The sequence below is a fragment of the Thermobia domestica genome, chromosome 9 (assembly GCF_964235325.1).
Source record: "Thermobia domestica chromosome 9, izTheDome1.hap1.1, whole genome shotgun sequence".
NCBI classification, from domain to species: Eukaryota; Metazoa; Arthropoda; class Insecta; order Zygentoma; family Lepismatidae; genus Thermobia; species Thermobia domestica.
This window is the reverse complement of record NC_137462.1, coordinates 75,818,894-75,890,982: the sequence shown is the minus strand read 5'-3', so window position 1 is coordinate 75,890,982 and position 72,089 is coordinate 75,818,894. Positions and strand designations below refer to the sequence as shown.

The window sequence follows — 72,089 nt, the reverse complement described above, 5'->3', positions numbered from 1 at the left end:
GTTAAGAAGTATTGGGGTGGGACCCAGACTCAGTGAATCCTCCCGCGTCTGCGCCCTTGAGATTGTCCAAAGATAAGAGTTATATATCAATCGATAAATCACACCGACTTGAACCAAAAGCCATGCTTGAAGGGCGATTATGATGCGCAGTTTTCGAAAAAATCGAGAGAAATGAATTCTTATGGAGCTCAAAACGCCTTTCATTGGTAATCTGATGTAGTTAGTAGTATTTTTTAAATTTATTCTGGTAGAATAAATTAATATTATTTATTTATTAGTGGATACTTTCAAATATTTAGGATCGATATTAACAGAGGAAAATCATATTCACGAAGAAATTAAATGTCGACTAAAAGCAGGGAATTTGTGTTACTATTCGGTTCAAAATCTCTTGTCGTCGCGAATTCTGTCGAAGAATTTGAAGCTTAAAATATATAAAACCATAATCATGCCTGTTCTGTATGGTTGCGAAACATGGTCGCTTACTCTGAGGGAAGAACATAGACTGAAAGTATTTGAGAACAAGATCCTGAGTAGAATATTCGGACCCAAGAGGAACGGGAATGGGGAATGGCGGAAACTTCATAACGAGGAACTACATAATTTATACGGTTTACACAACATTGTTAGGGTCGTCAAGTCTAGGAGGCTTAGGTGGGCAGGTCATGTAGCTAGAATGGAAGAAAGTAGAAACGCTTTCAAAGTCTTGACTGGAAGACCAATCAGAAAACGACCATTAGGAAGACCTAGGCGCAGATGGGAGGATAATATTAAGATGGATCTCGCAGAGATTGGAATACAAAGTAGAAACTGGATGCAGTTAGCTAAGGATAGAAGTCAGTGGAGAGCTATAGAATTCAAGAATAGAATAGAAGTGAATAGAAGTCAGTATTACTTGTAACTAAAGAAATAAAAATGAAGATAAATTAGATTAGATCTTAGTGTAAATAATATCCATTAAAACCTACTTTATTTAATTCACTTAGTGTTAGTATGTCATAAAATGTGACTGTGCCAATATTATTTACTATTAAAGTAAAGGGAAAATTGCTTAAATTGATATCAAATATCAGTAAGCTTGTAAATCTATGAAATATTTTCCGTAGCTATCATACGACTTCTTCATATAAATACACTGAGAGAAATATTAATTGATTCCCTTATTGTGCGATATATCTATATTCCATAGTGAATACTTTAATTACCAAAGGTGATCCAACAAAGTCACATAAACACAACTTAACATAATTAGAGATTCTATCAACAAGAGAAAACATACGTGAGAGTCCTAAGAAAACATATTCGACGCCTTGTTTGTACAGATTCATTCCTGGGTAGGGATGGCCACGTTTTCCGGAGAAACGGAAAACGGAAAATATTTTTTTCCTGGAATCGGAAAATTGAAAACAGAAAACGGAAAATTTTCCGAAAAAATGGAAGACGAAAAATTTTCCGGAAAACGGAAGACGGAAAATTTTCCGGAAAAACGGAAAACGGAAAATGTGATTTCCGGAAACCAGAAAACTCTTTTTCCGGAAATGGCCATCCCTATTCTTGACAACTAAACATTCAAAAATAGAGTATGTCCAACCAGTATGCAATTATGTATTCTGTAGTACTTCATGCCCGTTCTAATTCCCAACACTTAGTTGCACCATTCATCACGGATGAATGTATCGGTACATTTGTCCTTTATTTCACTGTACTAAACCTAATTGTAAATACTTATATTTTGTATGATTTTTTTTTGCCATTTTAATGTATTTGGATGTATGCAATATATTTTCTCACACCGCCCCAGTTCAATCATTGCTTCTAGTTTATTTATTTAGAGAGACGAATACTACAGGTAAAGATACCCATTTATAGTATTCACAAAAACAGATAAACATATAACAGTAGGATAAACAGACGAATGATAATTTAATGACTGGTTAATCATTGATTCAGGCACTTAAAGAATTTACTACTTTTCTGAATTTAGTGAAGGACATTCTGAATGTATCAATATTTGGATCAACCACAAAAGTTTTTTTTTTTTTTTTTTTTTTCAGAGATCACACCTGCTCCAAATAGATGAGTTTTTCGTTGTGTTGGTTTTTAATATTCTACAACAGTGAAATAAGCAGGCTTTTGAACGTCTTCTGACGTTGGGGATTTTAAATTTCAGGAATTCAAGTAATTACAAGACTTGGATTTTGTTGTTTAAAATTTTATACAGAAGGCAGAGCCACCGAACTTTTCTTCTGTTGTCGAGGAATACAATGTTCAGTTGTTTAATTAAACACTGATATGTTTCAAATTTAGGATATATGTCTGTTTCCTGGAAAACTAAGTACCTTGCGAACTTTAGTTGTATCATTTCTATTTTGCGGTTATAGTCTTTGCCTGTAGGATTTCAGATTTCTTCAAGGTATTCTAGTTTCGATTTAACGATTGCGGTTATATGTTGTTTTTAATGCGTCTTGTTTTTTTGAAATCCCATCCAGTTCTTATCGTATACCCCAGGTTTCTACAGGCTTCGCCCACAATTTTTTTTTTAAACGTGGTTGGAAAATGTTAGTTTGGTGTCAAAGGTGATCCCGAGGTCTTCAAAGCCCAATGACAAGAAACTGTTGCGGTCCACTATATTAAAAAAAATAATAATAATAAACGTAAAATAAATTCAAGCAATTAATTAATTCTGTGATTTACATTCAAAAGACTCTTAAACTCGACGACTAATTGCCGATTAAAAATGCTAGTCTTTTGTTTCTAGCCTTTACCAATAGATCTACAATTAAACCCAATGAAGTTTCCTGTTACTCAACGACTAGTTTTTGCTGAATAATCTTTAACCCTTGTAGGATTTTCGCTTTTTGAGGTTTTTAGGCTTTCACTCAAACAGCAACTTTTTCCTTACTATAGGATCACGGTTTTATACTTTTTTTTTTTAGGATAAAGCATACTTTCCAACGGCACCACTCACTTGTTCCTATGATACAGCAGAAACGGGAAAATAATAATAAGGAAACGGGAGATTTTTCGAAATAAAAAAATTTTCGAAATTTTTGCGTCCCTCTGGCCAGGGCTTGGATTCAAGTAGGGATCTGATTTTTTAGAGAAAATATATTGTTGTATACGTAATACGCGTGAAAAATTTCAATCATGTATCTTGAAAACTGAAGTCGGTAGAGTCATGGTTCAAATGTAATTTTTTTTCAGTATAACGGGCCCTTTCCAACTCACATGTCAGTATTATACACCTGACCAGAAAAATCGGGAGAAACCGATTTAAAAAAAATCACCCCCTCGAAACACTTGTGCCCTTTGGGTCCGGTCTCGGTTTCATGTAGGAATCTAAAAAAAATTAGAAATACCCAAAAGTTCACACAACTCGTATGTAAAGCTCAATCTGATATCTTGAAAGATAGAGGTGTAAATTTTTTTTTTTTAATTTGCCTTAAGAAAATATTAAATAGTCACGCCCCACTTGACACCGCCAAATTGACCATCCGGTTCCAAAATGCATCCGAGGTGTTCTTTGGTTCATCCTTTACTTGACCAATAAAAATTTCCTTCTTAAATACCTGTTATAGAACCTAAATAAGCGGTCAACAACGATACTACACCATGGTAACAAAAGTTACCACAAATCCTAAAAGGGTTAACTTTTACTCAAAGATCCCTTTTTCATAGTTTTCTCGACTAGAAACTTATTTTTGAAAATCAGGTACTTTCCATGCAAAATAACCTGTAATGTCCATCTTAGGCTATTATAACTTAATATTATTATGCTATTCGACAACTTATAACCGGATTTGAGTCTATGCTGAAGAAATTGATTGGTTGGTATTCATATTCATTGTCTTCCGCGATCGTTTAAGGTAAGATCTGAACTTCTGTGGTACGTGCGATGTTCTCCTACCGGACATTGAACTTTAAATCTTGTTTTCCAAGGGCATACGCTGTAGAAACTATATTAAGGAGAAGGCCTTATACCTTAGAAACAAAAGATATAGTGTTAGGTAATACCGATAAAAAAAAAAGTGTTTAATGCATGCTTGTTATCAGAATATAATTACTCAGTGACCTTTAGATGAATAATTCTGAAATGAGGTCAAAGTAATTATCTGCGTATAGAACTAATTACAATCTTACATAATTTTTATTTAGTTACTCAATAAACTACCAAATACAGTTTTTCACGTGAATTTACACTGACATAACTAACATTTAATGATAACAACAACAATAATCTAAAAGGAATTGGAAGGAATTTGGCCATAGCCAAAACTTAAATCAATCATTCCACAATTCACGTAGTGAAACCAATAGGAAAATCCTGGAAGAAACCTCAGTTAAGGTGGTCAGATATCGGTTTCGAACCCAATACTTCCCGATCGAGAAGTGGCGCTAACATTTTTTTTTTAAAAAAATAACGAACCACGCCTATACATCAAGGGTAATGGAGATGATGATAATTAGATGGATGATAATGGTGGAGTAAAGAAAGTGGGAAGAAATGGAAAAACTCCAAGGAAAACAACGAACACAGTGCTTGTCTACTAAAAGTGCACTTGGCGAGAGCTGGGTTCTAACCACAGAACCCACGCACCAGAGGTGAATGGCTCTACCACTGGCCTTCAATATGCTATTTTGTGCAGTAAATATGTTTTATTTGACAGTCAGATAGGTTTATATTTATTTCATCTAGATGGCTAGACTGTGTTCTTTCTTACTTTTATCCACATTAATTTTTGCCATAGGATTATTAATAAGTTTGCCATTCAGACGAAATAAGACAACTTTTAGGGTGAGGTAGAGCCTTTGCAATACGAAAAGATATATTTTTCGAGACGATTCAGTTTTGAGACGAGACAGTCTCACCTCTTGCATTCTGAGCATCCCTAATAACCTAGATTTACAAGTCTAATTTACTTAAAATTTTACAATGAGACATGTCGATGCTTCAAACATATATATATATATATATATATATATATATATATATATATATATATATATATATATATATATATATATATATATATATATATATATATATATATATATTTAAATGCGTTTTGTGTTGTTAAGTGGCGGTTAATGCCAACTTTTGACAAAGTCCATTCTAAGAGGTTACTAGATCAAAACAAACGAATTTGTAAATATGAAGAAAATTATAATGTCATAATTGGGCAAAATATACTAGCTCAACATTTTTCCAACTTGAAAGTTACAACGAATTACGGTAAAATGTTGTAAATTAATATACGAAGGAGAAGTTCAAAATAAGTTGGCAATCCTCTTTCTCTCCTCCACCCGAGAAACCGTTAAACAAGTAGGCAAATAAGACATGGGTTTAATACAAGAGCCACCCATACTTTATTCCAATTCTGTACCCAGCAAGTATGTAGATTGGAACACTCAATGTTCAACGATATTGCGAAACTGACAAAACTGAGGTGCGCTATTCACAGAAAGTAGCCTGACTATTTCCTTTTGGACGATAATGTAAGAAAACACTCGCGCTGTAAACGCTAAACTATTTTTCCAGTCGCGGTTGGAAGCACGTTGCCTATTCACCGTACAGTCCCAGTCTTGCATTCAGAGACTTCCATCTCTTTCCAGTATTAAAGCAGGTTCAGAGCGAAAGGCAATTTGCGACCAATGTCGAAATAAAGACAACCGTAAAAGGAACTGCTTTTTCCGTATTCAAGAGGATTTGTAAGCCAGTCTTGGCAAATGCATCAACTTTATTGGTTCTTACGTGAAAAAATAAAGTAGGCCTTGTTCATTAATTTCTCAGTTACTACTTGTCTTGTATAAACATCTCTTCCTTTTCCGGGGACCATTTTGACTCAGTGGTAGAGCGCTTATCTCTGGTGTGTGGGGACTTTGGTTCAATCCTTGGCCAGTAAGTTCGTCGTGGACAACATCGTGCCCATGGGTTTTCTCGGTGTACTCCTGTTCCCTCGTACATTTACATTCCACTAATTCTTCCATCATCATTCCCTTGCCTTAATTATTGTCTCCCTTAGCCTAAAGGCCACAATCCTGGGACGTCAAACTGAAAGATTTCATTTCATTTTTTTTTTTATTTTTTCTTCCCATACCCCTTTATTTTCTGATCTGTCCTCATACTTGCCAGCGTAATGCGGGTAAAGTATTGATTTTGAAATACTAATTATTAATATTAAAAGAATAATGATCAATTACTATTCATTTATTAATATCTATCGCATATGGGCATGCTCTGCTGGCTGCATTTAAACCGATGTCTTGGCAGAAATATGCCAAACATACCTTGTAATTTTACTGCAATATTTTATAGTGTTCAGTGAAGGATAGAAATTGCTATTACTTTATGTTCTGTACTTCGACTGTGATTTCACTCAGTTGCAGTGGACAAATGCATTTTTCCATAACACTATCTTGTATCTAAGATAATCAGATTACAGGATGACGTCATTGAGTTATAGAATTTGCCGCATCACAACTAAAATATTAAAATTTTCCATAAACTGTGTACAGTATGTCAATCAATAATTTCGTCAGTACTTCAGTTACCATTATCATGCTGGTATACTTTATACAAGTGAACTGTTGCACTTTGTATGGGAAGAGAAGGAGGAGGATTGTAGACAAAAGGTATATACTGTTGGTCGAAGAGAGTATTATTACAAAACTGTTCAGTATTGGAGGCCAATATACTAGGAATTGATGTGAATATAAATAGCAGACATTATAGCATTATGCTATAATCATAAGAATGGGGTATTAATCATAGTTTAATAAGGCTATTGGAGTTGATAATGATCTGTTGGCTGACATTGACCTGAAGTTGTATCCCTTCGGCATTGAAGGAGAGCTTAATATTGTGTAATCGTGAGACCATATGTAGCACATTACAGCTTTAATGCTGTAATCATAAAATTACGGGAAAATATGATATAAAAGTGAAGTGCATATTACATCACAACATGTGGGATATGTTAGTGGATGGATATTTTCTTCCGATCCTACGATGGCTCAGGACCGTGATGGATACAGTGAAAACCCTGTTACAAAGAAAGTGCTATTGTGCAACAGAACAAGGAAATATAAAAGGTAAATGAATGATCGTTGGTTTTATAAGCAGCAACAGTATGATATCGGAATGGAGGTAAACTGTACTCATCTAAAGAAAATAGAAGAGGAAGTAGACTATGATGAAAGGGGCGAAAAGGGGTGTAGTCTACATCAAAGTTCATTATATCTAAGAGAAAGACGTGATGTTCCTTGAACCGTTTAGTGATATATTTGTTTCGGAGTGTTTCAAAGTGGCATAAGATGTGGGAAAAAGTCAGAACTTCCTAGAGTTCATATGTAGGGATAACTAGTTTGATGCAGAATACGTGACGCTCAAAAACTTTTAGTATCTTAATAAAATGGGATATGTTAATCCAAGCCACAAATTCGTGTGTTAATACTGGCCTAAAAAAGAAAAAAAAACTTGTATGTGTTTAGCACTTTAGATCATTTTGAACCCCAAGTCGTGCCAGTTAAGCATCCTAATAGATTCAGTCTGTTATAACCTGTTTTCTTTTTTGAACGCCATAAAAATGAGTTTCTTTTGTCAAAAACCATGGAAGGGAATTTATTCTCAGTTATGTTCTTGTTCATCTTTATGAGATTTGTCGGTAGATGTGTTTCATCTTTGGACATCTCTGGACATTATGTTATATACTATTGAAAATGGAATGAAACTTCTAGTTTAATGTCAGACAATTATATTGTTTAGGCTAAAGGAGGCAAATTATTAATGACAGGAAATAATAATTAAATAATTCGTTTGAATATATGGGAGGAAAATGGGACAACCTCAAGAAAATCCACGGACATGATATTGGATTAAATCAGAATGTGATATTTTCTGGAGCTGAACCTGTAACAATCCTTGGCACCAAAGGTGAGTACTCTACCGTTGAACCACTAAAACTATTGAAGAATTTAAATTATATCATATTTATCAATACAAATATTGATTAAATGATTCGAAAATTACTATAATATATTGTGTGGGTGTGACAACGTCGCAGATAAAGAACCTTAGAGAAAATCTACCAACTATCATACAGTTACATCGTTTCTTTCCAGATGGAAGTTACATTCAATATACGTTGACACTACTACCATTTACTAGCGTAATAATCGATGTAACTGCTTGATGGATTCGTAGGGCAATGCTCCATGTTAATCTGCGACGTTGCCACATAGTAAATTTTGATTCCTTGTGGTGGCTGAGGCTCTGCAATTTATGCCATTACATAAGATTTCCACTTTATTTTGATCTTAAAAAAAAATAGGTCTTTGTTGTTCGTGGGCTCCATTTTTTAGAACAGTTCATGTATATACTTTCGTACCTCTGTTGTAAGGGTTCTCTTACACTTATAAAATCTTAAAGAATTAGTATGGATAACGAATATTTCCTTTCCAACACAAACTATTTCTCCTTCCAGTGTTTCTTCTAACTATTGAATACCACAGTATTACTACTGTTTAACAGGAAATAATTGTCCAAAGTGAGATATATTTACCAATTAGATAAATGATGTAGGTGAATATAAATTCTCTTGCCTTGTTTTCGAGAAAATAAAGAAGAAAAAACTATTTTGTTTGTAAATCTAAAAAATCAATGCTATCAGATAACCTATTAAGGTGAAATTTATCCTGAGGTATAAACTAATCAAGCTTTTCCATAATGGCCTATCAAAACGATAGTATACAGTATTGTTAATGAGAAATAAGCCAAAATTATGATTAACTTTTAAATTTTAATTTGTTTCTAACTATATTTTAATTTGTGCTATGCTTGAAAGTTAATTCCGATGGTAATTTTTTTTTAAAATGAAGAATAATGAACCTTTATGGTGACAAAGTAGGTAGCCCGCTGCCAATCTGATACAATTGATGGTGTTTATTCTGATAGAATAAATTATTTATTTATTTAAGTATTTATTTACTGTATGTACAAGAGTACAGTGCTAAATAGCAGATTTCATCTATTAGATACTAATTTGCCTTTTCTAACAGTGACACAATACTCCTACCAGTGACACAATACCCCTATCAGTGGCACAATACTCCTAACGGTGACACAGTATTCCTACGGGTTATACAGTATTCCTAACGGTGATATTGTACTCTTAACAGTGACACAATACTTCTAACAATGGCGCAATACCTCCTAACTGTGACACAATACTTATAACAGTAACGCATTACCCCTAACGGTCACACAATACTCTTAACAGGGACCCCCTAATAGTGACAAAATACTCCTAACAGTGACACAATATTCTTAAGGGTGTAGTACTCCTAAGGTTGACACAGTACTTCCAACTCGACAACATACTCCTAACAGTGACACAAATACTCCTTAACAGTGACACAAAGCTCTCAACAGCAACATATTACTCTTAATTGTGACATAATCCTCTAACAGTGACACAATACCCCTAACAATGAGAATACCCTTAACCATGACACAATACTCCTAACAATGACACAATACTTCCTAATGGTGATACAATACTTCTAATAGTAACACTTCCCCCAACGGTCACACAATACTTTTAACGCTGACATACTACTCCTAATAGATACACAATTCTCCTAACAGTGACCTACTACTCCTAATATTGACGCAATACTGCTAACAGTGACACAATACCCCTAACTGTGGCGAGTATACTACTTGTAATTATCACTCAAAACAAAAGAGGTGGTAATTTTGGTTATTGCATATTTTGATTTTCGTTTTAAAAAATGAGATGGGAATTTCGAAACATTCTTAACATTTAAAATCGAAATAAATGTAGGCAATAACCATTAAATATTGATAACTAATAAGAAAAAATAGCAGAGGCGGCTCGTGTGAGACCTCACACCACACCTGTAGATTTTTTGCTTGAAACTAGAGAATAAAAGTTATACTGTATTATGTGTTAATGAGTATATACAAGAATTAAAGCATTAAGAAAGTTTTCTTCTTTTGGTTTAAAACGAAAAAACTTTACTTTTTTACCGGCGTGACTTTCTTCATGACCCGCTTCTGAAAAAGGGATAAATATATAATAGCTTTTTTCTTTAGGCACTTTTTCTTCTTTCTAGTCAAACAAGGCAAGGCCAAGGTTGAAGCTAATTGAGTATTCACGCTGTCCTTGGAATAACATAGAAAATAACCTGAAAAACACGTATTTTTACTTTATTTTGCTTCCTAGTCGGAAGTATAGTTAAAGATTATATTTAATTTAGGGTGGTAAGTAGTAATGATGAATCAGTTTTTATTAAGGGTTTTAAGCAACAGGAAATTACGTATATATATCTTATTTATTACACTTCATTTGCACTAAAATAAAGGATTCAGTTTTTATTATATGTTGTTATAAGCATATTTAATAAAACCGAGTTTCTTAGGATGTGTTATGTAATAACGTTATCTAAATTTTGTTTTGCGTTAGTATTAGTAAACATTTAGCTTTTTTTCTTTCTCTGTTTATTACTGATTGCAAAGAAGCCTATTTAAATTAATAAATATTATGAGACTTTAATTATCCGGTTGAATGAGTTCTGGACGCAATCCAGATATGCAAAAATCCGAATAATTGGGACAATAAACGAAAGAGGATATATTACAAAATAAACATGTCTTCAAAATCGTTCTTGTTTGACGAAAAGATGGGTATCGTGTATATTAAGGTACCGACTTAGAATAATCCAAATATAGATGTCTAAAATTTCAATTGAACATAAAAAACAAACAATAATGACATTTCTAAAAAATGCCTAAGCGCAGGTAAGTTTCTGTGTCCCTTGTATAGTAATTTGAGGTTGATGAATACAATGAAACATATTTTAAGCTTATCTGTCCGTAGAGTCATGAATAAAATGACCTCTAAGTTGGAATATGTCATGTACTGCTTATGCCCAAGTTAAAAGTGCTGCTAGTCCCATGGACAGTAAGCTTTAAAATACTTTCATTGCAATCAGCACCCTCAAATTGATATTATAAAAAGCATTTAGTAATGTATCGAAGCGTGGGTACCTTTACCATCAGTGTTAACGGCATTTCAAAGGTCCCAAACTTGGAGGTCATTCTTCGCGTGATCCCTTGAATGCATAAGTTTAGAACTAGTTCCATGGTATTTAGCATCCTGAAATTGATTTAAAAAAAAAAAAAAAAAAAAAAAGAAGAAGAAGAAGAAGAAGAAGCAATTAGTAATGTATCGAAGCGTGAGTACCCATATCATTGACATAAGCAGTAAGAGCCGACCCTAGGTAATTTCCCGCCCCGTGCAATGGCATCTTTGCCTCCCGCCTTTCTCCAGAGATAATAAATCTTAAGGGCCACGATTTTAAGTATGCCACCCTATCACGAAAAACGAAGGGAAGAGAAAATGCACTTGCACTCAGACAGGCTTAAACACTACAAATACAATCTCGTCGTGTCTGTTTCTTTTTTCTTTAAATAATAATGCATTATGTTAATGAATGATAAAGCAAACATACCTGCAGAGGAAAGATGGTAATCATTTTAATAGAATTCAATATCGACCTTCAATCTCAATATATTAGTTTACAATTCCAACTAGCTCTTTTTTCTTTATTACTTTATTTTCCTTCCACATCTGTTAAAAATTAAGGAAAAAAAAACTTCTTTCCACCTTCGATGGTAAAGAGCCTGTTTGTGACAAAGATAAGACCAGTTTTCATATCAAAGCTATAGTAACTAACTAAATGAAACAGGTGTTAAGTACTGTTCAAGAATTAAGCTCTTGTATTTGACAACAATGCAGTAAGTAATTCATGCCGGATTTGTTTGACCACTTGCTTTAGTACTGTTCATGTGATCATAAACTAATGCAACCTACACATGACTTATGAATATAGTATTCAAATAGAAGGTAAGCTTAGCAAATTTAATTGCCATCACCATAAACTTCGTTTCCAACAAGAAATATTTAGGATTTAGATTTCTGGGCTCTTGGCATCTTATGGCCATTTAGTCCGTCACGTTTGAGGGATGACGTACCTCGGCGAGTACACTACTCGGGGAAAGGGAAGGAAGAAGGGATTGGGGAAGGAAGGAAGTGACTTGGGACCTATAAGTAAGGTACCACTCCAGCATTTGTCTGGTGTGAATGAGGGAACTCCAGGAAAACCTCATTCGAGGTGGCTGGCCTTAAAAAGCTGTTACACTTTTTCGGTCGAGTGTCTCCACCGGGAATCGAACCCGGGACCGCTCGCACCGAAAAGAAATATTAATTTTAAATAATATAGTTATTACAGATTTTGCCGCTCCTCGAAACTTACCGCTCCGTGAAAATGTGCGTGTTGCAAGTATTGTATAGCCAACCCGTGAAACAGTACTTCAAAGGTTCTAACTTCGAGGTTATTTTTCGTTTCATCCCTTCGATTCATAAGGTTAGAACTGGTTTCATTATATTCAACATTCTCAAATTACTATAAATGTCACACTTAGAAATGTATCGAAGGTGGGCATGTTTTACTAGTGGCAGACTCGTTAGTTCTTTAACGTTGTTTTAAATAGAAATTATAATCTTGGTATAGAATATATACAGTTAGTATTTTATTTCTACAAAATGTATTTTTTTTTTTAAAGAAAATTTCCTAATGTTGATCTGGATATTTGGCGATCCATATTATTGGAGTTCGAATAATTGGAGTATCACTGTATTTTATTATTATTATTATTATTATTATTATTATTATTATTATTATTATTATTATTATTATTATTATTATTATTATTATTATGTTAACAACACTAAGACAAGATAAAATATTATGGAATACTTCACTATTAATTAGTTAAAAAAAACTTTGCTCTTTGCAAAACTCCGTTCTTCAAGCTCAGTTTACAATGAGTTTAAATTGAATTCGTTCATCACAAAAGTTAGATAATAAGCAAGTTTAAAAATGAACATATATATTGAAGATAGAGATAAATAACACTCTTTCCATCGATTTTTATTTCTTGTAGCATATGATGACTAGGAACTGTATTGCAAGTTTGGCAAGAACTTTCTTCATTTTGTCGTGTCTAGTGATTTCAAGTAACGATGCTCTGACTGGAGGTATTCTATATCCTCGGGAATCAGAATCGAGAGAATTAAAAAGTTTAGATGGAATATGGAACTTTAAACTTTCTCCAAAATTTGACCAAGAGGCTGGGTTTCGCGAAGGATGGTACACCCAAAGTTTACAAACAGTGAGTATTAATATTCTTATATTACTGACAAGTAAACCTTACGTTTGGGTGAATCGAGTTGCTGACTGAGACACATATGAAAAAGTAGTACTAAATGTAGCCAGTATTTCAGTGAAGTTTTAGGTGCGAAGCTCCAGGGGTTTAGGAGATACAGCTACCAGAACATCACATGGAAGTACAGAATAGTCTTCATACAGTTGGAGGTAAACGCTCTGTAAGACCTCTAATAACGACAAAAGATGAATAACAAATATATGGGTACATATTAGGACTAGGGGGAAGTCATATAGTAAGGGTATACCTGACGGCGGTCATCTTGAAATCCGCCATTTTGAATTAAGGCTAAGTTTTTAAAATAGGAATAGGGTCATGTGATACATGATTTAAGGCGCAAATTTAATCAGAAGAACAATGGTGACGTTAATTTTGATTTACGCGCAATTGGTAAAAAGTTACAGGGAAATTAAATATTGTTGCAGCATATGTATTAGTCCTTTACCCCACCTTGTAAATTTTGTGTTAATGATAATAATTAAATAAAAAGCAGATGGATAAATATTAATTCTATGGTAAGAGTTGCCTTGATGGCGGCCCTGTTCAAATCCGCCATTTTGAATCAGACAAAAGTTTTAAACAAAACGCATAACAGTGACACCTTATTAATAGCAAATTTTACAATAAATCCAACGGTATAATCATTTTTGCTTTATCATTAACCAGCACTTGTTATCGCATAAACAAGTTGCTAATTTAAGGAAAAATGACCAAAGTGGAATTGAGTCATAATTGAACTTGGGTCTTTCTTCCAGAAAAGTCCTCAATTAGTACAATCAATATGTAGTTCAGAAAAGAGTGCATGACTTGCACAAATGCTCTGCTCACAGTGAGCACACCTGACAAAGGCAATCGAGTTACACTTGACACATTTGTCGTTAACAATTCCGTCAAAGCAGTAGTCGTAAGGAGCGATCCATTTAATTTTGTGCTGGTTAATTATAAAGCAAAAATGGTTATACCGTTGGAGTTATGGTAAAATTTGCAATTAATAAGGTGTCACTGTTATGCGTTTTGTTTAAAACTTTTGTCTGATTCAAAATGGCGGATTTGAACATGGCCGCCATCAAGGCAACTCTTACCATAGACCTAATATTTATTCATCTGTTTTTTATTTAATTATTATCATTAACACAAAATTTACAAAGGTGGGGTAAAGGACTAATACATATGCTGCAACAATATTTAATTTCCCTGTAACTTTTTACCAATTAGCGTAAATCAAAATTAACGTCACCATTGTTCTTCTGATTAAATTTGCGCCTTAAATCATGTATCACATGACCCTATTCCTATTTTAAAAACTTAACCTTAATTCAAAATGGCGGATTTCAAGATGGCCGCCGTCAGATATACCCTTACTATATGACTTCCCCCTAGTCCTAATATGTACCCATATATTTGTTATTCATCTTTTGTCGTTACAAGAGGTCTTACAGAGCTTTTACCTCCAACTGTATGAAGACTATTCTGTACTTCTATGTGATGTTCTGGTAGCTGTATCTCCTAAACCCCTGGAGCTTCGCACCTAAAACTTCACTGAAATACTGACCACATTTAGTACTACTTTTTCATATGTGTCTCAGTCAGCAATTCGATTCACCCAAACGTAAGGTTTACTTGTGAGATCGTTCCAGCTTTAATTTGCTTTTACACAATTAATCATGTAGGGTAGACTAATCACGCTGGGAAAATCCCTTTACACGCACTGAGCGTGCTTGCCATGATTACTGACACTTGGGTACGTGTCAAAATTATCGACACTTGGGTATGTGTAAAAATTACTGACACTTGGGTACGTGTCAAAATATGTGGCACTTAGGTGCATATCAAAATTACTAACAGTTGGTTGCATCTTAAAATTAGTGATACTTAAGTACTGATACATTTCAAATTACTGACATTTGGGAATATGTCAAAGTTAGTGACACTTAGGTACGTGTTAGAATTACTGACACTTAGGTACATGTTAAAATTATTGGCACTTGGGTACATATGGAAATTACTGACATTTGGGTAGGTAGGGAATCGAGTCGTTGCAGTGAACGCAGCAATATCACCTTTTCTTATTTGCCCTTTTATGCTATCTATGTATGATGCCTCTGATTTGTGCACTGGTTATGCAATCAATAATTGTTTGCTAAGGACCGGTCATAGCTGTGATAAAGGTATAAAAAAAACAATACAAAGAGCAGCATATGATTATTGTATGTATAAGTGATAGATCCGAGTTTATTTGTTTTGTAGCAAAAGAATAGGTTAGGCACGTTATTTATTATTAACTGTATTATTGTTATGTAATCATAACTAAAGTTGAAAAAAAAAGATTTGTAATGTTTGAAAGTAAATGTGAATATATTGCTCCTTAGAAAGAGAAAAATATATAAAAAATAATGTTAATAATTCTGTTTGTGAAAGAGTAAATATGAATTAATTGTTCCTAGCTTAAAATAGGCATTTCTGTGTTATCGAACTCACTATTTTAAAATCTTTATAATTCATAAAGGAAGTAATGTGAAATGTGCTTTAAGTTGTTGTTATCAATTAGCAAGGGATGCTTCTTATTGTTCGATTCAGAAATCTGACTAAATGCAGAAAGCCAGGCATAGGTTGCAACATATGATATATAAATATACCAATAAATAAACAAGCATACATTGAAGGCAGGAAAGGTGTTTTATTGAACAGACTGGCTACATACTGGAAATTTATATAAACTATGTTAACATGATTCATAATAAATCTGTTTAATGCAATCTTATAATCTTCGACCTGGATATAAATTATCCATAATTTTGTAATAAAATTGAGTATGTTTAAATTAAAAATTTTTGAGTATGTTTAAAAAAAACTTTTAGGCTACAATAGTCATGATCTGTTTATTTGATTAAGTAATTGTTCGGATGAAAGAGAGCGACTTAAGATGGCTATTACAGCCAAGATTATTTCATTCAATCTGGTACTGGGCAGTTGAAGTAACTGTTGCGAGGTATGGCCGTTTTGAAGTGGTTTCTTCAAGCTATGATTTGTTTCTATGGAGATAAGAATAAATATTAATACAGAATTATTTATCAGTATTTTTTTTATATTAACAATCTGAGTCCGTTTTAGTCTGTGAAATTTTTATGTGGTGTAACATGCATGGCGTTTGACAGATCTCAGTTAAGCACATACCTGCTGATTTCCAATTGATGTGAACATTCTATAAGTTGATCTTTTAAGGGGCAGACTACTAAAAATTTTAAAAAAAGAAGAAAAAAACTATTTTTCTTTTGCCCGTTTTTCGTATGTAAAAAGAGATAACGAAATGTATCTTACTGACAATAGTAGATAATGTTATTCTATACCTAAAAATACGAATCAAAAGAATTTTCAGTGTTCCCAACCATAGAAATTACATTGTGACCAGAATTTGAAACACCCAAAAGTCTAGGTTAAGGCAGTGGCAGGAAAAATGAATTCAACGGTAATTGATGACTTTGTCATGTTGTCTTAGTTCCTTGTTAACTACTTTTTAAATAATATTTGTATTTATTTTGTAATAAACTGTACAAAATAAGTACAAATACAACATAACAAGTCATCAATTATCGTTGAATTCATTTTTCCTGCCACATTGTAATTTATGTGGTGCTCCAGTGCTCCAGTGTCCCGCAAAGCTCCAAGCAAGCTAGGTGGGCAGGAAAACCCCAGAGCGCCAAGCGGCGGTTGCGGTTAGAATTCTCTCAGAGCTCCAGGCAAGCTAGGTGGACAGAAGACTTCAGAGCTCCACGCAAGCTAAACTGGTGTCGTGGAGACGTTAAAAGGAGTTTTATATCTTCTCCTGGGCACGGTGGCGCTGGTGTTCCTCTTCTGTCATCTGACGTAGTGATGACGATGATGCCTATCGTCTGCTTCTTTAGTAACTGTACTAGTTATGGTAAGGGAGCACGTGATGTTGTTTACAAGTTACAGATCACATGTAGGATATTACGATATGTAATAAATAGTGTGTACCGTACGAGAAAATAAATAAATTGAAGAATAAAAATCATTGATGGAGATGTTTGTTGTATATAAGATACCTAAGTCTATGGCGATAATATGTAATACATTATAATCAGGAAAATCTTAACGCATGGGTTCGATGGGCATTTGTCTGAGGTCCCCAGGAGCATAAGGGCCTCATACTTCTCTATGTGTGGCAAGTGACTTACCGCAAATAAATACTACTACATAATAGTCTAGACTACACTTGATTATAAAATAATACTTTCTGCAATGTTCTTGGGTTACAAATGGACATCGTGATTTTTCTAATTTAGTTCCTGAATTAGTACTGCAGTTAGCTCTATCACGCATGCATGTAGGCTCATTTACATTTTAATCCTGATTATGGCTGTCGTAGGGACCTCAGCACACTGATTTACTCAGGGTTCATAATGCCGTTAAGACGGCACTGACAGAAATGATGCTTAGAATTCCTGCGAGTTTTAGAATTCCATCATCATTGCTGAGAGTAAGATATTTCACCAATCATTTTTTGTCAACACAGTGTCTAGTACAGTAATCGCCAAACCATAGATCGCGAGCTACTAGTAGTTCACGAGGACATTTTCGGTAGATCACGTTAACGCTCCGGTTGCCTAACCTTGATTGCCTAAGTTTATAGGCAATAAACAAACATAAGATTTTTTTAAAAAAAGTTGGTATTTCTTTTGGTTGGTAGATCACAGTAGAATTTAAAAATGGTGTGCTACCTCAGAAGCTTCATAAATTTGGCGACCACACTTATACCTGGTCTAGTATTTCAAAATAATCTATAATACATGGAAAATATGTGAGTATACAGAAGTCTTATTAATCTAAGGATTTTATTGTGATATGCAAGTCTTAAGGTTAGATAGGAAGGTCTAATTTGTTTCAATGATTTTTCTTAACTTGTATTCCCCAAGTAGCCCCAGTCAATTGCTTCCAAAGATTAAATCTGAAATTTGCTTTTTTTTTTTTAATATATGTTGTTTTCAATTAAATTTTGGACCGAAGATACTTTAAAATATTTTACAGTTATTTGGGTGCACATGAATTCTATTTAGGGATGCGCACGAGACAAGATTTGAGACTGTCTCGACTCGAAAATTTGCTGTAAAAGTGATGTCTCGACTCGAAAATTATATATTTTTCTATTGGAAGAGCTGTGTCTCGACTCGAATTTTGTCAGAAAAATTCTGTCTCGACTCGACTCGAACGCATCCCTAATTCTATTGTCGTAAATGTTTGCCAGTGATGCATTTCATCGTTTGAGACTTGAAATTTTAGGTGGTCGGTTGACTAATGTTTCGATTTTGTTACAATATATTTTAAGCTTCCAGCTACTGTACACAGAGAAAAATCCGTTCCCCGGACAGCGGTATATTGTACAAATATACGGTATCCTCTTGCTTACTACAGAAATCAGTACGGAGCATACGTTATCCGTCTGCTACATGGGCACTGCCCTTAGATGTTACATCATGCCTTTGCAGGATGTCTGACATCTAACAGTTTTCCGTATATCACATGCATATACTTATGTTACCTTCGTCAGCTATATGTTATATACGCCCATTTGTATGTGAGATCCTGACCGCCTACATTGTTTCATACGGAAAGTACGTATAGATGGAACACTTATACAGAAAGTATTATAAAACATGCGTTTTCAGTTATACGTCTGCCGTACGTTAAGTCCAAATACTACAGGAATTACACATGTAACCTATCTTTTTAAGTACGCCACCTACATTTTTTCTCAGTGTACGAGGCGGAGAATGAGTCTATAATAGTTTCTTCTATATTATATAGGAAATAATTTATTATTATAGAACTGTATTATTTATGTGCATCAACGATTAGATTTGTGAGACACTTACGCCCTATGTGGGAATTTGGGATAGAGAGAGAAAGTATGAAAGAATATGTCATTTCATTGAAGAATAGAAACAGTGTGCTTTCATATTTCACTTATTTCTTTCTGAAAATACAAATGTTTCTTACTTTCAGCTTGACGATGTTATTGTGATGCCAGTACCATCTAGTTTTAATGATATAACTCAAAATATGACAATAAGAGAGTACGTTGGATGGGTGTGGTATGATAAAGAGTTCTTTGTACCTTCCTCATGGTCTGATGGACTTCTCGTCTTCATACGTTTTGGCAGTGTGCACTACAATGCCCAAGTGGTAAGTAACATTTTTACCTCCAATTTGTTCTTGTAACAAAGCATCATTCACAAGATTTAATTTGATCTACTGATTCATAAGATATAACTTGTGAAGTAAGGTTATCCCCTTTCCAAAGTAAAATGTAGGGACATTTCATGCAGCTAATGGGAGTAGGGAGGAAGAAAGATACGAGTTCCTTATTTCGTAAAAATAATAATAATAATAATAATAATAATAATAATAATAATAATAATAATAATAATAATAATAATAATAATAATAATAAAAATAAAATAATAATAATAATAATTATTATTGCTGTTACGTTCTTGCTGTACAGGGAGTTAGAAAATATAATTCCCATAAACCACAACACAGTATCGTTCTCTCATTGATTAGTTTATTACGCGTTCACTCACATGCATGGCAACTAAGCATTCAAAATTCTCACCTAGCCCGAACTAACTAATTCGATTGATTGGCTGTCAGTCAGCGTCATCTGCACAACTACAAGTCATAAACAAGGCATACAGTGAGTGCTCTTTACTCCATGCCAGATTAGCCATATTGCCAGATTATTAATACCCTATAGTTTGAACAGGAAAACCATGATAAATCACTCTAGATGAAAAAAAAGACAATAATGATTAGAACATGTATTTTAAATGTTTACGCACATTCTGAGCCTCTGCAGACGATATTTTATACAAAGTATTTCGTGGTTCTAACAACTGTCTGATTTGAAATATCTTTTTCTTTTTTTTTTTTTAATTCAATAGAGAATTAAATTAAATTCAAAGGTTGAATATTTATTTAGTAATTGAATACTACTAAGACTCGATTGATGTCGAATTGTAGAATGTGCCAAACCATAGAATTCCAGTTTAAGGAGCGATTACTGCAACATCAATACACAGTGATCTAACGAATTAATTTTCGCGAAATCTATCCACTAACGAATTGTGAAAATACAATGAAACGTAATTCTAGTTTTATGTTTCACGAATATGTCCCGTAGGCTAAAGCAGATGGGCGATTAAAGTATCAGCTAATAATTACAATTTATTGGTGAAATGACAATGTAGGATGAAATGGGGAACCTCTTAAAAAAAACACGGACACGATTTCATTAATCAGAAACTCATATGGACTTAGATCTAATCGGGGACATGTTGCACCAGAGATGTGCGCCCTACCACTGAGGTGCTATCTGATTCAGCTGACACCCATATAGGCTCACAGAAATGTGTTCGTTGGTTTCCTTAGCGTTCTCTAATTTGTTCCACTATCTTCATTGTAGTAATTTTAGATGATATTAAGAACGAAATCAGGCCATAAATTTTGTACATAAATGTACAAACGAACTGAGAACATTTCGAGACGAGTATGAGACGTGACGAGAAAACCTTATTTCTCCTCTCGCATCGTGGGGAACAATAATATTTACCAGGTGCGCATCAATAATTTTTGGCGGAATAGTCCAAACTTTGAAGAATCCAATAATAAAAGACACTACGTTTATGTGGTATCGAACAGATGTTTTCCAACAGCTGAAAACGCGAAAAATAATTTTAAGAACTGTTACCTATAGTCTCACAAAAAATTATAAACTAGAGCCTGTCTAGTTCAACTGTGCCCTTGCTGACGCTGCTATCGATATGTGACTTCCCGTAGCTCCCTCGAACGAGGAGGGACAGGTTGCTGCGGCCGAGATCTTTCAACTGTTGGATGCGAAAGCGTTGCCACAACGAAATATTTCATGGACTCCATTGTGCTTCGTCTTGTTAATCACTTTAAGTAGCCTACGATCTTCACTCGTCAAAACAAAACGACTGAATGACAGATTGGCAACACAGCTGAGGTCATTCACTTTTTTTCCCTAAGCAAAGGGAAGGTTTCATCCGCCAGAGGGTGGCGGGGGTGGGGCCGAAGTTTAGCTCGCATAGTTTCCGAGGGCACACGTGGAATAGACAGGCTCTAGATTGTTTTTGTCAGAAAAGAAACACTAAAGATGATGAGAAGATCAAATATTTAATCTACATCAGTCATTCTTCCGCTAAACAAGTACAGTTGTATTAAGAAAGTGTAAGTTTTTTTAGGGGGTTCTGGGCTCGGTGGGCCTCTCGAGTGGGTGCTCCCTGATACTTACCAAAGCAGCCCTTAGAGAAGTTAAGCTTACCCCAGCTAAACTTAAGAAAGTTAAGCTAATCCTTATAAACCAAAACCAACCTAAACTACACTTAACCAATGTACGCTTACAGATGCTAAAATATGAAGAAATTTCTACATAGTTTTATGTCCCACGATTATGCTGCTTTAGCCTCGAGACGGATGCTTAATGGAAGGGAATGATTATTACAAATTGATAGAATGATAGAATTCCATGGAAACTAATGTACATGAAACCCTTGATGCTGTCCACCACAATCCCACATGCAGCTGAAGTGAACCCGTAGTTAAACGTAGTACCCGAAAGCTAACCTAAGCTACACTTATCAAAGAATAAATAAGAGAAATGTAGCATAGACTTAATTTACGTAATGCATTTAGTAGTGAAAAGTCAGTCAGTATTGTGAAACCTGACAAGTTACATTTCGCTCCTTTGAAGCGAGAACGGAGGAATGCGACACGTATCCTGAAAGAACCAATCCTAATTAAGATACAGATAGATTCCCAGCAATAGATTCGGGAGTTACCAGCCTGTAAGGTTAACACAGGACTTGTTCTTTCGCTATATGCGTCGCATTCCACCATTCTGAATTCAAAGGAGCGAAGTGTTACTTGTGAGTATTGCCAAGTCACTGTTGGGGGAACTGCCCTCAAGCACATACCTTCGTAATTCTAGTTAGTTCATGGCAGTGCATGAAATTGAAGTTTTAAAATTGATCTCTAACAAACAGACAAAGAGAAAAATAATATCATAAAAGCATTGCAGTTAACAAGAAATAACAAAGCAAAAAATGTACAGAAAGAACGTCCTGTGTTAATTTGGCAGAAAAGGAGTTTCATTATTTCCTGGCTTCCTCTAAATTTCCAATATATATATATATATATATATATATATATATATATATATATATATATATATATATATATATATATATATATATATATATATATATATATATATATATAAATGGGAAAACATTCATAAGCGTGATTAACAATAAAGATGAGGATAATGAACCTTCATGTACATATAGCATTAAAAAAAAAAAAGAGATCCCACAATAAGACAAAATGAAGAGTAACCTTACATTACATTCATTGCGCATGTCTACTTACTGGCGTAATTACGCTGCAATTGTTTTAAAAGTCTCGGCGTGACTGGTCAATGTCAAACAAATTAACTCGGAAGATTATGCATGTGTTTCCAAGGATGGCAACAAGAAAATTTTTAATTTTATAATTAAATCTCCTATTTAATATATGGAGATTACGTTGCTAATGGAATATGTGTCAAGGGAAACAAAAGATTTGGTTTTTCTTTTATATTATTTAGTGCGTTTGGAACTATTTGACGTAAGAAACTGGTTCAAAATGTTATCTTTTTACAAGCAAAAATATTTAAAAATAGGAAGCGTTTGTACTAGGACTACTAGTTGATGGCCGCAAGCCTTTTCTAAAAGCTTTTTCAGACCAGCCACCTTGAATGAGATTTTCCTGGGTTTTACTCATTCCCACCAGGCAAATGGCGGGCTGGTACCTAACTTATAGGTCCCAGGCCGCTTCCTTCCTTCCCCAATCCTTTCTTCGTTTCCTTTCCCCGGATTGTGTGCTCGCCGAGGGACGTCATCCCTCAAAACGTGAAGAGCTAAATGGCTTTAGATGCCGAAAGCCCAGAAATCTAAATTCTTAATTTTTTTTTTCCATTTCCGCATCTAAATATGCTTACGGCCTGTTAATGGTAGTGTTCTTAATGTAGGTTGTTTGTGAAAAATCAGACTGTTCTAACAGTTGTCTGTAGTTTATATAGACCAACTGTGTTCAATGAAAGTAACTATGTTTGTGATTTAATAATTCATGAACCACTCAACCGATCTCGATCAAATTTTTAACATAGATGAGATTCGGGCCTAGGATGGTTTCTATTATTTCACTTTGACGGTGCAACGTAGGAGTATGGGAGGGGAAGATATACAAAAATGATCGAAAATGTCCATGTCTTAATAATAAAGAGCAAAACACGTTTACGTTCAGCATAATCACTATCCATTTTTAAATTCAGGTAGGCAGGTAGGATGTGTCGTTTTACCTTTACATTTAAAAATAGGTGCTTTACTCGTGAGTGCAGCGGGCCTGTGAGTTGGCAATTTATTATCTAGTTATTCTATTGGACAATCTTTAATGTGTGAGAAGTTTTATTTTAGTTCTACAATAATAGGAAGCATATGATTTTTACTTTATTTATCAACAAATTATATTATCAAATTGCGACTTAAAAGGGAATGGAAAAGTCACAGGAAGGTTTCCACATTTTCAAAGGTGAAATTAATAATAAAATACTGTAGATGGAGTACATGTTGATTTAGTCGAATAGGTTCAAATTGTAGAAAACAATACAAAAGAAACATTGTCGCAAGTAGAGGCATAGAGAGTGTTCAGGCTGAATGGATTTCTCTCAGTACTGTAATGAACACATTAGAAAATTCTATAAATGAATTTAGTGGTTGAGTAACTATATTAGAGTCTGAGGTAAATCAGATAAAAGATAATGTGAAAGCAGAAATTGGGAAAACCAGTATCGAACGTAGTTTGCGATGTTACTGAAGATGAAAGATTAAATCGGTAAGCGATTCAATCCGGAGAAGTTAAGACTGCTACTTTGCAAGAATGAGTGACCGAACTAGAGGATAAACTACGAAAGGTTTACATGAATAATTAAGTTGAAAGATTCAGAAAATCTGAATACGCACGAAGCGTGTAATGTAAGAGAACAATGTTTGGAATCAATAAGCAAGATCCATTCGTTTTACGGGGAGAAATAGTCACTCAGAGGACGAGTGCAAGATAAGAGAAATTCCTTGAAGCCATTCAGCTGAAACTTCACCAACTAAATAAACAAATTTACCTGCTTCAGTAACCATTTTAATCAGCGTTTGATACATTTCATCCGCGATTTTTTACGTTCTACGGAAGAAACAAATGTAGATCAAAATGATAGTTTCAGGATACCTATGAAAGATTACTGTAGGAACAATAATTTTAATTTTCAAAATTCATATCCCACCATGATCCCCAATAACTGTAGAACCAACAGGGAGAGTAGGATTTAAGAGATAGTTCCTAGATTTAGAGGTAGCGATTTAAGGGATTTACCGCATTTCTGGGGAAATGCTAGCAACAAATCTGCTAGAAATTATTTACGTGATCTCGAGCAAAGTTTAGATTATTTTCAAATCACAGAGATACGACATTTAATGTATTTACGTGTTATTTGAAAATTTAACTGCCTCAGCCATAATTTGGTATCTATCAGCCTAAAACAGAATAAATAATAGATTCGGAAGATTCTATTTTCTATAATTTAGTGCAGGGTTCTATATAACATTTCTGCTCAAAATATAGAGAGATTTTGGGGTTAAAATGGCTAAGAAGCGAGAGATATGACAAATATAGGTATCATTCATTCATTAATTGTGTGGAATTTAATGGGTAGATATCAGAATGACCCAGAGAATCCCAGAGAAACAGAAATTTTGAACATTGTATTAGATGCAATCCCTGAAGCCTTGATGTAGACATTACACGGTTGGAATGAAAGCGCTTTACGGGACGACAAGGCACCAACTTGTAGCATTGGAAGGCTTAACGTTGCAATTTAGATTCGTCGTTCCAAAGTGCCCTTTTCAATTGTTCATCTTTTTAGTCTTTATTTACTTATTTTAGGCCTACGAGTATCTTTTCGTAATGTTTCCTGCTTGAAATAATGGCTTCTTTGCCGCAATTCTACTCCTAAAACCATAGGTCTGAAGGCGCTGGGCCACCGTCGATACCGATTGGAAATGGGTTTTCAATAGTTCCATTGGTTCTTCCAGAGCGGTCAACATCTATTCCGTTTGTTTGTTTTTCCAGAGAATTTTTCTTAAAGAGGAGTTGCTATTTTGGACGATCAGTGCGTTTCCGTGTAATATGTACACCAATTTGTGACTATTTTTCAACAGTCTGACGCACTGTTCCGTCTGATTAATGAGAGATTTCTCGCAAAGAATTACCCTCTTCTCTCAAAATAATCGCATCTAAAGCCGAGAAATTCAAACTAAACACACTTAAATTAAATAAGTATATTCTATATATACCGTATATGTATTTTATATGTTTATTATTTTGATTTATGAATTTTCATATTTTATTTATTCAAAATACAAATTTTGCATATATTTGTCTGGTCGTTGTTACAAAATCATAATGTGATACTCACAGTAATATATTATTTGCAACATCAATGTATTAAGAAAACAGTTATATTATAAATTTAAAATGTAACAGTAAATAATTTCGAAATATTATATCAAGTTTTTTTTCAATATAATGTTGAATGAATGTAACAATGAATGTACATGTTTCAATGAATGTAACAATCAGATCAATGTGTAAACATCAAATAATATAATTGTGGTATTTAGAAACAATGGATAACAATATAATATTTTAAAAACTTTTTTTTTGTTTAATATAAGTAATTTTAAAATTGTTTACAATAAATAATATATTAAACGTTGCCCACAAGCAACCACGCAAATTTGAGGTATCTTTTATGCCGTGTTTCATCTCTCTCTCTCACAGTTTGCATATATATTTTTGCTGGCTATGATCTTTACAATATCAAGCAGTTAATTTTATATGTTTATTATACTTTCAATAGATTTACTATATATGCGTCATGTAACTCATTTGCGCTATTTAGTTATGTAAAGTTACTCATAAGTATTCCATATGCTCATTAGTTCTCGATGAAACTTTGATCTGTGAGTTTTCTGCTTTGATTATATGAATAGTTGAAAATTATATGAATAGTTGATGTATATCTCAAGAACGATGACAAAAACGAATGTTTGCATATTTTAAATCAGCATGTTTTAATTACCTTAGAATACCAAGATACCAAGATATCTGCCGAGTGTTAATTTTTCAGTGTTATCTTCCTTTCGTGTGCCACTATATTTTACATATCATTGATATGATGAATTCATAATATAGCTCTCAACTGTGGTGCTAAGTGTTCTATTTCGATACTGGGTCATGTGAGTCTATGATGTATAACAGAGTATATGAGCTACCTATCAGTTCTCCACTATCTTGTCATAATTTTCTTTAGTCTTTATAGTTTCATTTAGTCTATTATTATTGTTAATAGGCTTCTAAAGTATTACATTACAAACCCTGGGATGAAAAATATAGAAAATTTGCCATATTTAAGCTCCCACTTGCTTTCGATTCAAACATATATTTGTAGCCAGACGGAAATAATCTTTTCTAATTTTTAATTGAACATTTTCAACGTGTACTTAATAAAAATAATTTGCCTTTAATTTAGTTCTTACATGTATTTGGATAGTATATTTGATAATTACTTTGTTCTTTGTTAGTGGGTAAATGGTATGGAATCCGTTTCGCATAGTGGCGGCCATCTTCCTTTCCAAGCGGACATAACTGATCTCTTGAATTTTGGATCTAATAATAGGATAACAGTCGCCGTCAATAATACTCTTACACCTGTAACTATACCACAAGGAAACATTGTCTATCACAATGATAGAAACAAGTAAGTCTAAATTAACTTTATTTTTCTTCATTATTTCTGTTTGACTGTAAAGTTCTACTTTAACATCGGAGCTGTATGAGAAATGAGGATTAAAGTTAAGGTAAATCAGGAGTGAATACTGCTAGAGCCTTTCTATCTCAACTGTGCCCTTGCTGGCGCTGCTGTCGATATGTGTTTTCCCGTACCTCCCTCGAAAGAGAAGGAACAAGTTGCTGCGGCCGATATCTTTCAATTGTTGGATGCAGAAGCGTTGCCACAATGAGTTATTTCACGGACTTCGCTGTGCTCTGTCTTGTTAGCAATTCTAAGTAACCTACGATCTTCACTCGTTAAGATCAAACGATTGAATGACAAATTGGCAACACAGCTGAGGTCATTCACTTCTTTTCCCTAAGCAAAGGGAAGGTTTCATCCGTCAGAGGGAGGCGGGGGTGGGGCCGAAGTATGTTTCGCATAGTTTCCGAGGGCAAAGGTGAAATAGGCAGGCTCTAATATGGGTTAAGGGCTTCAATTTAAGATGGACCAAAAACAATTTTCATTAAATATCCTTGGCTCCATTAAGTTCAGTGAAAACGACAGGTGCCTTAACCGATGAAAGCTTAATGGGACATATGGAAGTGGTAATTCACAGTACAGTGTTCAGCGTGATCGATTATTATAAAAGCCTATTTCCCTTTAATTTCAGGTCATGCTGTTGGGATTCTCATAATAACAGAAGGAGAAACTCAATAAATGTATGTTAAGTCGTAGTTAACACTTGAACCAAAGTTCCATCATTGCAGCAAATCTATATAAACCTATATATATATATATATATATATATATATATATATATATATATATATATATATAAACAAAAAGTACTATGTTTCTGACTTCGTACATTTTGAAGCACCTGACCGAACTCGATCAAATTTTCACCATACATGAGGTTTAGGCCTGGGAGTGTTTTAATCATTTCACTTTGACGGTACAACTTAAGGGTGGGGGGAAGGGGGAGATATTTGAAAATTTGCGAAATTGACCGACAGTGTCGAATCCATAGTTTTCGGGTCGCTGAGTTGAACAGTAACACTTCTGATGCTGTTTAAATCCAAACTCAGCCCTTTATATTCAAAATAAAACATATTCATCCCGTGCGAAGAACTGATTCTGCTAGATATTTCTAAAATGGCGAGCCTAAAGAACCGAGCCCAACTTGAGTGATGATATGCAGAAATAAAAATCTCTAATTGAAGTGCAAGATACATCCTGTGCACAATAAGGACCCTCCGACATTCAAGACTATAAAGAAACGATGTGCTAATTTTTTTTTAGCGTACGATAGTGTTGTGAAAGAACACAATGGTGGAAATCAAAGTATTCAGCAAGAGGTTCTGAAAAATGTGTGGTGATCTTTTGAACGAAGTCCAAGGAACTTAATTAGGGAACCAGGGAGAGAATTTGGAATGAAAAGGTCGATAATTCAGAAAATTCTTCACCGTCGACTGCGCTTGAATGTCTACATGGTAAAATTTTGCAGAAAAGCAAGTCTAATTAATGACTGATCAAATCGTGAAACCTCATTATGAGTGAAGATACCCTTCTATCATGCATCTTTTCAGATTTTTGCCATTTTCACCTATTGGGAATAGTAAATCTCGCAATGTCGAAATTTGAGATTTAGCAAAGTCTCATGCATTCGTAGAACACATGGAAGACACTCAAAAACGTATTGCTTTGTGTGATATGGAAAATGAAATTGTGATTTTTTATTCCTTCAAGAGGATAACTGTTGTCGATAACTCTTACTTGGATATAATAGAGAACTTTCCTCCACCAAAAATCACACACATGCAACCGACAATAATTTTGTAGCAGGATGCGCTGCACTACATTATTCAATTGTTACATTCAGCAATCGCTGGTTTAGCTTTGGCGAACCAATTTCTTTGACTCTATGTTTCTGGAGATTTTGCTTGTAGGGGCACGTCAAAGACAATATGAACAGTACAAAAGTTGACAACATGTTAGATTTAGAACATAACATAAGAGATACCCAGTGGCGTATTTAGGGGAGTGGCTTCCGGGCTTAAGCCCCCCCCCGAAATCTTATTACAGTAAAGTAAATGAAATATCTTGCAGAATTTTCACATTTCCAGGCAAAGCCCTCCCCGAAAGTTAACAAAGCCCCTCCCGAAACAAAATCGTAAATACGCCACTGGAGATACCACTAAGTCTGTCACATTACAAATTCTTCATAGCACAGTGCGTGAAATTGACTACAGGTTTGACAATTAGTACCACCAAAGGCGCTCATTTGTAAGTTTGCAGTCAGAAACAATATTAAGTATAGGTTGGAACTATCATTTCTTATACCTCCAACCTATACTTAATATTGTTTCTGACTGTACTAACACATGTTACACTAAACTTCTTAAATTACAACATTATTTGCATTCTGTAGTAATGATCAAATACAGATTTTCTCCCAATATTTGTTTGAAATGTTGGGGACTCACGGTGGACACCTTGTATAATTGAAAATTTCATAATTAAATCGATCATTGTATGGTTGTGCAGGTAAAAACTTCAAGAATGCTCAGCTCCAATTATTTCTATTCATTGTTAGTTCCCGGCGTAATTATACACGAGTTTATACTTTCAGTTCAGGTGTATGTATGTGAGTGTGTACTTTATTTATCGGTGAGTATTGGACAAAGCTAAACTAAATTTAATGGACAAGTAGCCCCTGTTTAAGACAGTGGTTCTCAACTGGTGTGTCGCGAAATTTTAGAATTTAAAAATTGTGGAGCATTTAATAATTAGTTTAAAATCAATTTTGAGACAGATTGATTGTATCAGTCAATGCCTCCAGCGGCAGAAACAATTCTCAGAACTACATATGAGTCACTACTTTAATAAAAACTTATATTATTAGTAAAAGATTTAAACTAGTGTATCGCAATGCCATAGGCGTTTAGTAAGGTGAGAGGTCAGTCAAAAAAGATTGGGAACGACTGATCTAAGGAATAAAGATCGCTATAAGTTATTTGGTGACCAAGCTCAAGCCAGAAACAGGATTTGCTCGATGTGTATGCAGCGGAATGGAAGCTGCGACAATGGTGCTCCCCATCTTCACCATCGATGCCAGACACTTCCCATACTACGTACAATTTATATGTGAAGCCGGAGAAAGGGAAACCCGGAACTCATCACATTAACACTGTCAAGTACTTGAATTGGAATTAATATTTAAATGGGTATAAGGAGCAAGAGAGGTTGTGTTCCGCAGCTTGGCACGCCAGGAGCTTGTGAGCTGAGTTTATTGATCATGTTCCGATGGTTAGAAAAACATTAGCTAGAGGTTTTTGCCCTTGTCTTACAATTAAAGGATATAAGGCTTGTAGGTTTTTCTTCAGTTCTACCACCAGACTGGTGAGACGAAGTAGAAACTTTAAATATACGCTCTCACTGATCTATCATACTTCCATTGCTTCCTTTTCTATTTTTCTTCTTTTTGTTGTTGTTAGTTATTAATGTAAGTTGGCTACCATAAGCTGGCCTCGTAAGTTACCGAAAGTTCATGAAATGAATAAATGAAAGTAAACCTTGTTAATAACATATATATATATTTGTAAAGAAAATGCTTTCTGTTCTAGGTATCCTCCTGGGTATTTTGTTCAAAGTTACACATTTGATTTCTATAATTACGCTGGCATTCATCGATCAGTTTACCTCTACACTACACCAGAAAATTACATCGACGATATCACAGTAGCTACAGATGTTTCAGGGACAACAGGTAAATCATTGTGGAATCTCACAAAAGGTTGCTCTTGAACAAGATTCAGTGAGTAATTACGTTAAAACAATGTTTAAATGCGCAGATAGAAAAGACAAAAAACAATATATAGTTTCGGCAAGAAGATCTTTTTGAATGGAACCAATTAGAACAAAAAGTTGATGTTTCGAAACTGGATCACTGACAACTCTGTAATGTAATTTAATTTTACCATATTTCTTCTCCTCAATAGATCTGGGGGACGCTACATAAAAATATATTAGTGATTTGTAAATCGGGAGATTGTCCCGGGTAATGAAAATGTCTGGTAACTTTTGTAATTTTGCTTCATAACTAAATGGTTGCTACAGAAACCGGCAATTGTCTTGTCACAGTTGTGAGGAGAAAAACTCCCAAATGATGATAGTAAAACCTTTGCATTGTTTGATTATTATTATTTATGTTTCAAGTTAAATATATTACGTCATAATTAATTTTTAAGTTTGTATAGGACTATTCGAAAGACTCCATTAGTACTAGTCTGCTAGTTATTTAAGGGTGCAGGTATAGAGATTTATTTTTCAAATATGTGCTAATTTCTTGGTGTTGTAATTGTGCATCATGACGTACAAAAAATTATAGGGCCTCATTTTTATATACTTTTCTCATTCCAGGCATAGTTCATTACTCAATAAGCTATGTTGGTTCGGGAACATGGTTTAGAGAGCCAAATGTGTTAGTGTCAGTGATTGACAGAAATGGAACAACTGTAGCTACAGCAGTCGGAGACGCAGGTGACATTGAAATTGAAAACGTTAGGCTATGGTGGCCATATTTGATGAGTAACGATCCTGGATACATTTACCAATTAGAAGTAAGTTTAATATTTTATCCTTCCGTAGTTAAGCGTAAAAATTATTTTAAAATTGTATTTAAAAATATTATCGTTACTACCTCTATGATAAACATGTAAATGTTAAATATTCGAGTTTGCTTAATTTAGTTATTGGATTAATGTGTCTTTTTTTTTTTTTTTTTTTTTTTTTTGAAAATCCTGCTTCTAAGGGGAGAGGGAAAACAGTTTAAATATTTTGTTCTTGATATTGCCTGACTCATCATAACGGGAAAACGGCTGTACGGTTTGAAATGAATTTATGAACCTAGTTGATACTTGATTCGAGCCAGGTTTTTAGCGTGTTGAATTAATCAAATGGGAAAGAGGGTGTTTAAAATATATTACACCGAAAATAGAGTTTCTCATGTGCCTGTTATGTTAAAGAGATGACATTTGATGTAACATTTCTTAGTAAAAATAAGTAGATTTGTTTCCGAAAATTCTGCTTCTAAGAAGTGAAAGGATTCAATTTCTAGAACTTATACTCGATATATAAAAGTGAAACCGATTTCATCTGTCTCGTCATCACGCGAAAATGCTTGAATCGTTTGAAATTATTTCTAGAACATAATAGTTAGCATATGGCTCAGGCTCAGGGCACCCACTCAAATTTTTTTGTTTAGAGAGATCCACATTTTTTCTTGGGGGTTCAATACATCTATGTAGTATTAAATCTATGTTATTCTATAATTGTTAATTACTGTCACATATATTCTCATAACATTTGATAGACAAATTATTTTTATAAGAAAAGCAAGAGTACAGAGGAGAAGTAAAAATCAAATATTTAGGTTACATCAATTATTTCTCTGTTACACAATTATAGTTTAAGAAATTCTATAAATGTTAGTCAAGTTACGAAGTTTTATGGGGTTCAGACCCTGTGGACCCCCGTGAGTACACCCCTGACTTGTCTTGAGCTCAGCCCATTTCGATTTAATTATGTTACATATCTTAAGTGGAGCGACGGGGTTCAAAAATGTATATTTTTCAAATATTTTCTACAAATCTATTCCACCCGTGCAAGAACAGGTCTTCCAGCTAGTTGATTGGAATTTCCCATCTTTTTTCAACACCGAGGAAACTGAAAGTTAGAAATGATACAGGATACATAGCATGAAGGATACATAGCATGAAGGAGTGCAGTAAGAAGTGATGAAAAATAGTTCTCGAGTTGAAAAGTTGTATCATTTGCATTGGAATAAATTTATTTGCACAAGAACGAACATGTTGAAAGAAACACACAGAAGAAGAGACATTTTGTAAATGAGGTAACATTTCCTGATACTTAGTTGCGGAAGCTAAAATATTGACTGATATGTTTCTCTTAGCAATAAACTAACAATCTGTGAGAACGTGTACATGAATTAACTTTGGAGAATCTGACTTTGAAGAAAGAAAGAAAGAAAGAAAGAAAAAAAAAAACAATTGCTTTACCAAGAGTGAAAGAGTTGTGAGGTGTGGTTATACTAATATTTACTTATCTGGAGGCATTGTTCCCCGAAGTAACAGTTTGGCGCACTTTGCGTTTGTAAAAAAGAAATAAAAGCTTATTTTTACGAAATACAGCTATTTACTCTCCACGAATTTCACAATGATCTTCCGGTTTTACTACACGGGTGTTCAATTTCTAATATTCCATAGATAGAACAAAGAAAATATGGCTATAGGAAGTGCTTTCTGAGAGGAAACAATCACATTATGTTATTTAAATGTGTGATATGGCATGTTAAAGATATTCAGGCTCTCCAGTGTTCATAGCGTTTAGCGGAAAAATGTCCAAAGAGGGGACATATATCATTCGAAAGATTTAATTAACCTAAAAAAAAAAAAAAAAAAAAAAAGTGGGTGTTAATCGTCAGGCGTTGGTTTAGACAAAATGAAGAACAACGACCAGTGATGCCAACCTAGAACCAAGGGTGCCATCCTGAGGGGTGCCGGGGGCCCGGGCCCTTCAAAGCTCATGTGGGCCCCCTGTATTTTTATGAATATGTATTTTTTCTTGTTATATGTATTGTTATATATATATTATGAATGCCCCTCCCCAAAGTTACAGAGAAACCGGCGCCCTTGCCTAGAACCTTATTGTTACTTATATTCTCAGAAAATCTGATAGAGACAGATTATTTTTTATAAGGAAAGCAAGAGTACAGAGGAAGGTAGAAATTTCCATTTTGCTATTACATTTTCTATGTGCTATATTAATAACAAAATTTTCAAAATTTATAAAATATTAAAATTAGACCCCTAAAACTATAATGTTATTTATTTTTTAAAAAATATATTTAAGTGAATTATTGGTAAATTCCGATCTTTTAAATTCCTAATAAGTACTGTTCTTAATTAAAAGAGGCTATTGAAATTTTTATGAAAATATGACCATTTTGTCGTCAGAATTTAGTATTTTCATCAAGCTTTTGCGCCATAATATTCTACTGAAAGTAAAGAAAGTAGACAAACTTCATTCTCCAGTTAGTCAGTGTGGAATGTTCTAGAAATTGGCAGTTTCTAATGTACTAAATTATTTTCTTCCGTTCATATTTTTTTTCTTAAAACATCAACATAGTACAATTTACGTTTTATGTTACTTGTTTTTGAGATTCACAAGTTACTGCATAAATTACCTGTACACTCATATGCACTTTCGAAGAAAATTTGACAATTAACCCTGATTTCACTATTATTCAAGCGTTATTAGCCTATTTTCCAGCTCATAAAGAATTTTGTTGGAGTTGATGAAATAATATAAGAAAAAATCCCATATATGCTTCCAATTTTGACGAAAATTCCTTTTATCCCTATTCGAAAAATTAATGTTAAAAAATCCCACAATGTGGGATATTTCCTACGGGCTGGTATCACTGATAGCGACTTTTTTAAACCTGTAAAGTCATGCTTTGTGATAACGCCACCTATGAGGATTAAACTAATATTAATGTATACACTCACTAAAGCTCTTTATTATGACCTTAGAAAGACAATAGTACACGACATGGTAAACTTCAAATTATATAGGGTGATAAACTTCATATATATAGGGTGTTAATGAACTATACCGACAAACTGAAACAGGTAATTCCTCACATTAAAATAAAAGAAAAAGTTCATATGGACCTATGGCGGAAAGTGCATAGTTTCAGAGTTAGGGCTGTCCACAATCGCGAAAAAGCTAAATTTCTACAGGTCCTATTTCGAATTCCGGAAACTGTGAATTGTGGTCCTTATCAGCGTAAAGGAAGCCACGCATACACAATTCAAAAGTACATATTGCATCAATTTTCAATAAGTGTACAGGGTATTCCCTACAGGGTGTAATTCTCAGATATGCTCTCAATAGAATTTTCAGATATACCCTGATTTCAAGGAGTGTCCAAAGTAGGCAGAAAGTAAGCCTTGACAACAATGGAAATCCAATGCTTCTGAGGGAAGTCGGAAGTTTTAGGAACTGTCAGCTTCATGTTTTTGTGTGTGTGTGTGTGTGTGTGTGTGTGTTCGGAATAACGTGTGATGCGATGAATTTCATCATGGTATATTTAATGTCGTCTTCATTTATAAGTGTGAAAGAAAACATTGTAGCATGTGTTTTCCAGTACGAGAGAGCGTGCTGCTTACGATCCTCAACACTTGCGACATTGCGCCAAATGATTCCGTACTCACTGCTATCAAGGATTATCATTTGCCTACTTTGGACCAATCATAAAGTCAGAACATATCTCAAAATTCAGTTCATGGCATGTCTGGGAATTTCAATCTGCAGGGAATACTCTGTGCACCCATTGAACATTAATAAAATGTGCAATTTTGGATTCCGTATGCGTGACTTCCTTTACGTTGATCATCCACAGTCTCTCGAATTCGAAATAGGGCCTCTTGAAGTTTGGCTTTTTCACGATTTTGGACAGCCCTAGTTCTGAAACTATGCACTTTTCCCACAAGTCCATATTAACTTTTTCTCTTATTTTGATGTTAGGAATCAATTTTTACAGTTTCGTCTGTATAATTCATTACTACCCTGTATATATATATATATATATATATATATATATATATATATATATATATATATATGAGTGTTTCAGGAGGAAAGGGCAATACTTCGGAAAATGGTAGTATAGGTCATTCTAAGCAGAAAAGTTCATATGAACATGAGTCCTAATCTCAACGGTTTGAGAGGAAGAGGTTGTAAACCATGCTTTTGGACTTATACTTTATTGCATATTATTCACCCTGTGTATATTCTAGAGAGGTAAGACAGCGGATTTGAAAGTTGATGATATGGCCTTTCCAACGATATGCAATATGTGCCAGTGGTGTCCTTAGAAGAGAAGTTGTTGAGGGATATTTGGGAATCAGTGTTGCCATTCAATTTCTTTAAATAACGCTAACTTTCCGAAATTTCCCTCAATAGCTTCCCTTCCAAAGACACCACGGCCACATGTTGCATACCGTTCGAAAAGCCATTCCATCAGCTTTCAAAGGGCCTTTCCTAGTAAGATAGTAAAATCGACCCTTGATCCAAATTGGGTTGCTATTGACCCAAAAGGTTACCCTTGACATAAAACTACCTTTTTAAAAAATTCACCCCCTCCGTTTACCGAATTATCGTATTATACATGCTTAAAATTGAATATTTTTAAATTTTGGTGGGGGTTGTCGAAAAATTTTGAAAGTTTCACGATACTATCTAGATGTAAATGTGCAATTTTTTCAAAACCATCAATGCGTATTTTCTTTATTTATTTGCGTGTTGAAAATTTCAAAAAATTGTAGAAAAAAATTTTGGAGAGGACACGTCGCTGACTTTTTGGTTAAAAAATTTGTTATAGCCTTGCGTACAACATATACTTTTTCCAGGGCCTGAAAGTGATGGCAACATTGTCAAAAAGAAATAAAACTGAAAAACAAATGTGTTTTTTGCACAGTTCTCACCATTTTAGGGCCCTCAAGGTGAGAACCCCTTCAAACAATCCGTGATGCTGTACAAAACTCAGAGGTATGAAAGATGATGCCGAAAGAAGCAATTTAAGGGTGAAAACGAGTGTCCGGAAATGCGTCGTTTTGGAGATAGGGGCCGCCGACAATTTGTCACAACGGTACAAAAATGGCCTTAACTCGAGAACGAAATGTTGGATTAAAGTCCAAAGTAGTTTTCCATCTCAGTGATTGCCTTATCAATAGTAGGCAGAAAAATGTCTATTTTATATTATCTTTAGAAAATTCGTTTTGTGCCTCCAATGAAGGAAGAGATTCATCCAAAATGAATTTGTGATATTTCGATGGCGAATGTCCAGTTAGTTTTTACGAGGAACACCTATTGTCTATCTGTTTCCGGCTCTGAAATTTTAAGACCATTTTCTTTGCATATCTCCAAACATTCTTGATAAATTTGTTCGAATGTTATTCGTCGAGAGTCATATTCTCTAGAACTCATCTTCGAGAGCGTTTGTGAACTAGTGAATCTACAAGAATCAAACCTTCCGACATATCTTCATCTACTTAAGGTAAGGCGAAGCTCAAAGTTATAGCATGGCAGCAATCATTTCAAATTTTACCAGCCCGAAAACATTCCCTTTTGTATAGATTACACTAAATTACCAGATGGAATGATGGAAGTAAATAAATATCACAAGTTCCAGATTTGGTTTAATACCACATAATAATATAAATAGTTGTTTGGTATATAAACTGTATTAATAATAATAAAAAAGTAAAAAGTGATGGACAAGAACAAATATTCTTAAGAGACAAATGTCTCACAGTAACAGTAACTGAGTTCTAACAGGACATTGATTTGCAGTCCCAGTCCACTTTAAATTTTAAGCCTTGCTGTTGAAGCTTAAATTTCACTTTAAAGTAAATTGCCAATAATTATCATGTATTCTTAACATTTCCGAAAAATGTCCCGATTTCACAATCTGAAAATATGGTAGCATAATCAGTGACGAAACCAGACATTTGACGCCTAGGGCAATTTTTTCTATTAGCACCTCTTTCATCTACATCAATAAATACATAGACTCACGGGGCAGCTGCCCCGGTTGCAGCCTCTTGGTTTCATCTGGCCGTAGTTCAATTAATTTTGGTTACTTTTACCCTTAAGGTCTAAAACTGATTAATGAATTTGCCTTTTCTTCATTAAAAGGATGAAGTTAATACTCTTTGAAGCAGAAGGAGGAAATATTTTTCTTTCCCTAACATCAAACAATATCAGAACAGACATTTCAATGGGAACTCCTTACAGCAAAAGAAGTATATGTGGCATTTTTCTTTCTTTCGTTTGTTTACCTTCACTAGTTTCTTTTTTTTTTTTTTAATTTGACGTGAATTCAAATACACACACACTTCATACCCACACCGAATGACCAAATCTCAGCGGTAGAACATCAGCTTAAGATTAGGAAGATGGCTTGATCGATCCCTCGTGGGTAAATATTTCGACTGAGGAGTTTGTCAAGATTCTTCCTCGGTCACTAGGGAAATTTTTATGGCCCTATTGACTCATTTCCCTAATTTATATCTCCTGAGCTTCGGATGTTTCAAAGACTTAAAATAAATTCAAATCTACCTTAACGTTTCTATCCTGTAGTCGATACTAAATTAATATTGTTAGTTTTGAGATTAGATTTGAAGGAGGGGCATTAATTAGTATATCCTATCGAAAATTATGTCATAATTGATTTACTGTTCTGCATAATTACTACAATGTAATTTTATCAGAAATGCTTAATGCTTAATTTTCTCAGAAATGCATACTGTGACAAAGAACAAATATAAATCTGTGATAAAAGTGGGTATTTACTGACTGAACTTACTGAATGGAATATCTGGAATATTGGGAACTTATATATGGCCCAGTCCCACAAACTCCTGATATCTCTTTGATTACTAAACATCAGAAAACGGGATGATAGCCTACAACCTGGTCACGGAAGTAACTACCACTTTTACACAAAATAGCATTACTGCTACGACCAAGTTGTATCATCTCGGTATCTTACCTTATGCTTAGTAATCAGGAGATTATAGCACTGTTCTGTTATAAACTTCGGAATTTCTCTAGTATGAGCAGTTTTGGGATTAAGCTACAGTTAAAAATCGTTTAAAGGAAAATATTTCTGAACGATTTATAAATAAAGAATCACTGGTTTTTGTTAGCCTGGTCATTTCCCCAGACTTTAGTTAGTACTATAGGTTCACCAAGCGCTGACTCCGGTTACAATGTATCGCTAATCGCTAGTATCGCTTGTTAACATCGCAGTAGAAGGTTTCTACCAGTGTTGGGCAAATTTCAATTGAATTAACAATTAACAATTAATCTGTAAATTTAATTGTTAATTGCAATTAACAATTGAAGTAAGTACTGGTTAATTGTTAATTGCAGTTGGCCATTAATAATGGACAATCAATTGCAAGTAACCAATTGATTGAAAGTAATTGCACTGGAAAGTAATTGCAATTGAATTCAGTCATTCAATTGCAATTGAAATTAATTGGCAATTAATTCAATTACAATTGATTTCCACAGCAATTACTTTCAATTGATTGATCAATTGCAATTGATTTTCACTGATTAATTTTCAACACTGTAGTTCAACTAATGTAGTTAAGAGAAGGCGTGGGACAATGAAAACTTCAGCCATGAACAATTGACTCACCACCCATCGTGACCTACGACCCACCGTGACCCACTCTGACCCACCACCCACCATGAACCACTCTCACCCACTGTGACCCACAGACCCACCAAAACCCATTGTCATCAACTCTGACTCATGATTCACGCCCTCTTCTCTACTGACTAAAGAGTTTAAACTTGTAATAAAACAAGCTTATAAAATTATCACTCATGGGAGTTTGAATTTCTACGATCAATCGCTCAAGCACCGCTTCATTACAATAACGGCGGATCTGACCTTACTAATATAAATAAAATTAAGTGTTTGTGTCTGTCTATCTATCTTTGTGCGGCCTGTGAACCCGACGAGTGGGTCGAAACTTTTCAAAATTTGGTCACGGGTAGCTTGGTCTAGGCCCCAGATCAAGACGAAGAGTTTTTCTTTTTAAATTTCGAACTAGGGGGTCTCAGGGGGACGTTTTCCGGGACCGACCTAGGGACCAGACAAGTTGACTGAGAGTAACCAAATTTTGGTCACGGGTACCTTGGTCCAGGTCCCACACCAGGGGAAAGCGTTTTTGACAAAATTCGAAACAGGGGTCTCAGGGGGGCGTGTACCGGGACATGTAAAAGTAGTAGAAAATGACCGATATTAGTGTCGATTTCATAGTTTTCGCGGTCGCTGAGATCAATGGTGAAACTCCGACGGAATTAACTTCCAAATTCACCCTATTCGGCTGCGGTCCGGGGGCCAACGGGGAGGGGGAGGGATACCGAAACGTAAAAGTAATCCAAACTGGTCGATATTAGTGTCAAATCCATAGCTTTCGCGGTCGCTGAGATCAATGGTAACACTACCATTAGCGATGACTTTCAAATTCATCCACCGTTGTATGCGGGCCTTAGGTCACCAGAGGGAGGAATTCCGAGACATGTAAAAATAATCGAAAATGACCGATATTAATGTCAAATTCATAGTTTTCGGGGTCACTGAGCTCAATGATGAAACTTTCATTAGCGATGATTTTCAAATTTAGTCATCATTGTATGCGGGCCGGGAGTCACCGGGGGTAGAGAATTGCGAGACATGTAAACTAATGGTGGCAAAGCGGTTAGCGTACGCGCCTTTGGCGTGGGAGGCCCGGGTTCGATTCCCGGCGGGAGCTCATGTGGTTCGGATTCCACGTTAATCAGTAGGTCCACGTCTCATATAGCCTCGCTGCTGAAAAGGGACGTTAAACTCAAAATCAATCAATCAATGTAAACTAATGGAAAATGGGCGTTTACTTTCACATTTAGCTTCCATTAGCTAAGGAACGGAGGCATTATAAAGAGGATCAAGAGACATGTAAAAATAATCCACAATGACCGATATTAGTGTCAAATCCGTAGTTTTCGCGGTCGCTGAGATCAATGGTGATACTTTCATTAGCGATGATTTTCAAATTTAGCCATCATTGTATGCGGGCCGGGAGTCACCGGGGGTAGAGAATTGCGAGGCATGTAAACTAATGGAAAATGACCGATATTAGTGTCAAATCCATAGTTTTCGCTGGCGCTGAGATGAATGGTGATACTTCCACAGGCGTTGACTTCTAAATGCAGCCCCCATCGGCTGCGGGCCAAAGGCGTTGTTCTTTGAAAATTGGAACCAGAGGATCATAGGGGCTTTTACCGGGATATGTAAAAAGTAGTAGAAAATGGCAGATGTTAGTGTCACATTCATAGTTTTCGCGGTATCGGCTGGGGGCCAGAGGTGATCTTTTTCACAATTCGAACCAAGGGGGTCTGAGGGGGCGTTCACCGGGACATGTAAAAGTAGTAGAAAATGACCAATATTTGTGTCGAATCCATATTTATCGGGGTTGCTCAGATGCATAGTGACACACCCGATAGTGTTTACGTTCAAATTCAGCTTCCATCGACCTTCCCAATGAAAACACATGTACGTTGTTGGATATATATTCACACAAAATATATCCAATTTTAGAAATGTTTCTTAATTGTTCTCCCGTTGTTCAGTTTGTTTACATTGATAATTTATCTGATCCGTGCGAAGAACGGGCATAACAGCTAGTACGAAATGGTAAAGTGTTTGTCGTGGACCAAATTACAATGAATTCAATTATATAGATAATTATTATAACTATCATTGATAATTATTTCCTTGTTGAATTATAGATACTTTTCAGTTGAAAAAAGAATAAAATTTGAAAGTCCCAAATCAACGTAAAAGAGACCAACGCAAAGGAAAAATGTATAAAATTTTCCATATAATTAAACGTGCCGTACAAACTTAAAATTTCCATGTAATTAAGCTAAATTTCCATTTTTGTGTCGTTTTGTGAGTTTATTTCCACGTTTTGTGCGTCACCGGAAATGGGTCAATGTTATCCTACAAATATGGCTTAACAAGTTAATGCTGTTCCGTCAGGAACGATTTCGAGGTCGTTTCCTTCACATCGTCTTGTCGTGTTTTCTACCGTTTTCTAAGCCTATTTCCACGTTTTGTGAATCAATGGTAGTGGCTCAAAATGGGCATTCAATGTGGGAAGAAAAATGACCCACTCTCCCACCAGCAACGAATTTCAAGGTCGCCTTTTTCACAATGTTTAGTGCATGTTTTGTACCGTTTCTGAGCATATTTTCACGTTTCGTGCGCCACCGAAAGTGGGTCAAAGAGGACTTACAAATATGGCAGAAAAAGACATATTCATCCCACATTCAAAGACCATTTTGACCCACTTCCACTGATGCACAAAGCGGCACAAATCATGCATAAAAAATGTGAAGGAAACGACATCGACATTCGATGGTGATGGAACAGCATTAAGTTACTCCGCTATACTTGTAGGCCATTTTGACCCATTTTTGATGTCGCACTAAAGTGGACATAGGAAAACAAAACGGTACAAAACAGGCACTATAGAATGCGAAAGAAATGACATCCAAATTCGATAGTGGCGGAATAATGGCTCTTTTTCCTCACATCTTGATGGACCATTTTGACGCATTTCTGGTGATGCTCAAAACGTGGAAATAGGCGAACAGAACGATACAAATACATACTAAACGATGTGAAGGAATCGTCCTCCAAATTCGTTGGTGTCGGAACAGCATTAACTTGTTTCGTTATATTCATAGGTCCATTTTGACCCACTTCCGGTGAGGTACAAAACAGGCACTAAACTATGCGAAAGAAACGACCCAGAAATTCGATAGAGGCGGAACAGTGAGCCATTTAACTCCCACTTTAAAGGCCCGTTTACCTCACCTCGGGTGATGCAGAAGATGAGAAATAGATGCAGAAAACTTTAAAAAAAAAAAAAAAAGTACTAAGCGATGCGAAAGAAACGATCTAGAAATTCGATAGTGTCGGAACAGTAGATCATTTTCGTCACACTTTGGAGGCTAATCTTGACACACTTCTGGTGACGCACAATACGTGGAAATGGGGCACAAAACGGCACAAAACAGGCATTAGTCAATGCGAAAGAAGGACCTCGAAATTCGGTAGTAGTGGAGGAGTGAGTCATTTAACGTCCACTTTGAAGGCCCGTTTAACTCACTTCCGGTGACTCACAAGACGAGGAAGTAAGCACAGAAAACTTTTTTAAAAAATAGTTACTAAACGATGCGTAAGAAACGATCTAGAAATTCGATAGTGGCGGAACAGTGGGTCATTTTCGTCCTACCTTCGAGGCCCATTTTGACCCTCTTCCAGTGACGCACAAAACGTCGAAATAGGCGTACAATAGGGTACGCGATGTGAAATTAACGACCTCTTAATTCGATAGTGTCGGAACTCTTTGTCATTTTCGTCCCATCCTTGAAGCCCATTTTGACCTATTTCCGGTGACGCACAAAACGTAAAAATACGCGCTCAAAACGGCAAGAAACTGGCACTAAACGATGTGAAAGAAGCAACTTCGAAATTAGTTGGTGACGGAACAGTGATTCATTTTCGTCCCACCTTGGGGACTCATTTTAACCTACTTCCCATGACGCACAAAACGTGGAAGTAGACACACAAAACGGTACAAAACGATGTGAAGGCAACGACCTTAAAAATTCATTTGTGGCGGAACAGCAATAACTTGTTCCGCCATATTGGTAGGCCCATTTTACTCACTTCCGGTGACGCACAAAATGTGGGAATAGGCTCACAAAGCGACACAAAACACGCAGAAAAGATGCAAAACAAAGTACCTCGAAATTCGTTGGTGGCGGAACAAGTTAATGACGCCGTGAGCACCAATATAAGTATATACTGTAGCTTTTACCATCAAGGCTGAGAGCTGTACGGTCTAATAATTTTAGCTAAAGTAGAAGCCCAACCGGGATAGTGATGTCAACCGGCTCGGCTCGGTTCAACTGAGCGAACAGCTTGAGCTGCCTTGGTTGGGATGACCCATCGACTGGGCTCAATTGAGCCGATGGCTTGAGTCGGCTCGGAAGGGACGAGTCATCGACTCGGCTCGATTGGAGCCAATGGCTTGAACCAGCTCCGTTGAAACGAGTCCATAGTCTGGGTTCGAGTCAGCTCAACTGAGCCGATGGCTCGAACCGGCTCTGTTGGGGTAAGCAATCAGCTCGGTTCGGTACAGCTCGTGTGAGCCACTGGCTCGAGCTGGCTCGGTTGGATGAGCTGTTGGCTCGGCTCACTTCTCTGTTCGGCTCGATAAGTTAATGAGCTGTGAGAGAGCCCCTTGAGTCGTTAACAACCCTAAACCCGGGTCGAGCAGTTTTGAACATGTTTGGCTGGAGTCCTATATCTTTTAACAATTTTTGTCTCGAGCCCGAATACTTGCTCCTCCTCAACTCAAACCTAGAACCTCGTGACTGATGTCCTTGCCTCCTGAAGATTTCTTGACGACCGAGATCGACAGTCAACTAATTTTTAGTATTCAGATACAAACCGCCTATATTCCATGTTTATACGCGGGGTTATAATAATAATTAGTTATAGTAGTAGTAGTAGTATCATGGATAATTATATTGTCTATGTAGGATACTTGAAGAGAGTAGTACTTGGAACTACACAAAGGATTTGTCTAGTTTTGGCTCGACTCAACTGGAAACTCGATCCGAATTGAGTCGTGTTGGGGAAAATTTTTCGAGCCGAGTTTTCGAGTCGAGCTCAAAGATGTCTGCTTCGAGTCGAGTCGAGTTTTAAAGAAAATTCGCTCGAACTCGCTCGTGCCCATCCCTATTGTATGCATGACGGGCATATACAATTCTTTCGAGGGGGATAGAATCATAAATATAATATATTTTTAAAATGCTTGGTTTCACGGCTTTCTTCCCAGGGGGGCGAAGGGATAGTAGTTATCCAGCATTTCTTATAAGTACCTTTTTTGAAATATGTAAAACAGTAACAAGTGGACAACACAATATACACATATCTTCTTATCTTCAGTTTTAATTGCTGATTTCAATTGCAATTAACAATTACAATTAACAATTACAAGTTTCAATTGTCAATTGCAATTAACAATTAAATGTTTCAATTGCACTCTTTGCAATTGAGAATTAACAATTAAAAGTTTCAATTGCCTGGTGACCAATTAACAATTAACAATTGACGAAAAATTAATTGCAAATTTTATGATTGAATTCAATTGCAATTGAAATCAATTGCCAATTACAAATTGAAATCAATTGCAATTGAAATCAATTGCAATTGATTTTCAGAGCAATTACTTTCAATTGATTGATCAATTGCAATTGATTTCAATTGATTTTGCCCAACACTGGTTTCTACAAAGTTTGCAACGGCCAAGAGCGTTAGGAAAGAGGAGAACCAGTATCAGTAGCAAAGAGCAGGTGTTAGAGATGCAAAAAAGCCGGCTTTTTTGAATCGATGGTTTTTTTGCACATAAAAAGCCGGCTTTTTTTTGGGAAAAAACGAGAATTTTGGACATTTTGGCTTTTTTTCATTTTCATGATTTTTCTGTTTAAATAGCTTTCTTATAGTATACCCTAAAGTTAAATAAGATTTCATGACCTAAACGCCATATTTCGCTCTGAAATTCACCATCATGATGAACGTAGTATTTGAGGACAATTTAAATAGCTATTTAACTTTATTTTAACTTCTGAATTATCGACATTTTTTCTTCCCTAGATCATTTCTTTTTAGTCATCCGCATTTCATTTCTTAGAGCTTAGTACTCTAGCTTCTAGCACATAATTAAACTTAGGTTTTTCAATATATCCATCAGAGCGTACTTCTACATTTCCGTTTTACTGTAGCTGTGCAATGATTTAACAATAATCTTCCGGACACAACCTCGAATACCATTTGATAGAAATAATCAGTATCGGATTTAGAAAAATATTTAGGAGGATTTTTTTCTGAATAATTCTGTTTGGTTTTTCTAAAAATTCCTAACTTTTATTTAAGAGGAGCTTAAGTTTATGAGTACAGGCACAACAAATATTTCGTTTCGTTTCTATATTCAGCTGTAATCTTCCAGATACAATCTTGAAAAACACTTTATACTGATAATCAGTAGCGGATTTAGACAAGTATTTTGAGAGGGGCTTTTCTTATTAATACTTAGTTTTTCTAAAAATTCCTAATTTTTTTATTTGAAGAAAGCTTGAAGTTTATGAGTAAAGGCAAAACTAATATTTAGTTTGTTTTAGAAATTCCGTAATTTCGGGGTAGAGGCTTCAATCCGAAAGACATCCCCACACTAACCTTCTTCGCAAATCCATCACTGCTGGTAATTAGTAATAACGAAGATTTAAAAACGATTAGAAAGGAAGTCGGCCAGGACACACAGTACACGCACTATCTCTACATTCACAGATGGAATTAAGAATACTTTTGTCAAAATGGTCGAATGCGGTGTTGAATCCCGGACTTCACGATAGAAGCGCGAAAACTAACCACTCACTCATGTTTGTTGTGCTTAACTTAAATATATTCTCTCTCTCTCTTTTTCTCTATGGCCACAAAAGCTCTCCATTGACTTCTGTCCTTATCCAATTCAATCCAGTTTCTATTCTGTATTCCTATTTCTGCTAGATCCATCTTAATATTGTCCTCCCATCTGGGCCTACGTTTTCCTAATCGACGTTTCCCGATTGAATTTCCAGTTAAAACTTCGAAAGCGTTCCTACTTTCTTCCATTCTGGCTACATGACCTGCTCACCTGAGCCTCCTAGACTTGATGACTCTAACGATGTTTGGTAAACCGTATAAATTATGTAGTTCCTCCTTATGCAGTTTCCGCCATTCCCCATTTCCGTTCCTCTTGGGTCCAAATATTCGTCTCAGAATTCTATTCTCAAATAATTTCAGTCTGCGTTCTTCACTCAGGGTAAGCGACCATGCTTCACAACCATAAAACATAACAGGCATGATTATCATTTTATATATTTTAAGCTTTAAATTCCTTGACAGATTTCGCGACGACAAAATATTTTGAACTGAATAATAACAAGAATTTCCTGATTTCAGTCGACATTTAATTTCTTTGTGGGTATGATTTTGGTCTGGTAATACTGATTCAAGATATTTGAAAGTATCCACTGTGTCGAAAGTATTAATTGATATTTTAACGCATTCATAATTTGCCATATTACGATCCTTGTGAACTTCCTTGTATTTAGATTTCTCTGCATTTACTCATGTCCCTGCAAGCGTTTAATAAGGCCTCTGCATTTCTTTCGATTGTTCTCCTATTAGATTTACATAATCAGCATACACCATAACCTGGTGAATACCACTCAACTCTAGGTCCTGCTTCCTATGTTTGATTTTTCTTATAGCGTACTTCGGAACAAAGCTGAATAATAACGGCGACAACGCATATCCTTGTTTCAGGCCAATCTCGACGTGGAAGCTCGTATTTTTGTACTTGGACTTTACTCTGGGATTCATTTAAACATTTGATAAATCTAGCTTTTTCGGTATTCCAAATTCTGTAAGAATGTTGTACAATGTTTCCCTCCTAACCGAGTTGTAAGCCTTTCTAAAATCAATAAACAGTTGATGTACTGGGTAATATATTCCCATTTCTTTTCGAGTATTTGTCGAATGGTAAATATCTGGTCGATTTCGACTAAATCCACACTGATAATCTTCAATAATTTCATCTGCGTATGGAGTCAATCTTATTCATTGAATGTTAAGAGAAATGCCTCGATAATTATTACAATCAATTTTGTCGTCTTTCTTGTGAATTGGAACAGTGATTGATTCTTCCACTCTTTTTAAATGTATTCCATACTTTTTTCTTTTTTGTAAAAAAAAAAAAAAGTTTCGTAACGATTTGTTGAATTTTCTTGTTAAAAATTCAGAAATCTTCAAAACTGGATAAACCGTGATGGTGGTTTTACTTATATTCTACAGCCTAGGAAACCATACGCTCAGATGAACCGTCTATTACGTATATGATCCATGAACAGATAATTCGATACTTTCCAGATTCTGAACAAGCTTAAGGAACAGTCAGTGTATTACAGAATTTGGAGCTTTACCGATTTTGCAGATCCAAAGCATCTGATAGGTGGTAACAGATTATTACGTATGTGATCAATCAGTGAAAAATTTGTTCGAAATATTCATACAATGTAGATAAAAGTTAAAACTTAACTGAAAAATTTCAAGAATGTACAGAACCACCCGAAACAAAGTTCTTTATGTGCAGATTTCTCTCATGTTTTTTTTTTCTTTATTTTGCTTCAAAAAGAGGGTGTATGATATTTTAAAGTAAAAACACTACGTACAATTTTGCTAGTTATTTGTGTATCATTTTTTTAAAGTACTTATTGTATATAAAAGGTTAAAATATTATTACATATATTGGTTAATCCTTTGGAATTCATAATGTCAATATGTTAAGAATTTTATTTTATTTTTTTTTTAATTTATGGTTTATTTTCGAGGTTTCATATTATTATCTGCATCAACCACTAGTTAAATGACTTTTTTTTGTTGTAGAGAAGCGAAACAAAGTCTGCACTATCAGTTTAAAGCAAAATTTTCAAAAAAGCCCAAAATTTCCCAAGCAAAAAAAAAAAAAAAAAAGAAAAACCGAGTTTTTTTCCCAAAAAAGCCGTTTTTTTCCGAGCCCTTGCATCTCTAGTAGGTGTTGGTAGTATTTAGTATCTTAATTTTCTCGAACGATTGGGAAACGAACAACAGAGAGAATGACAAAATAATAAAAACTTTTGCTCTCTTCTTTTACTGTATAATAAACAAGACGGCTCGATATTAAGATTATTTGATAATAATAATAATAATAATAATAATAATAATAATAATAATAATAATAATAATAATAATAATAATACCAAATTATTCAATGGATGCTATGCATTTGTTCTATGTCGCTGTAATCAATGCAAATTAATTACTTGGTTTACGAAGACTTCTTTCGTCCAACACAAGTGTAATATTTTACAGCAGTGTATGCTATTTGTAAGTAAGCATCTCTTATTTTAGTATGACTTTCAACATCGAAGCGAATGAGAATACCAACTGATTATGCTTTTTTTTTCTGGTTCTTCGTCGAAAACAAAGAAGATAAGCAGATAATGTACAGAGGTTAAAAGGAACGTTCAGATAGTGAGGTCAATGCATGCACCTTACAGATTTCGAAGAATTAGATCTTCCTGTACTACCAACAAAAACGAGCCTGGGCCTTTTACTCGGAACGCAGACTAATAAAATAACCCCAAGCAGTTTTTTTTTTAATTTTGTTTACTAAAAAAAAACAGATGAGAAGGAGCACTATTAGAATTCAACTTTTTGCCTTTCACCACAAAATGTACTGTCATTGAAAATCGACTATCACACACACACACAATTTAGTAGTACTATACAGGGAAATAAGTCCTTCGAATTAAAGTAGTTCTCCTAACAATGGGCAGAGCGCAGCACTTAACTGAAGACGAGTTATTTGCCATCTACAGGCAGTTGGATAAAGTTGTTCATGCTTACATAAGACTATCAGGGAAGTGCATTTCACTTACAGCTCTATGAAATGAAAAGTGTGTGTGTGAAAATCTTGAACCAGTTTTACGTCCATTAGTATGCTCTAGTTTGATTAATAAAAGTGATTGTTTGTAAAAGAATGGGTGTAATTAATCATTTGTAGCCACGGGCAGGATGTTGTTGGTCAGGCAAACTCACATAGTTTGGGATCGAACTGAGGATCCGTCGCACCAGAGGTGAGGGCTGTATAATTTTTGTGGTTTTTGTTTCTGTTGTTGTTCAACCATACTTTAAACCACAGAGCCATTAGTGCCCCTCTTTCTGAAATATAAATGTCGACAGTTTATAACATGTCTCTTCTGCGATTCACATAACTTTTATCTACAGTAAACACTTGTATTGCGTTGGGCAGGGAGAATCGCACGCTACAACCGAATTCAGAGCTATGTCGGCAGTAAGATACAAGTAGAATATGTCTCACTGTAAGAAGTGGGCCAATTTGCGTTACTATTAGACCTAAACACGCCACTGTTAGAAGAAATAGAACAATACATACAATCTGCAACTTAATAATACATATTTTTCATATACAGTACCGTACACAAAATAGATAAACTCTGGGAAAGACGGTAGAAAGGATCACACGAAACACACACATTCCCATGTATGGGTAACGGGATATGGATAGTCACCGTTAAAATAACCATTAACGGTGAAGATGTTAAAGGATTAACTGCACTAGCAAACTCAGCCGAGATAATCCTTTTAGCTGTTTATTAAAAAAAAAGCTCAAATAATACCGCACATATTTCCATGTATGGGATATATGATATGAATAGCCACAGTTAAAGCACAGGTTACCAGTGGCACCGATTTCTGTATAGTTTTGGGATTTGCATTCATGTTTGTCAGATATAATCTAAAAAGTCAGTCATTAATAATGATTTTTTAGTACAAATACATCGGCCCAAAGAAAATGTCTAGGACGGTTCGCGCCATCTCACCCCCGCAAGGTCGACATCATTGCCGGTCACTATACATAGTCGATCTAATTATCTACTGAAAAAGTAGAATTGAGAAGAAAAAATATCTTATTCAAGATTTATCGTAGAATAACGGACAGACGTACTAATATTGTAATCTTATAAGGCCTAGTAGCGTGAGTCTAATAACCTATTCCAGTAGAATAAAAAAAAATCATGAGATTATAAAGAAACGACTAACTAACTAACTAACTCTATGTCCTATGGAACCCGGAGGTTCAAAACAGCGTTCACAAAAGCTGTCCACTGACTTCTATCCTTAGCCAATTGGATCCAGTTTCTACTTTGTATTCCTATTTCTGCGAGATCCATCTTAATATTGTCCTTTCATCAGCGCCTATGTCTTTCTAATGATGGTTTTCGGATTTTGTTCCCAGATAAAACTTTGAAAGCGTTCATACAATCTTTCATTCTGGCTACATGATCTAACCACTTGAGCCTCCTAGATTTGATAATTCTAAGAATGATTGGTAAACCGTATAAATTTTGCAGTTTCTTGCTATGAAGTTTCCACCATTCCCTATACCCGTTCCTCTTGGATCCGAATATTCGTCTCAGGAAAATGAACGACATACTTTCTAATAAGGCTATCATAAAAAAAATAAAATAAATTTCCCGATTTTCTCAAAAACTGGAGATGAGAATTTACACTCAAGAATGTTATAACGGTAAGCAAGAAAGTTCTATCGCTCTTTGCGGAGGTCTGTGTTCAATTGGCCCGCACACCGTTAGTTGAATACGAATGGAGATAAGGCGAAAGTCAGTTGTTAGTGTAGGTATATCCAGCATACTACCTGGTTGTGACAGTTCAGTTATACGTGAACATGGGATGTAAACAGAGCATCATAAGGGCGTGTATACTGTACGAGTTCAATCTTGGTTCAAACGCCACTGCAGCGGGGCGGAAGATATGCCAGGCCTTAGCAGAAGGTCGTTGATGCTGATGGGGACTTTTTTTAATCTTTCAGGTACGTCTTAAGTGACATATCGATGTTCGAAGGTGGTGGGTGAAAAAGCGACAGAACTTTCTTGGTTACCTTTATATTTTGATCAGTATGATTCGGTATATAGATTCATATGTACATAATGTTAAACAAGAATTAGAATGAACAAAATTTTGGGTTATATTTCATAAAGCATACTGTATACTGCATCTTGAAGTTGTTATGTTCAAAAGCTTAATTACTTTATAATTCAGTATGAGATTTATCTTAATTGATGGCGTAGTTATCATATAACATTAATTTTCAGGTTTACAGAAAATAAAGTTTTTTTTTTTTTTTTCGATTTACGGGAAACTACATCACATATAGTACTTGATGCAGATTAAGGAGTTGACTGTTTTGTTTTCCTTTTCTTCGTTTTATATATGTTTTGAAAAATTTATTCTATTATTTATTTAGGGCCGATCATTACATTATTTAGCAGAAAGGAAAAAAATGGTTTTTGCAGCACCAAATATTCTATAGTTAAAATATGATCTCATTCGTCTTGAGACAAGGAATTTCTCTCGTCTCGTCTTGAAGAGGGACAAAAACTCGAGGCCATAAGTAAGATTTTCTTTAACCTGTTCACGGATATGACATATATATATATACATATTATGGGTCATGTAACACTGAAACAGCGTTTTAGATCTTGGACCTTTGACGAACTAGTGTTCGCTACAAGACTCATAAATTTTCTAGACTCATATATAATTTACAAGACTCATATATATAAAACTACAAATTGATAAAGTAATTATACGAATACAATGAATAGCACTTACAAACGTTTAAAGATACGGAATTCGCAACACAATATACTGTAATAATAAACATGGCTTAAATAGTGTTATATAACCCCTTTGTTGACCTCTTTTGACTTGGAAGTTTTCTGATAACTTCTAGATGATTTTTTTAAAATTATGGCATGAATTTTGTATATAACTTTACAAAAGCAGATGAGAAAAAAAAAAAACGAGATAAGAAAGAACTATTTGAGAATCGAAACGAGACGAGACTTCTATAAAATTTACTGAATGAGACGAGAAAACTTATTTCTGATCTCGTCGGAAACACCATTCAGTTGAGTTTATGAAGTGCAGAAGTTTTAAATATTACCATGTACTATGTAACATTACAATAATCGATATTAAGTTTTACGTACTTTATATTCTTCAATTGGTATTTCCTTTCTCTCTATTAGGTTCACTTAGAAGTCCCTGACGTTTCAGTTGATGTATACCGACTGCCATTTGGAGTTAGAACTGTTCAGTGGAGTTCTAATAGTCTCCTCATCAATGGCGAACCGTTTTATTTCCGAGGATTTGGACGACACGAAGATTCTAACGTATGTATCTTACCAGACTAAGATTATAGAAGTTGAAATACATATAGTTTTTATAAACACAATGATCACAAGGGCTAATATAGAATCATTCTAGGTAAACGATTTTAAATTTCATATTTACATAGAGTGCAAAATGACATAGAAAATTCCTTTAGTGCAATTTCACATGCTTTTTGTAAGCGTATCGGACAGAAAGTAATCATGTCTGTAGAATATTTGTCATTTTTACCGTTAAAGATGGTGTTCCAATGATAGCACATGACTGAAATATCCATCACTAGTCACGCATAAGCATTGTAATTAATCGGAATGAGTATGTCAATTGTTTGTAGTCGAGATGTGTCAAATTGAAGATATAATAGAGTAGCAGAAAGGAGTATTGTGAGTGGGAGTAGATAGATACACAGTAAACGAACTTCTGTAATTTTGTTGAAGTTTCAGAGCAAACTGCCCAATGTGGCTACAAGAAATAATGTAACAGGTGCGTGAATGCGGCGCCAAGTTTCACCTATACTACTACTTAAAAAAAAACGACAAAAGTTGCTGCAGTTTGTGAATATTCAGGTCTATCCCAACCGACTTCGGAAAGAACATTTCAAAGATGATTTCATGCAATTGACACCAGTAGCAGATCACAGTGAAAAAACAATTTTCAATATCTAAGCCATTGAGTGCACTGAAGCATTGTAGCCACACTGAAGCATCCTGTGTGTTCCAAACTGTAGAAAACTCTATGATTGTGTGTGCATGTTTCTCGTACCAGGACATTGGCCCACTAATACATGTGGATGTGAACATGGATCAGAAAGTTTATTTGAACATTCTCAGTGACCATTCCCCATTCCCGTTCCTCTTGAGATCGAATATTCATCTCATGATATATATAGTGTAGACAGTGTTATTTTCCAAGATACTAACTACAATATTCACGGAGCTCAAAGAATTTGCACTTGGTTTGAGAAACATTCAGGAATTCTGTCTCGTTTAATCTGACTTGCATTAAGTCCTTACCTTTAAGTAGAACTTGAAAACTGTGAGAGACAGCAGCGATATAAAACACAGAAAAGAGCATCCCTGTACTTTACGGAATTACGGGATTTTCTGGTGGAGTGAGTGGCCTCACATCATCTACAACACTTCATGGAGTCACTTGCAAATAGAATCCGGAGTGCATTCAGGTCAAAGATAGCGTTACCCAATATTTAGTAAGTCTAACTGGGAGTAACTACTTTTTGTTCGGTGTGCATGTTAAGAATGTGTTTCGTATTGCATTATTTAACATATGATTCAGATCTTGTGACCAGCAGTAAAGAACTCCGAGGTAGGTTTCCATTTGAGACAGACAATTTTCTGTTTTGACAGCATTTTCAGGCAAGTAAGGCGTTACTTGTATTAAACTGTTGCAGTCAATAATACAGTGTATGTGGCCATAGCACATCATTTAACTAAAACTTATCTACTCTTCCATAGCCTTTTGTGAACAGTTAAACTAGAAAACTCATATTTTTATATACATGGAATTGAAAAATAATGTATTTTTCAATACAGCTTCATTAATCGCTACTGTAATTTGAATAATTGCTAATTTGAAAACAAGTTTTATAAGGAGATCAATTATCATTTGTTTGCAGATTCGTGGTAAAGGCTTGGACCTTCCTCTTGTGGTGAAAGACTACAACCTAATTAAATGGACGGGGGCTAACTCTTACCGTACTTCTCATTATCCTTACGCTGAAGAAATTCTCGATTTTGCCGATGAACAAGGAATTGTTATTATTGATGAATGTCCCGCAGTCAACGCAGAGTAAGCACTATTTTCGTAATTAATTAAATTGTCTTTCCATATAATGCAAATTCTTTGTAATTTGTTTATTTCGATGACAGTGAAGTTAGACCAAAAAGGGAATTTATACATGTGGTGTGACCTGTGACTTCTGCTACTAAAATAATAAAATTATAGCTATTTTAAAGTGTCAAGCTAGAACCAGCATTGTTCGAAAAAAGAAAAGGAACATTTGTACATAACTAACTAACTAAGTCTATGGCCTATGAAACCCGCAGGTTCAGTGCCGCGTTCACAAAATCTCTCCACTGACTTCTATCCTTAGCTAATTGCATCCATTTTCTACTTTGTATTCCTATCTCTGCGAGATCCATCTTAATATTATCCTCCCATCTGCGCCTAGGTCTTCCTAATGGTCGTTTTCCTATGGGTCTTCCAGTCAAGACTTTGAAAGCGTTTCTACTTTCTTCCATTCTAGCTACATGACCTGCCCACCTAAGCCTCCTAGACTTGACGACCCTAACAATGTTGGGTAAATCGTATAAACTATGTAGTTCCTCGTTATGAAGCTTCCGCCATTCCCCATTCTTGTTCCTCTTGGGTCCGAATATTCTTCTCAGGATCCTGTTCTCAAATACTTTCAGTCTATGTTCTTCCCTCAGAGAACATTTGTACATATTATTGGTTTTAATCCGTTTTCATTTCGCACTGGATTGTGCAGATATTTCGTGTGTACTAAATTTTCCATGTAACAAACATCTATCTTTACCATTTACATGTGCTCTTTTATGTTAGTAGTTTGTTAAGAATCCCACAATATGACATAGTTAATTTCTCTCGAGAAAAAAAAAATCAGAGTGGGTTGTGTATTCACTGTTGAGCTTTATTCGGCATCATATACGAAAGTAATGACTATTTGGTTTATATCTTATAAATAAATATTTGATTGACAATCCCAAAATATGATAAATTCCATTTCTTTTTTAAAAGTTTATGAAAGACAGTTTACTAATGAGTTTCATTTGGATCATATTTTGAAACATGTTGTAACGATTTTGTTTAGCTATATTTCATTTCTTTATTAACACTGTAGTTTTGTCTGAGCCTATGATTCAATTTTTAAAATGGGAATAAATACCTAAGTGTGGTGGTCCGACCATCTTATTTATAATTACAACTCTGTTTTACGTTCCAGCAACTTTGATGATGTGTTACTGGAGAACCATAAGAGTGTGATGCGAGAGTTAGTAAGAAGAGACAAAAATAGAGCAAGCGTCATTATGTGGTCAGTGAGCAACGAACCAAGAACACAGAAAAAGGAAGCTGGGCCTTACTTTGCGTAAGTACAAATATACTCACTTTCTACAAGTCTAGAATTTTTAAAATGAAGATTTGGCAATTGCACTGACAGTGTTGTCGATAAAGCATACACATATAGTGAAATGAAACGGGAGATCTTCGAGAAGATTCATGGAGACGATTTGTTCATCATAAAAACCACTTGAAGCGACCTGGAATCAAACCAGAGTCTCTATGCACCAGAGGTGACCGGTTTACCCTTAAGCCACCTACTTATATCAGCTCCTCCACGGAATGCAATCCAGGGATCAACTGACGTTAGTTGTCAGTTGGACTGGAACTATGGAACGTAGTCTATACACATTACCTTTGCTTCAGTTTAATTATTTTTGTTTGTGTAAAAATGTTGTAAATCTGTCTCCAGGACAATCGTAGTCCTAAGTATATTCAAACATTGTAACTAAATATCAATGATTCAGATGTTGAGTAACGAGTAAGTGTAAATTCTTCTTTTGCAAAATGTAACTTGCCAAAATATTAAAAGGAGAAATTAGAATTTACTGTAGGCCATGTTGGAATGGCATGTTGAAACATGTTTTTCAGGTTGTTCTTTTTCGGAACGGTAGCTTTTGGATTTATTACGTTATTTTCTGTACTGGTAGCTTTTTCCTTTTCCTTTTTTTTTCCTTTCCTTTTGTTATGTGAATATAGACTAGACCAATTTTTTTTTACTTTTTTAAAAATGTATTTTGTTTATAATAAACATTTGTTCTTGTTATTAACATTATTAGGGTTGTCAATGCTACGAATTTTCCAAGAACAACTGAAAGCTTTTTTTGAATGAAGTTAATTAACCCCTTCAGTGCGTAATTTTCAGATGCGAACCGCTGTAAAAAGTGTAGTTTTTTTGAGAACTTTGGATGTTGATTCTAAATCTGTTTCAAAATCACTTACATCAAAATCAGTAATTGATAACTCTTCCTCGATGTCAGCATCGTTGAAATATCGTTTTGAAGCCATTACTATACTGTCTGCTCTCAAACAAAACAAAGAATGAAAACTATATTTGACGAAGCCCAAACTCTATTTTAATTTCTTTCTTTTTTCGTCTTCTTCTTTTAATTAAGCAACAATTGAAACCAGCTGAGCGCAAACTCGTTAAATATTGTCGGGATAACATTACTCATACTATGGGCAAGTATATTCGCCATACGCAATACAAAATAGCCAAAGCAAAATGAAAGCGTATATATACGCCACCCACACTGAAGGAGTTAAATTAAAAACAAGAGAGAGAGATTGTTACTTTCTGGATGTTATTTTCGCACAGTTCCGACGAAATCTCTCACTACTTTTTCTCAGGGGTAAAAGTGGAGGGGAACGCCGGGGAACGTTGTCCCCTCACCTCCAAAATATATGTACGCCGTTCCTCACTTCATTAAAAAATACAATGGGCAAAGATAGGCAGGGGACCGCATGACGTCATGCCGTTACCTACCGCCCCCCTACCTTTTTAGATCCACCTTTACCCCTGCTTTTTCTTAATTATTTCCCCGGAGGTGAGGTCCGTGGTTGAAAGTTAAGGCTTGTATTTACTTAATTCTTCCTTCAGGTACGAAGTTTTGCTCCATGGGGTTGTCATCCCGAGAGAGGGAGTTTAACCCTTTCGGACCCATGTGGTCAAAATGGTTGTTGAGCTGATTTCGAGTTTTACGTCCCGTTCAGCAGCGAGGCTATATGAGACGTGGACCTAGTGATTAACGTGGAATCCGAACTACATGAGTGGTCAAAATGGCACACACGAGTGTGTCACTTTTTTATCCGCTCCTGTGTGGACACTAATTAAGATATCGATATATTTTTTGGCCAAATATGGTTGGACCATAGTTTACCATATTAGTTTCTTTTTCTTCTGGGTGTCGAATTTCCTTCTTAAATTTCAGCCCAAAGTAAAAATTTCGAAAATTTTCGAATACTTTTTTTCTTTTTCCCCATGTAACTTCCTTTGTTATAGAGAGATCTCCTCAAGAATTATCAGATTGATACCTTCGATAGATACCTAATTGTTCACATCAATTGGACCAGCGTGCGCGCAGTGTTTCCAACTAGGGAAATTAAAATTTCACTAAATTTAAGCAAAAAATTCGAAATTTTCGAAATTTTTGTTTATAAATTCGTACCTATACGTTCGGGCGCAAGTCAACTTATGCCAGTCGAACATTGGTCCTTACTGAACAAAGGCGGGTACTAACTAACTAACTAACTAACTAACTCTATGGCCTATGGAACCCGGAGGTTTAGTGCCGCGTTCACAAAAGCTCTCCACTGACTTCTATCCTTAGCTAATTGCATCCAGTTTCTACTTTGTATTCCTATCTCTGCGAGATCCATCTTAATATTATCCTCCCATCTGCGCCTAGGTCTTCCTAATGGTCGTTTTCCTATGGGTCTACCAGTCAAGACTTTGAAAGCGTTTCTACTTTCTTCCATTCTAGCTACATGACCTGCCCACCTAAGCCTCCTAGACTTGACGACCCTAACAATGTTGGGCAAACCGTATAAACTATGTAGTTCCTCGTTATGAAGCTTCCGCCATTCCCCATTCTCGTTCCTCTTGTGTCCGAATATTCTTCTCAGGATCCTGTTCTCAAATACTTTCAGTCTATGTTCTTCTCTCAGAGTAAACGACCATGTTTCGCAACCATACAGAACCACAGGCATGATTATCGTTTTATATATTTTAAGCTTCAAATTCCTCGGCAGAATTCGCGATGACAAGAGATTTTGAACCGAATAGTAACACGAATTCCCTGCTTTAAGTCGACATTTAATTTCTTCGTGAATATGATTTTCGTCTGTTGATATTGATCCTAAATATTTGAAAGTATCCACTTTATCAAAAGTATTATTTAATATTTTAACGCCTCCACAATTTGCAGTATTACGGTCCCGACGCACTTCCATGTATTTAGTTTTCTCTGCATTTACTTCTAAACCCATGTCCCTGCAAGCGTTTAATAAGATCTCTGCATTTATTTCTACTGTTCTCCTATCATCCCCTATTAAATTTACAAAGGCGGGTACAGATTGTTAAAATGGGGTAATTAGGGGTCGCACGAAAAATTCGTATTTACGTTCTAACTGTTCATTTTTCTAGTTTTTCCCTACTTTTCTGTTTACCGTAATCTACTTTTTGTAAATAAAAGCTTTGTTTCTTAAATATCGCCATGATACTTGTAGGATATATTAGTGGTATACCAATGTTTATATTAAAATAGTTTATGTCAGTCTGGTAAGAGAGTTTCCAGATAAAAAGATTACTTCCCGATTTTAGGGGGAAATTAAAAAAAAAATGTCTATTATTTCTCTCTTGTTGGCTACATTCTAACAAACTCACCACTGTCTGAAAGCCTTATTCTTAGTCTACACAACGCACCATAAAAAATGAGTATAATAATTAGGGGAGGCACAGTTGAGGTTTATAATAAACCATGTTCTGTAAATGGTAAGAAAATGGTGAATTTCTGAGGTAGAATGAGATTTTTTAAATTCCATACTTATTTTGTTAGATATCGTCATGATACTTGTAGGATATATTAGTGCGGTAACAAGGTTTATTTTCAGATAGTTTGCTTCTATCTGATGACCATGTTTGAAGACAAAAAACATAATTTCCCGATTTAAGGTGAAAAATTCGGAAAATTTCCCATTTCTCCTCTATTATTTCCCTGGCTACATTCCAACAAACGTACCACTATCTGAAAGCCTCGTCCTTCATTTACAGAACGAACCATAAAAATTTTCAATAGGATAGTTATGAAAGCTGTAGCCCAGGCATATCTGTTGATTTTTGCTTCTGAGGCGTAAAAAGTGTGAAAGTTTCATGTGTGATGACATACAATTTTTTCTTTCTCTCTTTGTATGACAGCCAACTACTTCAAGTTTTCACTATACCTTGTCAAACACACCCAAAAAATGTTTAGGTGACTTGGACCCATGTGGCAACAGTGGTACCAACTACAAAAAATCTTGAAATTTGGTTAGGGAATTTTTTGTAAGTATTCACCCCTACATTTCCATAAATAATTTCCCTCCCGTTGGCACACTGCAATGTAACTTACACCAAGAAATAGCCACATCCCTCTTCCAAAAAACACGACCTTAACCATATCAATCGAGTAAATAGTTTTTGAGCAATAAATCACTAACTGAAAATGTAGGAAAACGCCGGAAATGACCTGAGTCCAAAAGATTAGGAGATTTTCGTTAAAAATTCGGACTTAATGAGAAACGGAAGTTTATTACTTTCGTTACTATGAAAAATGTATGTGTAATGTTTACTTTCGAGCGACTACAAAGAGAATAACGTGTGATATTCGTGGAAAAAAATTAAATTCGATATTTCACCGGATTTTCACACAGAAATAGCAACTTCACATTAACTTTTAAAAGTGGCAAAAGTCAGACCGCACCTCCCCTCCTCCGAATGAAATTTCTGGGTACGATCTATCTGTCAATTATTATTAACAACAATATACGTACTTTTTAGTCCCAGAATTTCATTATTTTCCTTGAATTTTGGACATAATGTAGACAATATTTACAAATATATGTTTAAAATCCCAATAAACGTAGCAAAAGAGATCGTCAATCTTAAATATAGAAACGAGAAAAAATCAAATGAAATCTTAACAAATTGGCTAAAATATAGACGCAGAAAGCAATGGTACAGAAAGTATGCAAAAGTAACTGGCATGGTTTGAAGTGTAACAGACAGACGAAAGCACCAAGTGAGAACGGTTAAGGGGCCTTTGTGCTCAGGTCAATGGCAACCATAAAAAAAAAAAAAAGTTTAAGTGCATCAGATACGGCCATTGTTGGGTTTTCTTCTTATCTGCAAGTATATCTTCAAATGTGACTGTTCAATTCGATTCCATTCGACTCATTATGAATCCACCTGAGTTAGATGCATAGATGTGTATATAAAATTTATCGAAGAAACATTTTCTAGACTAAGTGTACTCTTGAAACGTTACTTTGTAGTACTTATTTCTACATATATAACGAAAACCAATAATAGTTCACGGCCAGCAGTCACTTGTTGCGTTGCTTCCTACTTGACACTACGAGATATCGCAAGCGTGCAAGAAATTTGCGGAATAGTAGAAAGCTTTAGATACTAACTTTCAATAAATATGAAAAAAAAGTGTTAAATATAAATTATTCTAATTGATTAGGGTATTAGGATATAAGACTTGTAAAATAGATATGCTTTCTATTTCTGTTTGCAGTGCTGTCATCAACGAGACAAGATTATTGGACTCTACGCGTCCGGTAACTTTTGTAACTGCACAAAGCTACTCTAACGATCAGGCAGTAAGTAGAAACTTTTCACTTTATTGCTTATTCACTAACTTTGGTAGAACATACTTCACATATGGGGAGGATCAAAGAATTACAAAGATGTAACCGTTGACTTAGCATTTACAAATCATTGTGTCACTTGCAAAAGAAATACTCAGGTGGAGAAACTATCGATTTAATTTAGTTACTATTGGCCTAAATATATATTAAATGCATTATATAATTTCATAACCGCAACTGAAAATACTAATTACCATGGTTACCTAATTGGCATAATCTATTGTTTTTCAAACGTACCATGTAAACACAGAATGGTACAAGTATCGAATAAACACTCCACTTAATTGCATTTGAAACCGTAATTTGAAATTACTGTTTCAAAGATTAAAACGATTTAAAAAAACTAAATTTACATATTACGCAAAATCGTAATGTATGCCTACTAAGTTTTTATTCTTAAGTTTAAGACTCCACCATGCAGTTATGCTATGAGATATCTATGATTAATATAGAGCGGAACATATGCGAGAGGTATCGTATTCTCAGCAATAATCAAGTTTTTCTTGAAAATCTAGACGTCGATAATTCTTACGTCAATATTCATGAACATTCTGTTTATGCTGAAATGAAAGAACAGAGTTTTGGGGTAATTATTTTAATGCGTGTAAGTTTATGTTTTTTCCTGTCAGATTGAAACTTCCTAGTAGCGAATCATGATTAGGAATTGACAACTATGAAACGAGTACATACCTTAGACTTATGTAAAAGTAAGGATTCTGGATGATGCAAATCAAGTAGATCAAAAGTCTGATCCCAGCTTAGGTAATGTTCTCTTTTTACTGAGCTTTGCATCCTAACTGCCACTAGTTAGAACAGGCATGTCATTTTATTTCTCGCCTAGTGCTAAGGTCATGCACTTACTGTACTCTCGATGAAGTAGGAGGTACATGTAGCTATAGGAATATATTTCTCTCATCATGTTTGTCAATCCATAAACTCACACGATGACTTGTGTAAGGTAGATGACTTTAGTTGGGATAATAAATACAGTTGGAATAGTTGGATAGGTAATTCGAAACAAATAGGCCTACATAGCAGTTTTTACAGATAAATAATCCATAAGGTAATAATAATTTAGTTTCGAAATATCCAGTTTCATTTCACTGTCCTTTGTAAGTCATTTTGAAGAATAATGAACTAAAAGTACAATCACGGACAAAAGTTTAATAAATTAATTTAACATAATCCATTCTCGTACATAACCCTGAAACACACATCTAATTTTTGTAAAGGAGAAGACCTTATTTTGAATTTCATTTCTCTAATCATAAGAGACTCCGAGATTTGGTCATCCTTTTATAGTTGTAATTACCACCTCTTTTCTTCCCTTCTAGGTCAAATATGAAAAATGGACGCTGAAAAAAAAGTTTTTAATTATTTTAAATGAGAAGTCCATATAACAAATTGCATTTGTCCAGATAACATTGCTTTTTTCTTGTTCTAACCTTCAGAAATTCCGAGATATGGACATAATTTTCACCCCTATTTTCCTCCTCCATCGTCGAATTTCCAGAAATCCTTCCTCTTGGTACCTTACATCACAAATCTTGAGCTTAATTGGTTTAATTGGTCGTTGGTCAGTCAGTCATCACTCACTCACGAGTTTTTCTTTCATATACCGTATATAGAGATATGCAGGGTGTTAATGTACTATACCGACAAACTTTAAGAGGTGATTCCTTACATCAAAATAAGAGAAAAAGTTCATATGGACCTGTGGCGAAAAGCGTATAGTTTCAGAGATAGGGCTGTCCAAAATCTCGAAAAAGCCAAATTTCAAGAGGCCCTATTTCGAATTCGAGAGACTGTGGATGGTGGTCCTTACCAGCGTAAAGGGAGTCACGCATACGCAATCCAAAAATGCATATTTCATTAATGTTCAATTGGTATACGGATTATTCCCTGCAGTGTGAAATTCCCAGACATACCATCAACTGATTTTTGAGATATGCTCTGACTTTATGATTGGTCCAAAGTAGGCAAACGATAAGCTTTGATAGCAGTGAACACGAAATCCTTTGGCGCTATGTTGGAAGTGTTAAGAATCGTTAGCAGCACGCTCTCTCGTACTCGTGAAAACGCATAGTGCAATGTTATTTATTTATTTATTTTTTTTGACGCTTATAAGTGCAGAAAATGTGAAATATACCGTGACAAGATACATACACGTTATTCCTAACACCAAGAAAGATGGAGCTGCCGGTTCCTAACACTTCCGCCTTACCTCCGAAACATGGGATATCTATTGTTGTCAAGGTTTACCTAATGCCTACTTTGGACCCTTCTTGAAATCAGTGTATATCTGAAAACTCTATTGAAAACATATCTGAGAATTACACCTTGTAGGGAATACCTTCTACACCTATTGACAATTGATGAAATATGCACTTTTGAATTGTGTATGCCTGACTTCCTTTACGCTGATAAGAACGACCATCCACAATTTCTGGTATTCGAAATAGAGCCTATTGATATTTAGCTTTTTCGCGATTTTGGACAGCAATAACTCTGAAACTATGCACTTTCCGCCATAGGTCCATGTGAACTTTTTCTCTTATTTTGATGTGAGGAATAACCTCTCACAGTTTGTCGATATAGTTCATTAACACCCTGTATATATCAGGAGACTGTTGAGCATTTTCTTGAGAAATCTCAATCGCTCTACCTTGCTAGGCACTGTTGGACAACCAAAGGGCTGCAATCTGGAATACTACATTTAGTATGAGCCAAAAGTCAATTTTCTAGAAATTAAGAGCAGTTCATGATTGACCCATAATGAGGGCCAGCCACCAGTAAAGAAGAACGATTTCAGGGATCAGGTCGACCAGGATCACGACAGTAAGCGAGGAATCAGGTCAGAGTAGGATATTTGACTTTATACTAAGGTTCTACAAAGAAGCACCAATACAAGTCTCCAGGTCTCCCGGTTAATCTTTACCAACTCTTACCTCTGAGCTGTATCTGCACCTGTGAAAACAGCGAATTGTTTTATTTCTCGTTTTACTCTAGCCAAACCTCAATATCGTAACTCATTGTGATAGGTCATATTAATTTAGATGATTATCTTAAACAGGTTGTCTGGTATATGCATCCAAGAACTCATAGCTCTACAGAAAGATAGTATAAGGTAAAGTATATTTCAAAGCCATGAAACTCAGAACACCAACACATAATCATGAATATTAATATTACTGAGATTACTTTTTACGATAAATATTAGTTATGTAATCATTGGTTGCTGCATTGGTTATCTTCCATTAGTTGTTCCACATCGAGATAACGATTAAGATATGTATTAAATCTCTGCTGTGACTTCGTAACTGTGAAGATGATATGTTGCTTTCCTAAGGTTTCAATTTTTTTCAGTAAGAACATTATTCGATAATTAGAATAGATGTATGATGTTTCCACATAAAGCTATTTTTAAGTGTATCAAATTAATAGAAATTATGGAGTTTATTAAGGTGAAAAGTTTTGAAAAGTTCAAACGAATTTCTATCATTTGGCTTGATCGTCATTTATGTGTTTGTTCATCTCTCTTGTATACAATAACTCTCGTTATGTTGTACGATTTTAATGAAATTCATTATTTATCATTCTCTAACCTTCGAAATATGCTTATTTTTGGTTGCAATCCACGGTGAATAAAAAAGTAAAATTTATCAAATTTACCCAATGTTGCAAGTTGTAACATACACATTCAAAGCAATTTTACAGTATAATTTAAAATTATTATTTGATCAAGATTATTTGGTTTCGACAAACATATCGTATAGCTTCTTTAGAACATTTTGGAGGTGGTTGTTAAAGTCAGCCAGTAATGAATGTTTAAATTTCTCTATACCCTCCATTAAAATATATATTCTATGATATGTTTTTATAATAATTACTAGCTGAACCTCCGCTCTCTACACAGCGTATCATTCACATATGAGAATGAATCTCCTTATCGTTCCTCATAACATCTGTACATGTCCCTTTACAGACACAAGTGAAAGACGTCTTCATAAAAAGATCGGCAATAGTTACCATAAAGGGGAGACTTTTCGATTATTTTTTCAATATCTCGCACCATTTGCAAAATTGAACCTACTTCCGGTTGGAGTTTCTAATTGATGTATGATCAGTGTTTTCTTTCTTCTTGCATGCAGTATACAATAAGCAAATAAATTACATACACAATTAATTATAATGTCAGTGATATATGGTGTTCATTGGGAAAAACAACTCCGAACAATAAAGATTCATCTTAGCCTGGAGAAATGGTTATTCTTCGTTTTTCATTATCATTTGTCCCCTGTATACAACTATGCTGTGTTGGAACGTATAATTAATAGGATATGATGCTTTACTTTTCAAAATTTTAACACTTCCAATGTATTCCTAAAAGTGTAATAAAGAACTAACGGCCATGCTTTTTAAATATTCAATTAGAACTGGACAATCTACACAAAATTTTTAATCGACTAGCAACATTTTAAATCGCTACGACACGTTTCTAGCACTTGTGGTTTTCGAGATCTCATTGAAAGAATTGGAGACAAGCATATAAACTTTTCTTTGCAGACAAACATATAAATCTAGCATTTTAATATATACATGTTCAATTTTGACGCAATACGGAGTATATTTTCACTGAGGTTTCCCAGTGATCTGTTCTTCTTGGAGTTAAAATCAATGACGAATAAAGAGGTGGATAAATCTTCTTTGACTGTCGAGATTGCGCAATTACTTTCTTAAAAGTTATTCGATTTTGATAAGATATTATGTAGATTTTCTTTCAGATTTTCTCACAATCTCAGTGCTTGAGATTAAAATCAATAAAGAATGATCGGAGTGAATGTTGTTCCGTAATATGGTGTGGATAAGCACCCCGTCTCAAGAACATCATAATAACTTTCGTAAAAAAAAGATCTTTTTTGACTAAATAGAATATGTTGCAAGACAACCTTCTTAAAAATCATACCACGTCGACACAATATTGTATATATGTTTATGGAAGCTTTTATAAGGAAAAGTGATTTTGGTGAATTTCGTAACGGTTGGATTAATCACTCATTTCAATTTCTTGTTAAATATCATTTTTACAGGTTCAATATGTGGACGTCATATGCTTTAATCGTTACAATGGGTGGTACAGTGACACAGGCCACCTCGACGTAATTGAGTTGCAAATGGAATATGAAGCGACACTGTGGAATGAGCAGTTTAACAAGCCAGTTATGGTAGCGGAATATGGAGCTGACGCTGTCTCAGGATTACACACCGTAAGTTCTTGTTGGTGAATCATATAAGCAATTTAGTAATTCTTTAAGGTACTTATATTTTTTCTTTTCACAAAGGTAATATTGGTGGCAATTTAACCACTAAATCGCTCCATAATCTAACAAGAAGTCGCCATCAAACCCTCACTGGAACTGGAAAGTTATGGCGATAGTGGACAGAAATTCAGTTCAAAGTTTGCTCTAAGATATGCTTTCGTCAAATTTATAAACATATAAATGCGATCAATCATATTAACTATGAATCACACAAACAGGGGGAGCTGTCTGTTGGCTATATGGTTACGTATGCGTCTTTTGTGGAGATCCATGTTCGATTCCACATGGGAGCTCTCACGTTAAGATGTAGCTCCATCTCTTATACAGGGTGTCCAATATACAATGCAACCCGGAGTTTGGGATAATAGAACTTTTGAACATGAAGTGATACACAAATAATGGTTATACCAAAATGAAGCTTTGTTCATGCGTGAATTTCTAAACTAGGAAGCAACGATTGAAGTACACTAGGAACAACACAGTGTTGCCAGATGTAACTGAAAGTGTAAATAAATATTTTTGCAAAACATGTAAATTGACTCATAACTCATACGTATGGGTGTTCTGTCGTTAATTTTCAGTTTGTTCACTTAGAGTAGCTTGGAAACTATGGAGCAGGAAAAAGAATTCTTCATGTTCACCCATAACTAATCGGATGAGGCTTCTGTAAGAGGGAACTAGGGAAATCGTAGTTTTCATGAATTAACACTCTAAATTGGCAACATTGCTGATGTTTCAGTGTATCAATAGGTGTGTCTACATTATCTGTCTACATCTGTCTACATTATGCAATTCCTGAAAATAACGAAAAAGAAAGTTTGAAATTATCATGATAAAACTTTTACTTACATGCCCCCGGCAACACTGCCATTCGTTTCTATGGGGCTACTTAAAGCAAGAGGTATACAAGAACAATTCTGGAACTATACAAGACCTGCAACGAACATTCGCAGTGCCATTGAGAATATTAACATTTCTACTCTTTGTAAAGTTGCTGCCAACATGGTGAAACGTGTGAACCAGTGTTCGAATCAAAACAGGGGACACTTCTCGCATCGCTGTAGAGCTGATAACTCGGTTCGTGCTAGTAGCAGCGGAAGATGTATTAGGAGCCGCAATCCATCAAAGACTTTCTGCACAATACCGAAATAGTATCTTGCCGCAACGAAGTGTCTACGAATGGATTCAAAAATTCAAAAATCTTTCCACAAATGTTACGCACGATGAAGACGGTGGACGGCCATCTACGGCCACTAAAGATGACAACATTGAGCGTGCACGTGACATGGTTCAGTTAGACAAATGAGTGACTATTGATGAAGTGACACAATGTCTGGAACTTAGTCATGGTTCCTGATACACCTTCCGAACACAAAAACCAGATCCTTGCTCGTTGTTCTTCTTTGGTGCAAATTTCGAATGGAGCGGCCATGATCTATCTTCAACAAAAGGAAGACAAATTGAAGAATTAGGATCAAACTGTCATAGCATGATTAGAACATCATATCAATAAAACAAACGAGGACAGGTCAGTATGAACAATGTAAAAAGAGGTATGTCAAAATCGTGGATAATTTTTGACTTAGCCTCGTACTAGTTTACAAGTTGCAAGGACATTTTAAAAGAGGTAGTCTTCCCTGTGTAAACTGTGGAAGAAGGAAACTTCTTTGGTCACATTTCCATGAAAGCAATATTAAAAACTGCTTGCTTCTTGGTAGTGTTCAATAAAAAGTTGAGCATGTGAACTGACGTGAAACTATCAGGAAGAACATTAGAGAGGAACTGAGAAAACGTTTTTAACGAATAGTGGGGATTGTGAACAAGGATAGCATAGAAACATTTAGTTTTTGAAACATATTTTATTTAGAAGTTGATTCTACTAATCATTGAAATCAACTAATAGCTTTATTTTACCTTCTTTACTAACAAAATAAAATTTTGTTAGAACGTTAAATGCAGCTAACTTAAACGAAATCTAATACATAAAAATTTGTTCTCTTCTAGGATCCTCCACATGTGTGGACAGAAGATTACCAGCTGCGAGTATTGCAAGAAACCCACAAAGCTTTTGACAGATTACGAGCTAAAGGTTTCTTTATTGGTGAAATGGTTTGGAATTTTGCAGATTTTCAAACTGCAGAAGGTATGATGATCATCAATTATTTTATTTGAATGAATTATCCCATAGTAGTTGAAATTATATTATTAATACTTTAGTATATTCGATGACGTTAAGTATAGCAGAGAATACCATTGAAGGGAACTAAAGACAAACGTAAAGCACCATATTCAGAGACGTTATTATGTGTCACGAACGTTTTACTAAGAGCTTGACTACCCCGTGGTTATAATTTCTGTATTTATAAAGATGGTCGTGATGTTATAGACAATTTATATCGAAGGAGGCCTGCCACGACTTCACCGCACAATTGTCCAAATATATTAGAAGAAAACTAAGAAAATATATATATACAGGGTGTCTCAGGAGGAAGGGGCAATAAGCAAAAAAGTTCATATGAACATATGTCCTAATCTCAACGGTTTGAGAGCTACAGGTTGTGAACCATTTTTCCTTATATTGATTATTGCTCACCCTGTAGTTATTCTACAGAGGAGGTACATAGCGGATTTGAAAGGTGATGAAATGACCTTTACAATGATATGCAATATGTGACAATGGTATCTTTGAAAGTGAAGTTATTGAGGCATATTTTGGAATCAGTGTTGCCATCCAATTTCTTTAAATAACCTTAACTTTCTCAAATTTCCGTCAATAACTTCTCTTCCAAAGACAACACTGTCACATGCTGCATACCATTGGAAAAGTCATTCCATCACTTTTCAAATCCGCTATGTCTTACCTCTGCAAAATAGTTACAGAGTGAACAATACGCAACCAAGTCAAAAATGGTTCACAACCTGTAGATCTCTAACTGTTGAGATTAGAATCTATGTTCATATGAACTTTATTGCTTAGAATCACTCATACTATTTCCCAAAATATTGCCCCTTCCTCCTGGGACACCCTGTATATATACCTGTTACTCGCTCTTCCTTCTAACGCGGGATAGTGCATTTAAGATTGCATTATTACATTATATGAGTGAAATAAATTATAGGACATGGTTTTCCAAATCTAGAAATATGTAAGACTACCATTAAATGACGTGCAAGAATCGAATATGAGGTAGTTTTGATTGCATTTCAGTTCCATGTTTTAGTATTAGATAAGAGCTTATTATTAGAACTACTGTACATACTTTTGTTTCATCATTTAAAATTAATGATTTGCTTGATTTCCTTTGAAATATTATTTCTAGCGTTATTTTATTTCATATTCTCTCCTACCTTATTTTCTCCTAATGTGTTTGTAATCAACCCTGCGGAAAAGTCGCAGATGCCCTCTTTTGACGTATGATCGGGGCTAACGGATCACGAACGCACTTCTCAATACGGAAGTTTTAATCATGTGTTAGTCAAACCCATTAACCACGACCTTAATCACATGTTAAATGCCCGTGAATACGGTCCAAAGACTTTAACACGAGTGTTTAACGTTACCGCGTGCTGATCGATATAATTATAAAAGTTGTTTCTTTTAAATCAGAGAATCTTCCGTAAAGCATTGCTTTACTTCAGTATAAAATATATTTGCACCCTGTACCTTCTAACATCTATTAAAATATAGAGATATAGATGTCTTGAACCACGGCAAAGTTTCATAGAAGATTCTCTGATTTGTTAGCATTAATTAAAAGATAATTTGATTTCCAACTTCTAGTATATTATTAAGTTCCATTGACTCAATGGTTGAATGCCTTAGATTGATCGAAAGAAAACATTTTTTTATGAATCGTATCCGTAGGTTTTTTTAAATATAAATATATATTCATTGTATATTAAATGGTTTATTAAATGGTAGTCGAATCTTTTGGTATTTATGCCAAAGGACGTGTTGAACTCACGGACAGAGTTTTCACTACCATGTACGTATGGAAAACCTAGGAAAGCAATAGAGCATTAGCAGTACAAAGCAGAATTTAGATCAATCCTCTTTTTTGGGATGCCGTTGAAGAATCCTAATACGCAAAAGTGCTGCGTTAAACAAATCATCGGGAACTACTTCAATAGTTAAATTTAATTAGAAGCAGTATTCTGTCATCCATGAGCACATTTTGTATTAATTTCTTACGGTTTCAACTCTACTATTTTATTTTCTTGTTTTGTTTTCAGATTATACAAGAGTTGTAGGCAACAGAAAGGGAATTTTTACACGAGAAAGGCAACCAAAGGCTTCAGCACATCTGATTCGTCAACGTTATCATACTTTGGCTGAATCTATAAATAATGTTAAATTGAAGTAATTTGAGAGTAACAATTGTACCCAAAAGTATCACTATTACAATATTTGTTCGTAAAATGTATTGCTATTAAAAATTTGAAATCAAAAGTGTCTCTTCTTTAATTATATTTTACAGGTTATCTTTAGTATACCTTATACGTGCAGTACAACTTGGTTGCGTTTTCGTACCCCTTTTCGTTCTTTGCTCACGAGACAAGTATTGAATCTGTTCATTTTAAAAAGGATGATATAAAAGTAATGCCTCGTCTCGGAAAATGTATCTGTTTGTATTGAAAAAGTTCTGTATCATCTCATGACATGTCTTACTTCTAGAGAGCATACAGAAAATTTAGAACGAATGATGATTAAATTCATATTGCAGTGTGTAACGCGACCTATTCTCATATATCAAGAGCACACGAATGGTACGAAAGTCGTCTTGTGGGAAGAATGCACCCTTCGGGGACATCCACAAAGTAAGAGTTTTGGCAGATTCAGAAATAGTATCTGAATTACAAACACAGTCAAATAAATATATACCAATTTCAAAAATAAAGAAATTTCAATAAATATTCTGATTGAAAGTAACCTTCCGTTAGTTTGCGAGAAACATATATACCAGCGTAAGTAAAAAATTATCTGCGATTTTGACAATATCCGCAATTATCCCAACTCTTCTGCTATTGTTCATACTGGCATGTGCCCTCGTTTATTTTATCGTTACGCTGTTGTGGTCATGCTATGGAACTTTGATCCTAATGCTTCCAAATTTTCTTCCTTTTGTTGCAGGTAGATCATGGCCTCTCCATTAGAACTTTGCACCAAAGAGGAATAACGATCCGGTTTTAGTGGTCGGAAGGTGTATCAGGGGCCGCATCAAAGTCTTTCGGCACAATACGGGAACAGTGTCTTGCCACAACGGAGTGTCTACGAATGGATTGAAAAATTCAAAAAGGGTTGCACAAGTGTTATGCACAAGGAAGAAGCCGGACGACCATCTACGGTCACAAATGGTGAATACATTGAGCGTGCACATGACATGGTTCTGTTAGATAAAC

The 72,089-nt window shown here is 35.1% G+C and overlaps 1 protein-coding gene across 1 annotated transcript; it reads left to right on the top strand.

The window, feature by feature from the left end:
• Positions 1-13,036: 13,036 nt before the first annotated feature.
• Positions 13,037-71,080, top strand: LOC145694026 (beta-glucuronidase-like). The gene is made up of 12 exons (XM_081770165.1): positions 13,037-13,258; positions 19,334-19,513; positions 27,085-27,260; positions 30,902-31,044; positions 31,698-31,897; positions 52,719-52,862; positions 54,494-54,666; positions 55,841-55,984; positions 61,236-61,320; positions 66,459-66,635; positions 68,694-68,832; positions 70,923-71,080. Exons 1-12 carry the CDS (start codon positions 13,037-13,039, stop codon positions 71,051-71,053), a joined length of 1,914 nt encoding a protein of 637 aa, XP_081626291.1. The 3' UTR covers positions 71,054-71,080.
• The last annotated feature ends 1,009 nt before the right edge of the window (positions 71,081-72,089 follow it).

What these genes read in the sequence shown, in the direction of transcription:
- LOC145694026 (XM_081770165.1), top strand. Translation starts at nt 13,037, where the DNA reads ATGACTAGGAACTGTATTGCAAGTTTGGCAAGAACTTTCTTCATTTTG. An exon ending in GAAGCTGGGCCTTACTTTGC is followed by an intron (nt 55,985 to 61,235) that starts GTAAGTACAAAT and finishes TTCTGTTTGCAG; the next exon opens with TGCTGTCATCAACGAGACAA. An exon ending in AGATTTTCAAACTGCAGAAG is followed by an intron (nt 68,833 to 70,922) that starts GTATGATGATCA and finishes TTTTGTTTTCAG; the next exon opens with ATTATACAAGAGTTGTAGGC.